Source organism: Sturnus vulgaris, chromosome 1, assembly GCF_052056855.1.
Source record: "Sturnus vulgaris isolate bStuVul1 chromosome 1, bStuVul1.hap1, whole genome shotgun sequence".
NCBI classification, from domain to species: domain Eukaryota; kingdom Metazoa; phylum Chordata; class Aves; order Passeriformes; family Sturnidae; genus Sturnus; species Sturnus vulgaris.
In genome coordinates this window covers 109,696,337-109,768,425 of record NC_142243.1, presented here as the reverse complement: position 1 = coordinate 109,768,425, position 72,089 = coordinate 109,696,337, and the positions used below count along the sequence as shown (strand labels likewise).

The following is a 72,089-nucleotide window of genomic DNA, read 5'->3' as shown; positions in this document are numbered from 1 at the left end:
AAATACCCGCCGCCTGTGCACAGACTGCCGCCACGCTCCCTGGCTGCCTCTGCCATGGCAGCCTTTCCAGGAGCTTTTTGGAAAGGTCCTCGTGCAGTGCCTAGACCACGCTGGGACGAGACCTGAGAGCTGTGGTTAGCAGCGTGTGAGTGCAGACACCGACGCTTACCTTCTCCGTTTGTACCTATATGGTGTCAGGGCTGTGATTTAGGTAGGTCCCCTGACAGCTGGGACATAAATTATAGCCAGCACTCTGGCACAGGACTCTGAGAGCCATTCAGGGCATTTCCCTTTCCAGAGATTTGTTTCCTCCAGAGCAACTCGCTAAAGTAATGCCTTCCTCCTTCCCACTGCCCCCGACTTCACGTTAAAGACACTGTTAACCTGGTGCTGCCCTTCTCTTAATCCTGACTTCGAAAAATGGATCAGGACGTGAAGGAAGAGTTAAATAATTAATTTCGAGGTATCTCGTTTTCCAAATCTTGCCTAATCCGGCTTTCCAGTTTAGCATTCATTTTCCCCACCCTTTTGTATATACCAGTTTCAGCCCTTTATCTCTCCCACTTCTAAATATTTTACTGGGGTTTTGTTTTATACAGCTGAGAGGAATGCAGTTCTGATAAAACAGGGCTATAATCTCCTCAGGCTGCATTTCCTTAGTTCCCACTCTTCATCTGTAGCTTTTAAACAAAAAATCTTTACTAGATGAAAATAAAGACGGTGAATTTCAGTGGTACATTTAATAATTCATAAATCAAATGAAGTTCAAACAGGTTCAAAGTTTAAAAGTTTAAAAGTTTTGCTGAAGCTTTAAAGTTTAAACTGTCAGAGACTTTGACAAAAAACTTTTCCTGTCTGGAATATTTAAGATTGTTAAACCATATTACATGCATGGCTATTGCTACATTTTTTCAACCATAAGTTGTCTTCTAAGAGAATATTAATATTATGTTGTCTTTAAACAACTAATACATATGCAGTATAAAGAAGCATACTATTAGTGTAAAGAAGATCACAGCTATATAACCTGCATATTACACACTTTTTTTTCAGGCCAACTTACTTTGGCCAGCAAGAAATCACTTGATTTATTAATGCTGCTACATGCTAGAGGGGTAGGAAAGGTCTCCTTTTAATGGCTTAGCCATTATAAAAGAAGAATTCAGGCGAGTACACGTAACTACAATGTCTGAAAAGCATTAAGTTTTATGCATGGTGTCCTTACAAACTTTGGAAAGCTCTTTCTCTTCTTGCTTATACCAATATCAATATCAAAGTCTAAAAGCCATTGATACCAGAATGCCACTGAAACCAGTGAATTTTAGATGGTCTTATTGATGTCAACTTAATTTCATTACTGTATTCAAGGATCTTTTTATGCACATTTCTATCATTTACAAAGCATTTAAAGTATTTTCAGAAATATAATAATTTCATTCATTGCATTTCTGAATGCAGTTGTAGCTCTAAGTGACATTCTGTGAAAGAAATATATTATAAATAGCACATTAGGCAGACGCTCCTACCTAAAAAGAGAAACCAATTTCCCTTGGGAAAAACCTGGCATGGCGTCAGAGGAACCTCACCAGCACACAGTGGCTGTGGCCCAAGCTCAGTTCAGATGTAAGCATCACCAGTAAGCCTAGAATTTGACATCTTTCCTTCAGTAGAAATAACACACACTCTATCTGTCATTATTAGCCTCTAAAATTAATTCAGTTTCCATGAATGAGCTCATGAAGTAAGCTGCTTGTTATGGCAAAAGCAGAAACATTAATGGCTTTAAATGGCTTTGACTGATAAAAGTCTGATAGATGGGGCAAATCGAAACAAGCATCATAAGTCCCTTAGTTTCTCAGGAAAATTAGGATTGGAAGGACAAAGTAAGGGACAAAGTTAGTCCTCAGTTCCTGATGTAGCATAAGGTGGTAATAAGAAATGTATGTCTTAGAGCACTTCTAACGTAATTATTTTTGACTCTAAAGCAGACCAGTTGCAGTGCTGAAAGTTCAGAAGAGAGCAGAGTCATGTTCTTCCATCAGTCAGGAATCCCTTACTCCTTCTAGTAAGTGCAGATTTCTTCCAGCAAGCAGCAGGGAATGTTCTGCACATGTCACAAGACTTGTCTCCAGCCTCTCCAACTGCCTCACCCTGGCTGAAATTAATAGTGAATAAAGGACAGCTTCCCAGCATCCTGCTCCAGTAGATTTCCATTCCCCCCAAGGACTCGTTGGGATAACATGTGAACTGTGGTGTGAATGAACTGCAATATGGGCTTACAAAGTGTTGTTTTGCCTGCCAGGAGATAATTTACCAAAAAAAGTCAATAAAGGAAAGATACAAAACTCACCAAATGAAGTTTTTTAAAAATATGCATTCATGTAATATTGTTCAATCAATGCAATTTGGAAACCTTGGCAAGCACCCAGACCTGGGTGTCCACAAGTCTATTTAATGAGTAGTAGTGATAGAACCCAGATTGCAGAATTAGGGGTTAAAAGTGAACATATCATGAGGGATGTACTTCCAAAGAGCAGCTCAGAAATCCCTCCATGCCGGGCTGGAAGATACCTGTAGGCAGAAAGCATTTGCACAAGGTGGATCCAAAACTTAATCCACCACCTCCCTACCACCCAGAGAGTTTAGATTTCTGCCTTAGGGTCAGTGATAAGGGGCTGCTACCCCCACAGGGACCTGTTCAAGCTGGGTCCCTGCAGCTCTTCAGTTATGGGTCTCTAGCAGCTGAGTACATGTTTTTCATCTCACAGTTTTGGGTTGAAAAGCTTGAGATCTCTTTGTTCGTTTTGGAGATGCAAAACAGCATGACTTGACAGTGTCTCGCCCATAAAGATTTTGATCTCGTTTCAAGGATAGTTGAGCATCATCAGCTTGGAACTGACTTACTTTGCTCTGCTAAATGCCAACTAATTGCTGAATGACTCTTTTATAACTTGCTGCCTGAGAAGAGGCAATGGTCATCTTATGACAAGGGTATAAAATAAAAAAATAAAAATTGTGTATAAATTGCAATTCATGATTTCTGATAGCTAAAGAGTCAACATAAATAGGTTCTGTGGAGCTTTTTTATTTCAGGAACTATCTGGCCGCTACCCCAGATGCTCCATGCTGATTTTTGCAAAATGAAAAGCCTCCACAAGCCCTGCAGCAAAGGGAAACCCATACAAGCAGCCATACAAACAATACTACAAGATATCTCCTGCCTAATTTCCAGGCCACAGCTCTTCGGGGACTTCTCTGCATTCTTCTGGTGACTTGCCTCTTTAGTACCCTCCCTGCTCTGCTCATCTAGAGAGAAAAAGGGCTCATTACTGCACAAAAATGGGTAGGGCCACGTCAGAAGGGACATTTTCACAAGGATCACTAAGCTATCTTCCCTTGGTGAAAGGAGGAATCCTTATATTCCTTTTCCAGATTACATTTTATTTGATTCCTATATTTAAAAATTTAAGGTTAACTTGTTTCCAAGGCGGAACCAGGAAAGGGTTCACTTAAGTCCTGTGACAGGTACAGTGACAAACACCGCAGAAAGCATGAAAATAGCTGCAATTGTGAAGGAGTTCTGACAATCTGATTTGCAATTATTACCCGCCTGTGCAGGATTCTCAGGTTGGGATACAGATCCAGTAAGGTAAGGGTTAACGGCTTAGGGATGAGTAAATGCTGGCCCCAAGAATTGTTACACAAATTACTTTTGTTCGGATGTTGGTCAATCATGGAAGAACAAATAAGGGAAGTAGCTTCCCATGTGCTACCCAGGACCCTGGTTCCAGGCTGCAGAAAAGAGAAAGCAAACACCTGTTTGCTGGCTCTCAGGGGCACTCAGTTTCCTCTGGGAAGTGTTTTTCAAGAAGCCTGGAAGCTCCTTCATCATATACTCCCTGCTTTTAATGCTGCTAGCACCCACCTAATGAAGTGTGATGCTGCAGGAGGACAGGACCTAACCCTCCTGCTGGCTACAGCTCCCTGCCTATTTGCAAGGCTCAGATCTGACAGATTTTACCAGAACCTTTGCCTTCATGCAGCAGTGGTTTTGCAATGCTCCCCAGTCGCTGATGCAGCAGGAGAGCAGCAGGAGACCAGGGAGCCAAAGTGGTCCTTGAGTGAATGTTTTTGAGGAATTCTCCTCAAAGCTACTCTACTCACAGTCGCCGCCACTGGAGTGAGTCTGGGAATGTTCCCTGTGCCCAGGTAAGGAGCAGGAGGAGCTCAGCTGCACACTTGCTGCTGGAAAACTTCAGAGTGCACAACTCTCAGCTAGATCTTGGCATTTTAAAGACCTGAGGGATGTAAGAGCTCAAAACTGATGAGGCAGCTTTGGGTGTCCCATGAATGTGTCTTGTTGTTCTAATGTCCCAGCAGGTATTGGCAATTAACTGAGAGGTTTATATGATGTGGGCTTTGGAGTGTTACAGTCTTTTCTGCACCACACGTTGAGACAGAGCTGTGCCTTCTGACTATTTTCAATCAAGATAATGTCTGAGGTCCTGTTTTGCAAATGCATAGCCTGTTTTAATACCTTTGTTTTAAACCTCTGAATTTTGAAGACAAAACTATAGGTTTCCTGGGAAGAGTTTTGATTTTACTGGCCTCTCAAAGGAAATAAAAAAAAAGGAAAGGAAAGGAAAGGAAAGGAAAGGAAAGGAAAGGAAAGGAAAGGAAAGGAAAGGAAAGGAAAGGAAAGGAAAGGAAAGGAAAGGAAAGGAAAGGAAAGGAAAGGAAAGGAAAGGAAAGGAAAGGAAAGGAAAGGAAAGGAAAGGAAAGGAAAGGAAAGGAAAGGAAATAATGGAAATAATGGAAATAAGTTCTTTTTTTAACTACTAAAAAATGCATTTTTAAACTACTATACTTAGGTGACAAGACCAAACAAAAACTAAATCCCCAATAGATCAAGAAAAATCTATCAAATCTGAGACAAAAAATGCAGTGAGAGAGTTTTTGGGATCTGGTCCTCAACCACAATAAAGTGTAGGGTACCTTATTATACCAGCTTACACTATAGTATTTTAGCAAGGAAATTGTATGTAATGATATTAAGTTAGGGTTTCGTTTTTTTGATATATTACTGCTGCAGGGGAACCCTAGTTATCCTCAAAGACCCCTGTGTCATGAGACATAGGAAGAAGCTGAATGAAGCAGGAAAAGGAGCCACAGAATTTTTGTGTGCAACTTACTTGACTGAGCCATCAGAAGGAATAAGGAGGTGTCAGTGAGCAGGGCAGTGTCTGAGCTATCCCACCAGAAACACCCTGGCCTGTCACCAAAAGGGCTGGTACACAGGAAACAGCATAGAATTTCTCTAACTCTCTCCTCAGACCTGTAGAATTCATCCCTTCACTACATCCTGGGGGGAACAAGTACCACCACTTCATTCAGAGTTTCTAGAGGAGAAGAAGGATCCCCTTCAGTTTGTCTGCTGCTGCCGGGTGTATTTGATGAGGGGTTTGTGCTGCCATCTGCCTGGGAGGTTTCACTGCTGTGGAAGGGTGGGCAGTCCTCAGCAGCCCCAGGGAGGGCACCAGGACTGCAATATGCTGCCCTTCTGCTTGGCCCCAGCCTTGGCCTCGCACAGGCTCAGGACGTGCTCATCCAGCTCTCTGCCAAGCTGCTTCATGGAGCTAGACCAACCCAATAGTATTGATTTGTTTTCCAACCTGTGAGAAGGTGGCCAAGGTCTGTCTTAAGTCAGTGTAGGCTGCTCTGGATGTGTAACTTTAATTCTTAGTTTAATTTAAGTCTTTCCCATTTCACTTTTTTTCACACCAGCCCCTTTTCTGTAAAACAGTATCTCTCAATACTTGTCTGTGTTCCCACTGGATGAAAACAGATTTCCAAACACAATTCTCCTGAAGATTGCTGGTTTAACCTCACTGCAGTGCTGCCAATTATAGTGACCTTTGTCCCACATGCTGAAAATAACCTCCTGAAAGCAATGGATTCCCTGCAGAGCCACACTCTCTACGGCATTATCAGGATCTTTCTTGCAAAGTCCACCAGAAACAGCATGCATCCAGCTACACGAGCTTGCTAAAGCTAGTGACACAAAACCAGGGGCAAGCCCTGGAGCTTGTTTGTCCTCAAAGTCTGTCTCCTATTTTTTTCAGGAGCGTTTTGCCAGATATTCTGGCCAGGGCCTGTGGTTTTGGAAGAGGAAACATTACTTACTGTCTCATAATACAGACATCAAACACAAACATGGGAGCTGCAGTTTCTGGCATGAAAGCTTTTTGTAGCAATTTACTATCCAACATCCTTATAATTAATGAGGGCTGTAACTACTATTTTTAGTACAGCTAAAATTTGCTATAAGTTATTAAAGAGAGACATGTTGTGTAATATGTGACTAATGTACCGTCTCACCAAGAATTTGTATTAGATTGCTGAAAATTGCAGGGAAATTATTTCCAGAGTATTCCAACTGCTCTGAGTGCTCTTATAACGTACAGCACAAAGCAATCTACAGCTTAGCTGGCTTGGCTGGCTAATTATGTCAAAGCCTTCAGAAAATTAATGTATATATTGTAAATTAATGTATATAATGTAAATTCAGTCTGCATCTTGCAAGAAAGATGTGGCCAAATGTATTTCAGGTGTGACAAAACTGAAGTAATTGAAATTAACTAGGGCAAAAGGTGGAAAGTGGAAGTGGGAGAAGATTACCAAAGGTAGAATTGATGAAATAAGATGTTTCATTTACTGGGGTAATTAGCTTGGCTGTTAAGCCTGTCTGGGGTACAGGGCCAGAGGCACCCTGAGCCTGCAAGGCTCGGGCAGAAGTGAAGGAAGCTAACGTGAGGGGAAGGCAGCTGAAACCCATGTGGGTCCTGGGAGAAGGTCACTGTCTCAGCATGCATTTGGTTTGTTCAGAGTAGTCTCATCTCTGTCCCTGCAGAGGTGCCTGAGTATCTTGCATGATTTGCTTTATCTGCCGTCTCTTAATTGCACCATCACACATTCAGCATCAAGACCCCATCTTGGAAAATGGAGAGACAGAATCTATGCATTTACAGTCTGTGTATCTGACCCACCATTTCAGTACCAGCTTCCCAGATACATGCCAAAAAAAAAAACCTCAACAAAAACCTCCCTTCCACACCCCCACACCCTCTCCCCCAGGTAGCAACCCCAAGTAACACCCTTCTTTCATAAGAAGTAGCATAAAACATTTTTTCTCTCTTCTCTTGAGTTGGGGAACATTCTTCCCTACATAATGATGTTGTTTTCTTGTCTGGCAATGTTGTACACACTGTCACAGCTATTTGCTATGCAATTCAATTCATAAAAGTCAGCAACCTGTTGAAGTGATTAGTTGTATTTGCTTAAGAGACGCCCAGTACTGGAATTGCAGGGAGAGAGCATTACAGGTCGGAGTTACAATATTGACCAGGATCTGGGGGGAAGCTTGTACAATCACATTGGCCATTCCTATTTATGACTCCTAAGCTAGTTAACCTTAATACAGCTGCTCCTAAGAGATACAGATGGGAAGTAATTCTGTATAAACTGCATACTGTATAAAGTTTATGTGCAATCAAGTTGAAGATGGAAAGATGGGGGAGTAGATCCTTGAGATGCAGATTACTCCAGCTGCTAGGCAAAAGCACTGGCCTTGGCTGAAGCATCAAGTGTCCCAGCCCAGACATCAACATGTTCTTGAGAGAGTGCTCCAGTAAGGAGTATAAGGTCACTAGCACTGGCTTGGTGCCTTGCTGCCCAGAGGAGTTTTGTCTGTGCCTGGAGAATTTTTGTCTGCATCTTCAAGGCACTTCCCAGCAAAGTGGTACAATGTGAGGCACATTTGGTACAGGTCTAAGAGGCAAAACATGCAGGGAATCTATATGACTTTACCTTCACCAGAAAGTAAGACAAAGGTAAAAAGAGCAAGTATTCATTATGAAAGGAAAAAAATCCCTGTGATGGAGCACAGCCTTCAGAACACACACTGGACAATAGAAACGGCAGTAGGATTTTTCAAAGCATGAAAGTAACTTAGCAACACATATTTATTTCCTGTTTTAGAAAAGGTGCCATGAAGGCATGAATTCCTAGGAGATGAATCATATATAAAAGACACACATTGTTTAGCTTTGAAATTGCAAGTGGAATACCAATGAGATAATTCTGCATATGTTCTCCTCCATTCATAAAGACCTGGCAGGCTGATCACCGAGCAGGTGTGCATCCAAACAGAGGATGAAGCTGGAAAGCTCTTGAGAAAGAGCATTTGATATATTTCCTTTGACATTTCTGTTGGTGTCACAACAGGTAGCAGCTATAGATGCATCTTACAGAAAAGTAATTCCTGTCTAAGAGATTATATTTGTACGTGAGAAAACTTGAGTTAGAATTTTTCTCTTTGTTCTTTGTTTAGTAAACAGTCACATAATAACTTACTTCCAGGAGTTCAAAACCAAAAGAAGATACTTATTACAGTGTTGCTTTGGTTTGGGAAAGTGTAAAACTCAATGATTCAGGATTTATGTTTCAGGGAAATCAAAAGAAAATCAAATTTTACTAAGACAATTGCCACGCTTTTTCTTTACATGAAAATCTTTCCGTTTTCACAATGACTTTCAATTTTCAAAACCAGCAACGCTTTTTCAGAAAAAATCACGTCTGAACGGGCACAGTTTTATGGGTTCCATTGGTGACATTTATTGTGCAGCTATTAGCATGAGGTCTTTAATGGTCTTGAGCAAGCTAAACTCTATAACTCTGCCCATAAGTGTACAAATATTGTTCCACCCGTGTTGAAAGATATTTATTGACACTTAGAAATTTATATGAGGTCATTGACCTTTAAAACAGGTCTCTTTTTGAAAATTTTATTGCCATGTTACATTGCTTGACTAAAAATAATTAACTATCTACATTGTTTAATGACACTGCCAAACTACCAACAGTAAGGTGAAACAAAACTGAGACCTTAGAAAATTCTGCCTCCAGCTCATGGAGTCTTGTTTTTCAAAAAGAGAAGCTTCTTTTAAAAAAAGATCCACTAAGGTATAACTATGCCCTCTATACCTGAGGGATTTGCATGGATCAGTAACTGCAGTATTTATGCTGCCTCCTAATCTTTAATATATTTTCCTCCCAACACCTTTGTGAGAGAGTGAAAGGACTTTTTTTTCTTTCAACAGATGGATGGATATCTGAGACATGGAATAAATAGGAGAGGATATGGTGTGGGCATGTACTGATTTGTGAAGTGCTGCAGGCATTAGTATAGATTAACAGTAAAACATTCTAGAAAACCGTTCTTGCAGCAGAACACCCAAACACGTAACTAGTTTTTCACCCCAGAGGCAATACTCAAAGCAACTCCTGATAAATACCTATTGCTGTGTCTGTTGCAGCAATTAGTAAAAACTAAAAATTCACCTGTCTACCCCTGCAGCTGTCAATAACTGGGGATGTCTGGACACATCTTTAGTCCTCTCACATGATTCCCTGTGGCAAACACCTAACGTAGAAGACCAAAACACTGCAGCTTAATGGGTAAATTATGAAGGATGGAAGCACAGCCACAATAAGACTGTGCTCTGAAATTTTTAGCAATTGATAATGAATAAGTATGATACCTGACAGCTGAGTAATGCTGTAGAATAACACTCTTTTTAAGATCTCACAGATGGTTCAGTCTCATTGGCTGTCTTGAAATGTGTGAGAAAATGAGATCTTTTCATGTTCTCCCCTTTTCAGAGTTTTTCTTTATAAACTTGTATGTACAATGAAAATAGCAACTTAGTCTGTCTTTTATATTTACTTGCAGAATTGATAACCCAGATTTAAGTAACAAAGATTGATCCCTCCCTGAGAGCTTCAATCTCCTCCTCTCCAACTGAAGATAGTGCAGCTCAGGGCAGAGACAGAAGGAAGGGCCTGGGAAAGAGGACTGAGCATTTCTCTTGTGCCTTTCCTTGCCCCACACCCCACGCCAGCTGTACGTGTCGGTAGCTCTGTATCCAGTCAGAGAGCTCTGCAGCCATTTAGAAAATCAATTCCATGAGTTTCTGGCTTGCTCAGTTCTCTGCAAGTTAATGTGCACACAATTTCACAGCTGATTTCAACCCAAGCCACTAATGATGGTAATAAATGTCTTCCAATTTTATTAAGTCAGATGTAATTGGATATTTCAAAGCAACTAGAGGAATGAGATAGATTAGATCTATGAAAATATGAGATTAAATTCCTCTTTCACTTGTGGCAGCTCTATTGGAGTATTAGAATTGGTGCCTGTGTACTACTGATTTATCAGTTACTATTTATGAGGAAATGGAGTATCTGTGCACACATTTAACAGATCTGAGTACTTTGAAAAGCAGAGTTGGCCTTGTTCTCTCTCAAAGGAAATGGGAGTTCATCACTCTCTTAGCACACACCCCAGAGCCTGCAGCAAACACTTTGGTTTGGGAGGCGTTCCTTGTTCTGCTTGTGCCCATCAGCTGGACAACACTTGCAAAGTGAAAACTGCTTTTTTTGGCTGAGCTTGAAGGGAAGAAAATCCAGTCACAGGCTTTGCACATGTTCACAGGAAACGGACAGCATTGCTCTGCCTATAAAGCATGGTTTGAATGAAGGAGAAGGCAGCATGTGTGTGTAGTGGTGGGTATCAAAACTGACTTTTGGATATTCTGGAGACACTCTGTGCTCCCTGCCTGCCTAAGCCATGAGTCTCTTCCCAGTGACTAGACACTAAGTAGATGCTGATTAAGAACCACGGAGACTCCAAAGCCTGTATGTCTCTGAGTGGATCAAGAATTATTGACATGAAAAACGAAAACAAGAACAATGTGTATTAACTTCAGGGCCGACAGGCTTTTACCGCAAAGTTACAGGGCAGCAGTGACTGAAGTAAAAGCATGAACAATTTATAAGATGTGAAGTATTTCTTTGCAAGAGCCAAATTGGGTGACAGGATTAAATTTGGAAGGGAAGAGCTAATGTGAGTGACTTAGAAAAATATTGATAGCTGTGCAAAGCCAAACCCACATAGCTTTCAGAAAAGACCTGCATAGTGCCAGAAGCATATGTATATTTTAAGAGAGTCACATTTTAGAATCAAAGAGTCATACTAGCTGGAAGGGAGCCCTGGAGGATACCTGGCCCAGCCTCCTGGCCAAAGCAAGTTTGCCAAAGCATTGAGTTGTAGGTAGGAATCAAGGTTTGTCAGACTTTAGTTTATTCTACTGACCTTCCTAGAAGAATTAATGGAAATGAAAACTGCAATTTGATCAGAAATCTTACTATTTAACTTATCTAAAATCAATTAAATTTGGGAATTACTGAGCTTTATTAGGCTGAAAAATAAATGGAGCAGTAAGGCTAGTTACTTAACAAAGGATGTTGCGTGGTCGTGTTGCAGACACTGTATGCTCCTCCACACCAGCATCCTGCCCAAGTCTGAGATCCCACCGCCTGTAAAAAACGCACAAAAAATATTAAAATGCGTAAGCAAATGCCCAGTGTCACTGTTGAGGCATCTGCATGACAGTCAGTTGGAGCAATTGCTTTCAGATGAACTGGCTGTCTTATCTGGGGGTAAGTCATAACATCGTCAAGTTACTTTCATGTTCAAGATGATGAATCATTTGAAAGAGTGTCACAGATGGAAGTGAGCCTGGACCATTGCCTGTCAAATCCATTTTAGCATTACAAGTGGGAAGGGCTTACCATCACTTATATTATCCTCCAAACAATGATGTAGCTGAGGTCTCTATGTACAATTCAGCAGAAAAAAAGCAACCAAACCAACAAACAAAAACCCCAAACAACAACCAACCCTCTAAAGAAAACTTACCTTGAAGGAGTCTGGTAGCAGATAAATATCATATTCTGAATTCCTGCTCAGCCCCTTGCAAGTTTTTATAATTTCAAATATAATAAGTTTATGGCAAAACCCCCCTAGAAATTGTATAACTATTGGGATTTATTTCTGTCTTTCTTCATTTTAACCACTGTTATATGCACAGATTTGTCTTACTGAAGTCCAAGAGTGTACTGATCCATTTATGCCTGAGATAGGAATCCTTTTAAGTCTTGTGCTGAGCACAGATTAGGTAAAATTTTTGCAGCGGTAGAGAAAAAGCAACTATAGGGCTGATCATTTAAAAGACTAAATGTTTGTTCCTTTTCCTTCAGCATGAGCTGCTCTAGCCAAGAATATTAACCTGAGTAACAAAAGGGATGGCTGAAGGGGAAGTGCAAGATGAGGCTTAACATCCTCCAGGCCTGAACCTAAAGTACTTTCTGCAGCCAAAGCTGCTATTGTTGCTGAAAAGGCTGCTGTGGGTTCAGGGACACTGGAACTTTTATCTATATTGCTTTGTCTGTATCACTTGAAATTTAAGGAGAACAAATTACTGGATTTAAAGTGTGACCAGAGTATCTTGTCATGTGGGAATATCCAGAAGATGTTCTCATGCATCTTTATGAAGGTTCATATTTTCCTAGATGTTAAAGATCCACTGTTTAACAGTGAGTGTCCTCTGAAAGCTCTGAAGATATTTGACTCTTCCTCAGCCAGATCACCAGACATCTGTGCTGTCTGGAGGAGTGGGAAGGACTGGAGTGGCCAGCCTTGGTGCCAGTGGCCAGGCTTGCAGTGCCTGGGTCAGCTGAGCAACAGGAGATCTCAGAGCAGAGGAAGAGTCTCAGCTCGCACAGCCCTCCATTCCCACTGGACAGTGCATCTTTCTCTTTCCTCTGGGTAAACTCAGAGCTTTTGCTCAGGCCCAGCTGCATCTTCTTCAGTGCTGGTGGAGTGTTGAGCCAAGGACTGGCTGAAGAGTTGCCTGGTGTAACTGCCCTGGTGTTGGAGAACGCAGGTGTTTGTCCCAGGCTGCACCCGTGACTGGCAGGGAGGGATCTGCTGGCACCCTGACTGTGATGCTGAACACTGCTGGGCTTCTCATGGACATGTTGAAATGGGAAAAATGGTTACTCATGCCTTCTAGTAGGTCAATACCTGACCTTCTAGTCAGAACATGCTACCAGCACAAATAGGCAACCTAATGCATGGACTTTTGTTTTCACTACCCCCTTGCACGAAAGAAGCCATTTAAGGCTCAGAGAGTGTTTCCCACAAAGACAGAGGGCAACAGGTCAGTGGCTTCCTTCCTTAATGGGACTGTGGGGCTCCCTGGGCTGTGTCGTGGCAGGGGGCAATGGAGGAAGGAAGTGGATAACACACAGCCATCCTGCACGCACCCAAGGGGCACGGACAAGGTTGTGAGCTGTGAATATCTGGGTTGGACAATAAAAGTCAGGTGGTACCAATCACCAGAAACAGCCAGAGCTGCCCCCTAAAACTGCTGCTGGATCTGTGAGAACCACACAGGAGCTGAGGCCCTTCTGCACACCTGAGGCAACACTTGCTGTTCTGCCATCCTGCCATCCAGCCATCCTGCCACCCAGCCATCCTGCAATCCTGCCACCCTGCCACCCAGCCATCCTGCCACCCAGCCATCCTGCAATCCTGCCACCCTGCCATCCAGCCACCCTGCCACCCAGCCATCCTGCCATCCAGCCATCCTGCCACCCAGCCATCCTGCCATCCTGCCACCCAGCCATCCTGCCATCCAGCCATCCTACCACCCAGCCATTCTGCCATCCAGCCATCCTGCCACCCAGCCATCCTGCCACCCAGCCATCCTGCACCCAGCCACCCAGCCATCCTGCCACCCAGCCATCCTGCACCCAGCCACCCAGCCATGCTGCCATCCTGCCATCCACCCAACCATCCTGCCATCCAGCTATCCTGTCTCTCACTTGAGCCAAAAAGCCAGACCATTCAGTGAGTGGCCTGTGTGTTGTGGATGAGAAAATCTTGAGCAGGAGACAGAGAAAAAAAACTTCAAAATGGAGATAATTAGTCAACAGATACTCTCCTCCTTCCCCAAACCCTTCAAGGAAACAGTTGTATCTACACTGCTTTTCACTCTATCTATGGTTATATACCTATTATCTGTCTTAAAAAGAAGTAGTGTTGTTAAGTCAATGTATCATCTATTATCTTCTACACATAAGATTGGTTTCTGTGTTCAGCCTTGCTATTAAATGAGCAGGGAATCAAGTAACAGTCACTGGTTTTCGTGGGAGGCATGTATTTCCCAGTATTATAGTTTGCTTTCTATTTTAAATAACACAGAGAACAGGAAAACCACTCTGCCCCAAAAAATTGCAGCAAAAATTACAAATTAGGTATTATTTTAGTACCTAATTAGACTGCAATCTGAAAGAAATAAGATAACATCTAAGTAATGTGAATTAAAAAATAAAATCCTCATTCATAGTTGTCTTTTGCAAAAAATATACCAGATTAATTATAGGATTAAAAGCAAGGATAAGGAAGAAAAGAAAGTGAGTAAAAGTGGCAACAAATGAACAAAAGGGCAGATATTAAGCTCTTATGTTTAAAAAGAGCCTTCCACTAGGCCACAAATTTGTGTGAGAGAGACTGAGAATACTTTGTTTTTTTTCAATTCATGTATCTCATGGTTCAAAGATGAAACACTGGAAACATGTGTGCTCTTTTCTGCCCTATTTAAATCACTTCAGGACAAATCCACCCCTGTTGTAAATGGGTGTAACTCTGTTCAACCCAGTGGAGTTGCACCTGCTTACACTAAGGAGAAATTTGGCTCAGATTGGATCCAAATTAACTCAACATTTGGAAATAAAAACGAGAAGCTTGGCATATTCCTGCATTTCATCTGGAATCTCATAAAGCCCGAGATTAGTTTATCTAATAGATTTACAACTCAAAAAATATTTTATTCTGCTATCAACCCAGTCCAAAACTCTCCCTTTCCCTGCTTCCTTCATCCTTCCTCCCTCCCCTCCCTGGGCAGGAGGATTGGTGCTGCCTGGGTCCCTGGTGTCCTGCTGCAGCTGGTGGAGAGCCCAGCAAATAACAGAACATCCTTTTTGATCTCCAAAGTGCTCCACAGGAGATTGTTCCTGTTGGTAAGGCTGGCCCTGCAGCACTCATCTGCCAGCTTCTCCTCAGACTTAAGGATGTGAGTGCCTGAGGATGGGGGATGCTTCCTGCACCGGCACTGCCAAGGACTGGGACAGCAACGTCTGGCATCACTGAGAAAGAGGAAGTCTGGTTTCCTCCCTTAATTGCTAAAGAACTGGTACAGAGGCTTGTGTGGAGAGGAAAATAATTTATTTTTTTTTTATCTTAGACCATCTACGAGTTTTTAAGAGTCATAAGGGACAAGTAGTTAAGTCTGGAAACTTGTAAGCATTTAAAGGGATGTCTTTCAAAGAAATGCAAGCACAAGGAAATGTCAAAGATCCTCCACATGAAACCCACCCGTTCAGAAAAAGCCTGAGTAAATAGATAGCCTGTGCAATGTGTTGGGAAAGTCAACAAACCCAGGGTTTCTCACAGGAAGGGGGAAGTGAATTCCTGAATCAAGGATTCTCTCCTGAGGAGACCAAGCCCACAGCTCTGAGAAGTAGAGTTACAGCCTCTTAATGTAGTTTCTTGCTTAGCCCTCCAGAAAGAGTACTCCAAAAAAGCACCCTGGAGCCTAACAGAATCTGGCTCAACAGAGCAGAGGAACTTGTGTTATGCTTGGAAAAGACTGGCAAGATGGATTAGTCTTTGCATTACACATTTGTTATGTTTGAACATTGCTGTATGTGCAGAGAGAGGTGTATGATAACCCAGCCTTTCAAGTTTCCCTTTAAGGGAAAACCACATGAGCACATTGTCAGGATCCAGGAAGGGCTGTGAAACCACTGGAAACACTTGCAGGTTTGGTAGGTGGTAGGAAACACTGCTTGGAGAAGAGGAAAAAACACATGGCTCAGCTGGGAAGGTAGTGGTTTCTCTTGAATTAAGTACTGGCAGAATCACAGAATGGCAGAGGTTGGAAGCAACCAAGGGTTTGGGGTGGGATTCGTTTTCTTCATAGTAACTAATAGGGGATTGCAGTTTGGATTTGTGCTGGAAATGACGTTGATAATTCAGAGATGTCTCTCTTATTGTGGAGCAGCCTCAGGGCCTTTTCTCCTCCTCACCTCCTCCAGTGAGGAGACTGGGGGTGCACAAGAAGCTGGGAGGGGACACAGCCCAGACAGCTGACCCTGGCTGACCAGAGGGGTGTCATAGACCCTGTGGTGTCACGCTTAACTTACAGAGCTGGGGGGAAAGTCAGCCAGGGGCAGCTGCTCAGAGGCTTGCTGGTTCTTTTTCATTTGCATGACTCGTCTTTTTTGTGGTTTATTTCACTATTGCTCTTTTTTTTTTTAACTTATCTTCATTTTATGTTGTTGTTGTATTATTATTAGTAGTAATATTATTATTAAGCTGCTTTTATCTCAACCCACAAATTTTCTCACTTTTACCCTTCCAGATGTCCTCCTGCTTGTCCTGATGGGTGGAAAGTGAGTGAGCACCTGTGTGGTTTTCAGTTGCTGGCTAGGGCTAAACCACAACAGTACCTTTGGAGATCACCTGGTCCAATCCCTCAGCTCAAGCAGGGCCATCCCTAGATCAGCATCTACCTACAAGCATCAAACCCAAAATTTCTCCTAATATGAGTTAGTCAAATGATCTACCTTGTCTCTGCTTGCATGCTGTTTTTGTCACGGTGTGTTTTTTACAAAGACTGATTTATTAAGCCTTCTTTATCAAGCAGAAGACAGGAGCTTTTTGATAATGTTGTCCCTGTCAGGATAAGAGTGAACACATTATTTGTACAGTGGTGAGGCTTGGCTTTTCTGAAGGAAGCTGTCAACAGCTGCATGAAATCTGCTTGAAAGAAACCGCTATTTGCCTATAAAGATTTCTTCGGCAATGAAGAACTTACTTTAAAACCACAATTAGCAATCAGCTCACCTTCCAGTTGTTTCTAGAGTTTTCCAATTTAAATTGCACTGGATTATTTCCTAGCAGCATGCAAACAGCAGAGTTTGAATCAACAACAAGCTAAAGTAGAGCACACAGAAACAGAGGATTACGCCACCCAGCCCAGGGTAGTGAGAACCAAGAAGCCTTTTATTGAAGCAGATGTAAATTCTTGTTTCATGAAAATAAGTGGGAATTTTGCCATTTACTTCAAACCGCTATGCTCTGATCCATTAGAATTTGAATCTAAACAGAAAAACACAGCACTGATACTTTGGACACTGAGAAGAACAAGATAAATTAGTCGTCAGCAGAAGTGAGATATTACATATTTTTTGGCTTTGTTTGGGATTTTCTGGGGCCGAGAATTGTGATAAGTATGCTTACTGTTATATTTTACTCTTTGCAGGGAACAAGCTAGGTTTTCATTTTTCCTTCAAATGTTCAGAAGTGATTTTTACATTCAGTAAGTCTGCAGTAAGAAGGACAAAAAGTCAAGTCCGTTGTGGTGTACCTTGGATGGAAGATTAGCAAGGATCAGCAAAAAATTTTTGAAGAATGTATCAGATTGTTTATTCTGTGATAATTCATAACTGGAAGCTAACTTCTGCCATGAAGAAATCAAGTACTTCTCCTCATTATAAATGGCTTCTAGTATCTCTGAATTTTCTTCCTGCACATGGACTGGTGGCAAGATTCAACCAGTGTAACTTATAACAGCAATGAATTGTGTAACAATATGTAACTGGTAGGTAAAATGCAGAAAGGAATTTGTTCATCTTGGCTTCTGATGACACGTCAGTCACATCATCTAACTTGAGGTTGGGTTCTCTTGTTTTTTATATTTCACCAAGATGTAAAATAGAACCATCAAGTTTCAACTGTCACAGGAGCCCAGGTTCCATTGGAACCACTTATTTTCAAGTCTGGAATTTATCCAGAAAGCGGGAATACTTTTGTCTTTCCTTCTGATATCTGTGTGACAAGTCTATCAATGTGTACAGTTGTTTGTGATTCCACATGCTTGTAAAAATGAGCAATCCTAGTAGCTGCCTGTGGTAGTTACTTGCTTTGTTTTGACTAGCTCCATTACTTATTTTCTTTTGTCTCCCATTCAGAGAAAAATAAAATTGCTGATAAACAATACTAAAGGAAGTGTTCAGAGTTGTGCATTAAAGAAGCAGGAAAGGAGAGGGAAATAACAGAGGGTAATTTTATCATATATCTTTGACCTGAAGCAATAATAAATGTGAAGTCTGTATAATCATGGGTGATGTTTTTATATACGTATCATATTTTAGATTGGTTTAGGAGAGAAACATATAAAATTGATTGACTGGTGATGTGGCAGTAATTATGCAAATAGAGTAACTCAACCATAAAACACTTTAAAGAGGAGAAGGTAGTTCAATAACAAGTAAGCATTAAAAAAATGTGGTTATTGCATCTATCCTAATGCCCTGACATCTCTCCTGCCAAAGCATGAAAGGAATGGCTGTTGTGTAACAAAATTAAAACTTTGTAAAATGCCAGATGAAGGTCATAAATAACTTTTCCTTATAAAAAACATGCCCTTAATTGTTGACTATGACTTTCTTACAATTTTGTTCAGTCTTGGGCAAAGTTCAGTTTTATGACACCAGCCTTGTGCAGCAAACACACCTTTGCTCTGCTGCTTTACTGCACCATTAATGGTTCGTTTGCCTTTGGGGGCAGGGAAAGGTAAGGGCTGCTGCTGTTCTAGCCTTTCCCCGATGCTGCTCACATGAGAAATGTGAGGTAATAGTTCACTGAGTCATTCTGTGAAGTATTCTCAGTTGCTGAGAATAAGTAATAAGTAATGGCAGAGTATTCTCTCACTGCCCACTCCACAGTCCCTGTATTCTTGCAGCTGCATGATCGTTATGTACGAATCATGATCCGTTTTTGGTGGATGCTTGAGAAGGGCAAAAGATAAGGAAAAAAAATAAATTATGCTCAATGGACTGTCTTTGAGTGGAAACTCAAAGAGGGGGAAGAACACCCATCTGAGCACAGATTTGGCCTTAATTTGGCCTAGATGTGTGTGGAGAACCCTCCAATACCTAGGAAACTGGAGATACTTGCCTGGAGGCAGCCATGCATTAATTTTAGCAAAGCGGAAATTTCCTGTGAGGACAGACTGGTGAGCAGCAAGGCAACAAGGAAATTTATAATAGAAAGGGTTGAAAGCATCTCCCAAAACATACTTCTTCCCAGCCAGACGTATCAGGAGATATGTTGGAATCCTGGAGAAATTCTCTTTTTTCAGCCAGCCCTGTGTCCAGACACAGGTTGAATATGTTCCTTATGAGCTGTGATGTGCCCTTGGCCAACTGCTCTCCTCAGCAGCAAGTCCTGTGCTTTTGGGCTGGTTCAGGGTGTAGGACAGTCTCATTGTGCTTGTGCTCTTGGCTTGAAAATTTTGGGTGTCACTGAGAGACCTGCTGTGTGCAAACAGGCCAGCTCTGCAGCACAGGCTTCCTTACGGACTAAACCACTTCTGTCCATTTTCTCTCAACTAATTCTTCCAAGATGATCATGGCCTTTGATGGCAAAAGACTGCATGTGGGCAACCACACTCCTCTCAACTAGCAATAAGCAGTGTCAACTTGATGTGGACCACACGCTCTTGGAGGATCCAGGTTTTGAGACATTAAAGACAGTCATCTATCAGAAGTGACTTGAGAGGGATTGGCTGTCCAGAGCATCTTCAAAAGAAGGCCTAGGAACCATCAAATAAAGCAAATAGGATCAGAGTTCATAGAAAGCCAAGGCGAGTGCTGGTTCTTGCAGGACGTGCAGCTACCTGTGCAGCAAGAAGGAACAGGACAAGCTCTGGACAAGAGATGCATTGCAAGCTACTAGATAAACAAACTGTGATGACAAGGAAAGTCCAAAACATTCTGAGCTGAAAATGGTCTATGTGCAAGAGACTTTAAGAAAAATATACGTATCTGTCCTGTTCTCATGCTTTCCAAGCATGTAGACAGTTGTAACATGTAGCATGTAGAAGAATATTTGGTTTCAATCAGTACATTTGCACAGGTGTTTTCCCTACAACTAAACTGCTAAATGTTTTTTTTTTGCCATTTAGGTAGTCCATAATAAATATATAAGTAAGCAGGATTAAATCTTGAACCTTTGACTTGCTCAAGTAGAAAATCACTCCTACTCCCATTACTTCACAATTAATTGCAGAGTCTAGTTGAAACCAAGACTGAAAATGTGAAGGTGAGGAACCTCAGCTGCTTGCAGTGCTGTTTTCAGGCAAGATCAAAATCATGACAAAAATGGTCATGATCATATAGTCTAGTAGTCAACATGAAACCAATAGATGTTGATTTCTCCCATGTGTAGAAACAGTGATTTGCAAACTGTAGAATAAGATTGATAGGTCACCAAGCAGCAAATACCATGTCATGACATGTTAAGCTTCAGCCCTGTACAGCTTTCATGGTGACTGCACACATATATTTTTATCCTATTTGTTTATCATGCAGGTTTCTGGAGCCCTCGTCAGCCATGAATTCACACAGACAGACAACCACAATGGTAACAACTATCTTGGCTTCAAAAAAGACACTAGCTCAGAGTTATCAGGTAAGATGAACAGACTTGGTAAGGCCATGTTTTATTGTTGTCATTTGCATTTAGTCCAGTCTCCAGCTGGACTAACACAGAATTAGCTTTGGAAAGATATATTTATTCTCTAACACCAACAGCCAGTATAGCCAGGAGACAGTCCTTCAACAGAGGACCCATCAGACACCTAAGAAAAGGCAGCATTTCAGCCCATGTCCCACAGCTAGTCCAAACACAGTAGCATAATTCCTGATGGAGTCATTTAGCACTTAAAGGTAACTATTAGGCAAGTGAGAAAAAAAATGTCCATCTCTGATTTAAAAGCAATATTTGAACCTGGCACAGCAGAAACAATAGGCTCTTTCCCAAGTGGAGATCAGGTATGTTTATTTTACTGAAATATATGGGTTTGTGACAATCAAAAGCAGATGTTCATTAACAGGCAGGACATAGGTAGGTTTCCAAGGCATAAAGCATGAGGAGGGCAAAGAGGCAAAACATTCAATCTCCTGCCTTGCACCTCAATCTGCCCAGCCCCTTAAATCAGTTTTCAACAATGCTTTTTGATTTTCATGTTTTTAAGTAACAGCTATGCAGATGTTGTTCCTGCTGGCCTTGCAAAACAAGTGCTTTGGAGATCGTTTTGATTCCTATTTCAGGATATTTTCCCTTGCCTTTAACAAGACTTGGAGGTCCAGTACTAGATTTGAATTCTGATGGCTGAAGATGTGCAGAGCTGAGAGACTTCTTTCATAAATCGACTGCAGGCTTCAGTCTGGAGCTGAGTTCCTTCAGAGCCTTCATGTGCTCAGATCCCATGTTTGGTGCAGAGGGATGCCTGTGGATGTGTTAGTCCTTATATAGCCCTTTTGTGTCTCCTAACAGTTCAAAACTCCCTGACTGGAGGTGAGTGATGTTGCACTAGACCGGGGCAACCTTATTTCAAGCGGGAACTGTCAGCAGAATCAGTGCAAGGTCAGCCACTCCACTTGTTCCTTTCAGGAAATTACTCCTCCTACAGACACCCTTACACTAAACAAACCCCCTCAAATACATGTGCTGCAGCATTCCTCCGTATGCTGGCGTCATGAAGGCTGGCAAAAATGCCATGGCAGCAAATGTTAGCAGACCTCCAGACCAAATCAAGCCCCATTTTCCCTTGTACAAGGACAACTCCAAGATAACTTGCCAGTTGGCCGCGTTTCTATTTCCAAACAGTGCAGCAGAGTATCAGCAAAAAGAAAGTCCCAGGAATGTTTCTGACAGGGAAATTGAGTGATGGAACTGGTAACTGTATTCAACACACTGGCAAAAGAATTATTTTTATCAGCTAACCCTGAGTACGCCTATAAGATCACATTTTTAAATTTTGTCTACACGTGCATCTGAATCTCAGTTCCAAACCGAACTGAGATCTACATGTTGCAGATCAGTCACTTGAGTGTTTAATTTAATTTTTTTTTAAGACAAAAGAAAAAGGGTTGATTTAGACTTGTGGAATTCCCCAGATGGCACTCTGCATTCACTTTTCTTCATCAAAAAGCCTGAGACGTTTTTTCCCCCCTACCCATGTGGTTTCCAATCCCAAACACATATGGTCTCAGGCCAGAAGGGTTGGTTGCCTATGAGTGGCCTATGAGTTATCTTCAGTGGAAATGCTCATGAACCCACCCTGAAAAATAGCTCTGAAGGGGAAGGGACCCAACTCCTCAGCAGCTGCATTTCAGGGTCACAGTAGCAAAATTATAGTTCCAACTCCTCCACAAACCTTCTAGCTATACAATCATACAACGTGACACCACCAACATAAAGGTAATAATATTGGCTATCTGAAGCAATAATGACTAATTAGAGGTCCAAGGCTGAGTCCTGGTTCTCAACAGGAGAGGATCCTGGGTTCTTGATACCCTGAGAAGGAGGTGGCAGAAAGAAGCTGGAAGAAGGTTAGGGAAGGACTCCAGGGACCCCAGTGGGCCAAAGAGCTCCTTAATGCCCCCCCACACATGGACAGAGAAGAGTTTTGGCAAGATCAGGGAACAATGGGCACGTAGGTTCCGCTGCTGGCACAGACCTTGAAGCTGTGTGAGTGGTACATAAGTCTATCACCCACATCCATGGGAGCTGGAGTCTGAGCCAGAGAGTGGTCTCTGCATCCTCAGCTCTTCCCTGCTTTCATTGCCTGATCCCTGCTCTGCAGACCATGGGACAGGGCTAACAAAGTTAAAGCAGGTATTTGTCACCCCAGACCTTATTTCACTGTGTTATGAAAAGTCACACAGGGCAGTCTTTTTTTCCTAGGCTCAGCATTCAGAGCAAACACACTGCTGTAATCTTTAGCAAATACATTTTTGCTTGCACAATAAATCTGTTCAGAAATCACACATTTCCATTCAAACCAGTCACTAAAGAGTCACGTGTTGGGGCCTATCTCTGCTTTGTGCTGACACTGCATGGGCAGAGAATCACGTTCCTTCATGAAAACATATCCCCGGTCTTGAGGCAGGGCTTGGCTCAGGGTCACATAAGACTCATCCACATTTCATATCATGTTTCCTCTTCTTTCTTCACCAACTAGTCTTGAAATATGTCACTTCCGTGCCAGCAGACAAACACAAACCACAAATGCATGCCAAGTGGCTGTACCTATGCTGGGAAATAAAATGGGCCAGGGGACAGCTAAAGGAGGAGCACTGCAAAGCACATCCTATGTGCCTCTGGCTAAGCTCTCACTCTCCAAAGCAGGAAGGCAACAATCCAAACCAGGAGCACTCCCTGGCCCAGCTGCTTTTCCCTAACCAGGGGCAGAAGCTGGGAAAATGCTAGGTGATCCCAACCAAATCCATGCCATTTCTTGTAGGCACTAGTAGGAGCTGTGACACACCACTGCCTGTGCCCTGGCGCTGGTGACACACTGGTGAGAGTCCCCAGCTGGGACATCGCCCAGGATCTGGAAGATACTCAGTGAATGTCTTGTCTGTGAATGATTCCTGTGAGATTTCAGGAAAACTACAGAGGCTTTCTAAATCCCTGTTGATCCAAAAAATGGGAATAATAAACCCCACTGTATGTCTGAGCTGTGGAGGGAGGACAGAGCACTTTCCAGCTCAAAAGTAGAAGGAAAACATGACAGCACCCTGGCTGGACAAGTGGGCTTATCCCATTGTGTTTGGTAATTTTTATTTGAACAGAGAACACTCATTTAAGTGAGTAATTCATAATCAGAACAGAACTTTGGCCATTGCTTTAAACTACAAATGAAGCCAGTCATCTGCACTGGAAACAGGCATGTTTAAGATAAACAGGAATATATACATTTGAAATATAAAAATATTTTGCCATATTCTAAAATTAAGTGTTTTGCATTTTGATTCTTATTGGTATATATATTTTTTGCTTCTTTCATTTGTGAGAGTGAAAGATGATTATCCATTCTATTTTTATGACCTACTTATTATTGCTATCAGGAATGATATCACCAAATGAATTTCAGTAAAGACAGACACAACTTTCTTATACTAAAGAATCTAATAAATGGGGTGGAAAAAAGATAAGGAAGTTGTTTTATTCGGTGTTGTGGGTCTGAAGATTTTCTGATCTCTCAATTGTCCAGAAATATATGGGTGACAGACCTGTAGCTGGGGAGAAAGAAACCAAAATGCACAGGATGAAACACATGCATAGAGGGAGAAAAAGATGGAAGCAGAGGAAGAAGGAAGGAGAGAAAGCAGGTGAGAAGAAGGAAGCACCTGGGCTGATGTTCTCTTGTTCACTCGTGCACCCATCTTCCTCTATAGCTTTTACAAGCCAACAGCTCAGCTGGATGCAAAGCACCCGTGATTTTCAGACTTCAGTGCTGAAGATCCTCCAAATTTTGCAGCCCATACGTAGAGTTACTTAGAGATACATGTTTGGAATGTATAGTTTAGCTGCAGTTCTTCCAACCTGACTGGTCTTCCCCTTATACATTCGATTTCCATTTAGAAACTGAAAGAAATAAACCACCAGGGGCTGTATTTCTACCTTCAGGGAAGATCTAAGTGCAAGGGATGAGTGGTGGAAAGCTCTTATTTTCTGAGGAGTTTCCCAGCCCCATCAGGGCTTTACCACTGAGTAACACAGATTTGATACGTGTGGGCTCTCCTTTGAAACTTGTGCAATGGACTGTTTTGTGACAAAGCTTCTGAGCAGCACTGAGACTTTTGCAAAGGCTGGTGTATGAAAGATTTTCAAATTCATATACTTCATGGCTGTGGGAAACCATAAATGCAAACTACATGCTCTGCTGCTATGGGTTCACAAAACTGCAGAGATTCTAGTAGAGGGAGAATGAGCACTTGACACCAGGTGAGGGTCAGCTGCAAAATATCTGTTTTTCCATGTGGAAGGGTTAGCTGGAGAGACGGTTAAAGAGCAGCATTCCATGACGTCAGTGGTGTTTATGATATGCCATTTAATTACCCTTACCAGTAAATCAATGCATGCACTTTAGTACCACAAAGTAGGGCATACTTCAAGGAAAATAATAGCTCTGTTGATTAGCTAATGAATATGCTATCAGAGAACTCAAGGAGCCTGTCCAGTATTGCTCACTTTAAATAATAATGCTAATTAAAAACATACTGCATGCCTCAAATCCACTGCTTAACTTTTCAAACAAGGAAATTCTCACATTCATTCTTTCAATTATCTGCTCGGTATTTATTGATAGAAGGATGCTGTCCTGCTGCATCTTTAATTCATAGAAGCAGAACAGAGGAGTGAATCTAATCTTATCTATGGCTGGAAAATGAACTTCCCTTCTCCTTAGGGCTGGGGAAACCCTCTCTGGATGCACACTGTCCAAGCCTGCTGGCTGAGACACAGCCTCTCTGCTCACGTGTCAGGGGCCACCCTGCAGCTGAGGGTGCACCCTGCACCCATAACAACTGGTGGTGGCTTCTCCTTTCCCCCATTCACCAGCTGATGAGGCTCAAGACAGCGTGGCTAATGAACTTAGGTGATTAAGAGCTCAGATTAAGTGAGCTCAGCTCACCGCTGTCTCTCACCAGTGCTTCTACCTTGCCTGCTCACAGAGCTAAGACCCCTCTCTGCTTAGAGGGGTCCATTTGATCTGGGCATTTCTTCTACACATGCCCAAAGTCATGTAGACTTCATGGGCCAGGATATGCCCTTCTGGAGGACTCTCTTTTGAGGACAGTTGCCTTCAGGACAGCATGTAGCCACAATGCCTGTGGGTGTCTATAAGCATTCTCTGATGCAAGCAGGGCAACAGCAGACTATGCCAAAATTACTGCAACAAAACAAATTATAAATTTCCCTTAGCTCCAATAAGAAGTTTGCTATCAGAAAAATCTACAATAGAAGATATAATAAAAAATTTATTTTCTCAACAAAAGAGGCTCTGCAAAATGTTTTTATTTCTGTCAAAGAAGCCTCACTGTAATGAAAATTAAATTTTTTTGAAAACCAGATACTTTCCACTCATTAATTTAGAACAGCAATTTAAATATCTTCCAAAGCTTCTGTTGAAAAGACTTGATCTTCTGATCACACTACAGTTTCCTGGTTCATGCTGCTTGTCTCTTGTGCTGCAGCTGTCCCTAATGCTAACTCTTCTCCCTGAAAAGGTATATTCCCACTGCCTTCCATTGCCATGCCTTTTATCAGTAGAGCTCCACCTGACCCTTACTACCTCATTTCCCTCCCACCCACCTATGCTGATTAGGTAGCACACACATTTTTTTCTTTAACCACAAGGAGTATCTGGTCTCCTTTCAAGGGAACATTTTTGCTCAAAACTGAATTTCTGGCCCCAAAGTGCAAGCTATCTCAGAAGCAGACCTAGGGCTGGGAGAGATATGGAAGATCTCAGTCTAAATCTGTGGGAATAGAGAGGCAAGAGTAAGATTTCTTAGAATAGTGTATAGCTGAAGCCTCAGCGTTAACGTGTCACTCCCATAGGTTTCCCCATCAATGGAGCACATTGAAACACAAATGGAGCATCCTGGCCACCTTTTAGGTTGCCTAACAGGAGCAGGAAAAGTAGAGTGTACCAATATCAAAGTGCCTCTCTACACAACTGGTGTGAAATATGAGTTTCTTTCAGGTTTTCCCTGAGTTTTTGATATGTGGCTCATTTCAGGAGTGCTAATCCTTTGCTTTAGATAAGAAAGTGCTTTTCAGTGTGACAGATTTGATCCTGTTGCCCAATGCTAAAGCAAGTGCTCCAGCTTGTATCCCTAGCTACCTGCACAGGGGAAAACTGCATGCAGTGGGATGAGGACTGGTGGAAGGGGGACAGCTCACAGCTGTCAGTGCCTATCCACACCTTCCCTGATGAGCTCTGACACAGAAAAATTTTAAAACATCAGCATCTTGTTTACAAAGCCCAAATCTGCTGGGATCTGTGTTTGAAGTTTCTTACTTTTACTGAAAACTGATCATGGAGACTTAGAAAGACAAGCTGTTTTCCCTGAATTTCCTGCTTATACAAAGCTTTCATTTAGTCCCAGAAACTTTATCACTACCCAGAGCAAAGCATTAGACTGGGTAAAAAGGTGAGAGCTCTAACTTTAAAGGCATCGCTGTCCTCCTTCTACCTAGAGCACATTTAATCCTATCAATTCTTTTTTGAGAAGTTGTCCTTTAATTTTCTGAGAGTCCCTGAAGTGTACAGAGTAAAATTATTCCAAGCCTACTCTGAGTGTTGCCACATATTTAAGAAAAAGTATCACTTGGTACTTGCAATAAGAATAAATATTTTATTAGTCAAAATTTTGAGCAACTTTTTTTCCTTTGTTAAAATAGTAATGATATTTTTCAGTCTTTAAGCTCTTGCCTTGATCTGGAAAAAAAAAAGAAATAAAAAAAATAAAAGATGTGTCAAAGTTACAGGAAAATACAGAACATCACCTAATCATAAGGAAAGGAGTATTACTTCTTTAGGACCCTATTTCAGGCTGAAAGGTTTCAAATAGTTTAAAACAAAATTGAATCAAGTGAATCTTGTGGCATACTTCATTAACTCTGTGAAGAACAGAGGGTATCCCTTTGTACCTTGTCCAAGTCATGGAAAGATCCAGGCATAGCATGGACAATGCTGGGACAGGTAGGTCTCCCCAGATGTCACAGGCACCACTTTTCACCTCTCTCACTGATCTAGAGGGGGCTCATCATCCCCACTGTTCCATTTTTAATAAACTCTTATTCAGGTAAAATGGAACAATTACAGGCAAGTGTGGATTATTATAGAAAAGAGGCATAGAGTAAAAGATCTAATTTTAAGAAAATGAAGACACTGCATGCACACACACATAGAAGATGAGGATCCACAGCTTGCCAGAGGTCCTTGCAGCCTCAGAGAAGGCCAGTCTCAGGTTCTTGGTCCTTGTGCACCTTGAGTCACTGCAAGCAGGGGCTGCCCACCAGCAGCTCCCCATGATGCTGCAGGTGAGGCAGGGCAGATCTCCCCTCTCCCAAGCCTCCTTCCCTCTCCCCTCCCCAGAGCCTGGCCAAACACACACCTCTCCTGTCACCGAGGACACTCCTGGGAGGCACATCTGCCAGGCTTGTGCAAAACCCCTCCAGAGTGGGAGCACCCACCAGGATCTGCCTGGATGCTTTGTGCTCCTCTCTACCACAAAGGGATCAGATACATGACCAGCCAAACAGACAAAGCTCATCTCCTCCCCTTGTGCCACAAGACTGGGTCCTCTAAGCAAGGCACAAAAGGTAGTGCTGTTTTAAGTGTTATTTATTCCCATGAGAAGAACAAGTAGAATTTGGGTTCCAGTTGGGGTTCAGTGCATTAACTAAACCTCCCATTGCACTCTTGTCTTTTTAAATTGCCCTATTTGTGAGGTGATCCACACACCTTTGTTCCCTCTTCGGGCTGTGATCTTCACAGCATCGAAAAGTCTCAGACTGAAGACCTGCAGACTGCCATTTTCAGAGACGGTTTCTTTCCTGCTTCTCCAAGGCCAGGGGCTGCCCCTGTCTCTGTGCTGTGCTGTAAGAGGGAACAGATTTTCAAGTCTTGTTTGCTCAACTTTGAAACTTTTCTTCTATGGGACTCACGATGTATTTAGCAGGAAACAGTAAAGATGCAGGACAGTTTTAGAGAGGAAATAAGACGTTTTAGATATGCAAAAAAATAATTGCTTATGCTGAAACTGGGTCAAAACACCACAGTGTTTACCACGGCTCTCAGGAAGAGTGCCATGGGTTTTTTAATAACAACAAAAATTCAAGATCTCAGCATTGGGTCTCATCCCAAAAAGTAATATGGTTGCAGACCAAATGGAAACTAATCCAGCCTATAAATCACGATGCAGCAGACGCAGCATGCTCAGTCCTGAAACCATTCACTTTTGGTCAGCTAAAGCTGATCTTCCAGACAGCTTTGTTGCAAAGATAACAAGAGATTGAGCTCTAGTCTTCTTCCCTTGCTATTGCTCGCATCACAAATTATGTTCATTGTTTGAGCTGAAGTTAAATTATCTTTTTAATTAATCCAGCTTCACCTTTTAGCCCCTAGATCTCATTATGTCTTTCTCTGCAAGGTAAAAGGCCTCTTAGCACCCGTCATTTTCTCTCCATGAAGGGACTTACTACACCAGTCACATTGTAGTCTTCCTTTAGATACTCTTAGCAGACCATGATCTTTAAATTTATCAAGACCAGATATTTTCCTCATAAATCATTTTAGTGATTCTTTTCCCTATCTTAACCAATTTCTAAACACCCTTTTCAAATGTGGGTGCCACATCTGGATGCAGCATTCCAAAGTAAAATTGCCTCCTTACTCCTACTCACTGTTTTCCTGATTATTTGTTCAAGGAGTACATTAGCACTTCTGGCTACAACACTGGCAGCTCTTGTTTGAGTGCCTGTCCACCCAGGCACCTAAATTTAAGATCAAAGGATGGGCTTGATGATCCTGAAGGTCTTTTCCAACCTAAATGATTCTGTGATTCTCTGAAATTCTACCCCTCTCTCCTAGATACAATACCAGCTTCCATCAGATAGCTTTGAGGAAATATTAAGAAGTGTTTCCAAAACACGTTTCAAATATGTAGTGAAGGTCTCAAGCCTTTTGCAACATATGGAGCAGAAGGCACATGAAAATGCTCCTCAAGCCTTCAGTTTCCTTCTCGCTGGCCCACTGCAACAACCCTTGCCCTATATTTTAATACTGAATTCAGTGTGTTTGACAAAACCCTGGAATGTCCAGTGTATACAGATTTAGGAACTGGAGGATCTGTGAGGAATGAAGTTCATGACAGCTGGATAAAGGAAGATCTGGAGCTGTGATCACACAGGAAGAATTGAAGTCCATTTTGGATTTCTGCAGCCTGTGCTCAACTAAGACTCACAATAGCAAGGACAGGATGCCATTCCAAAATCCCTTCTTCTCTTAGAAAGGAGCAGAAGTTATATCATTTTTGTGCAGGAACAGACACTAAATTACCCGTGTTCTATATGGCAAATATTACAGTGCTGATATAAGGGTTTCTCTAGCTCTGCAGCAGGAAACCAAAAATCAGCTACTTTGGCTCCTCACTTCACACCCAGGTTTTTGCCCTCTGATCAGTCACAGGGAAGAAAGCCCACCTGCAGTTCTGGAAACTGCCAGGAAACCTTTGAGCAGCCTGCCCAAAACTGATTCTCTTTGTCTGGGTTGGTTCTCTGGGTCACCAACCCAAGCCTGGCAGCTGTTGCATCTGCTCATATCACACCAGTACACATCCTCTTTGCCATGCTGAAAAATACCACTCTGAGCCACAGTGGGGACCTCATCTTATTTCAAGCACTTTGAGAAGAAGAAAATATGATTATGGATGAGAGTGTCAGGAATACTACTAAAACAGGATCTAGGACCTAGGGAAGATTGGAGGCCAGGGTAGCACACATGGATGAAAGCAGTCTGATCTTGAGGGGTCACTCAAGCAAATTCGAGCCTTCTAATATTGCTTGGTGGGTTGACCCTGAAGCAGATGCCCTGGGACATTTGGTATTTAATTTTTACTCTTTCCAGAGAAAAGGTGCTAACATGACAAGTGGCCATATGCCTTTTCCCCCCAATGTCAAATGACCTCCAAATGTCAACTCTGAAGCTTCATTCTGGTACTAGAGATGCTCTGGGGTGAACCTGGCTTGTTCAGCCTCACTAGTAACCAAAACTCATGGTCAAACTCTTTCTTTGCTCTTTCATAGCCCAGCCCAGGGCTGTCACTGCAGAGAAATGGTGATAAGTGAGGAAAGCTTTTGGCCAGGCCTTCCATCAGGAGCAGTGATAGCAACAATATAAGAGCCAGAGCAAAGTCCAGCTCACACACTCAGAGTTGTGCTGGCTCAGTAGGACTAAAACGCGAAATAATTATTAAAAAAAAAATAAACCTTTATTTTGGAGTAGCAGCTCCAGCAATCAGTACATTTGAAGAGCAGTTTTGGTAAGTATGGAGGTATGTTCTCACAGTCTTTTTCAATGTAAAATCATAACACAGAAGCTGGCTTTGAGATCCTCAGCACCTTTTCAGTAAGGCAACATAGTGCTGCATCCTCTTTGACTCTTATAGAGGATTGAAAACCTGACAGTCTTGCTTCTGGTACAAGGAGGCAAAGCATTCCATTCTTGATTTTTTTGCTGATAAGAAATAATTGAAAACACCCTCCCTATGAAATATTGGGGGTTTCTAGGCTTTTTTTTCCTCCTGGTATCACCTAAAAGAGCATTTTTATCCTCAGGTGCAAGAGGAAGGTTTTCACATAGGGCATCTCTTTATATGCCCCCTGCAAGACCTATTATGTGCAGGAACCACTCTAAGATAGACCCTGGGCTAAGGTAGGGCTGAGAAGGGAGCTGGCCCTCCTAGGAGCCCTCTTAAACAAGTACCACAGGGTTTCAAAGCAACGTGGCCTTCCACAGACCACCAGCAAGAGCATCAGCAACCAGATGACATTTTCTGCAGAGTCAGCAGCCTGAAACTGGAACATGCTGGTCTGTTGGTAACTGTTTTATTGGTAACTGAGCAATGCAGCTCTGACACACCCAGCAGGTATAGGTTATGTGCTAAGATTTTCAGAAGTGCACACCAAATATCACCCTGGCAAGAAAAATGGAAAAGAAAAAGGAAACAAGGATGCTGACGCTAGCTAAGACTGAACATTATGCAACACAAGTTAGCAACAGCTTTTTTATCCATTTAAGTGCCAACACTTGTGAAATCACAAATAAGGGCATTTTAGCCAGTAGATGCTCCAAGAGGAAAGATTTCCACCCTCATGTCCACACCTTTTGTGTTTTGAGCCCAGTGTTTCTCTGCATGGCTCAGTTTGCACTAAGATAGGTATTCATTTCTGTAAATCACAAGATGCAAGCCCGCATGGTCCCAGGGCTAGCAGGGCTGGGGTACCTGGCTACATTAATCCACAGGCAGGCAGGACATGAGGTGGCCCAGCATTGAGCATGGCATGACAATCCTGCCAAGAAGGGTGAGTGATGTCCACTCCTGGCTGGCCACAGCAACCCAAACCCCAGGCAAGGCTCAATTGATCCCTTTTTGCTAGGATCAGTTTTCCTCCTGGGGCTGTGCTGCAGTGCTCATCCCACAGTCCTCACAACCTCCAGTGTAAGGAAGCAGCTTCAACTGTCACGTTTGGAAAACAAGAGGCAGATTCTTGACTGGGGCAAGACAGCATAGCTTCCCTGCCGGCCTAGGAGCTACCCCAGTTCACCCCAAAAGAGGGTCTGGCACAGAGAGACAGAGACACACTGCAGCCTCTCCATGGGTATGGAGGTTGGGCATCCTGGCTTCCCAGTCCAACAGCACTGCTGAGATAGCTGGAAATCACACCTGGCAATAAGTCTGCCTCCAATGAGCTGAGTAATTAAGAACCAGTCCTCAGAGGCTGCAAAAGGTTTCCCACTTCGCTTAGTACTAAAATTCACTGTCTTCTCTTTTCAGCAGCGGTGCCTTCAGTTTTTGCTGCCTTTCACCTTTGGCCACAGGAGGATGCCAGCAGGCACTCAAAGCCTCTGCCACTCAGCAGTTACATCTGTAGTGGGTAATGTTCTGATATCTGCCTACTCAGGGAGCCTGCGTGACACCCTTTAGCTATGGTGTGAAGGGCAAGCAAAACAATGATAATCCTCACAGGGGACGGACTCAGTTCCCCAGACCTTCTTCACAAAAACCTCACATATGCCCATGAGGAGCCTGTGTTGGTAGCTGGAAGCCCTAGTTCTACAGATCATTAGAAGGTGTAGTGAAGGGAGTTGCAGAAAAAGCACACAGTGCAGACTTAGCAGGCACTTCAGCTGGAGACTTTCCTTGCAGCCATCAGACATGCCACCTCTACCAGGTACATTTCCATAGCTTTTAATGTAGCTTAACAATTGTGTTCAAGACAAAGGAAAAGGCACACTGTACAGAAAAAAAAATCCTAAAATGATACCCTTTTATTTGTAAAGCTCTGATGAAACAACTTTTCAAATGATGTCCCACTTAAAAACCAATGAAAACCAACCTAACTATGCATCAGTCACACTATACAGATTGCATCCTACATTTTCAAGATGCCTAGATATCTTCTGTAGTATTTACATATGTATCAGTTAGGTAGTACAGTTTCATTGCGATTTGTTTCTTTCCACCACACACTTATTCAATGGCAAGAAAAACCCCTTGGGGATGCATTTGCATTTTTGTACGACACTTTGGAGCAAATAGCTAGGGCAATTTTCCTGAGAGAAGGCTTGTTCTTTGAAACTCTTGCTTTAACAACTGGAAATACAGAAAGTGGATGCATTTTTGTTGCGCTAAAAAACCTAAGGATGCCTAGTTAAGGTTTTCTTTTAAATTATTTACGTACCATTAAGTTAAAATGTTTACATTCATTCATTCGTATAAAAACCGTTGTTAAATCTTATGCAAATGATTTAACACTGATTGCTGCAACGCAAATTGCACTTCTTTAAAAAAATTATTGTATATATGGAAGAAAAAATATCTGATTGCTACCCTGTTTACAAATTTTGACTGACTCTATACAGTTCAGCCAGGACATACGGACTTTCATAAATCTCAGTCACAGTGTACTTTAAAAGTTATATCGCAGTCTTGAAAAGTGAGTAAATATTTTAAACCAAAGAAACACCAATCCCAAAATCTCCTTAACCAGCTGGACCGTGTGAGACTTGTACCAAACATTGTGATTTCTTCCAGGGACATAGCTGGGCTCTGAAGAGCAGAGCAAGGCACGCTGAAGATGGAGAGCACAGGAGAGGTCTGAAGGGGCGAAGACATCAAATGTTCGGTGCGAGAAGTCTGCGTCAACTCAAGCTGTAAGCACTTCTGACATTCATTAAAAAGTATCTCACTATCTCTGGCAATTAAAGTCTTTGCTACTCTCTTCCCGACACTGACAACTTCCACCAAATTCTTAGGGGAAAAGGCGATGAGAGAGTGAAAACAATTATATAATCAGAAATGCAGCGCTGTTGGGTAAGTCGAGGATGTATTTCTGGAATCTATCAATAGGCGTGGGTTTATCTCTTCTTTTTTGTTGTTTTTTCTTTTTCTTTTCCCTTTTTTTTTTTTTTTTTTTGGGGGGGGGGGTGGGTTGGGAGGGGGTTGAAGGGGTTTTTTGAGAGTGTAAGGCTGCATTAGCTATCCCCGGTGGTCATTTGCTTTCCGTACATTTTTCTTGCATAGATGAGGAACTGGATGCTCCAGCAAAGCCTCATTCGGAAGTAGAAAAACACCTCTGCCACCAAGGCTCAAAAACTGTTTCAGAGGAATGGTCTTTGCCAGCACTCTCGCTGCCGCTGCGACCGCTCCACAGAGGAAACTGCGCGCAGATGTCTGGGGGCTGCCAGGATCCAGCTTCCCTCACACCAGGTCACGCCAGAGCCAGGGCACACCAGGGGTCCTGTCTCACAGATGCTGTCACCTCGGCCGTGGAGGTCAGGCTGACTCCTGTGTACAGCCCATCTTGAGCTGAATACTTAAGGTTGCTGCTTTCGGGACTGGTGCTCTCTCCCGGGCCAGACATCACCGACGAGCTCGCCTGCAGGGAGGGGAGAGCAAAGAGAGATTCGTTGAGCAGGTGAGCTTTGCACACACTGGGGTGTGAGTGAGAGCACACAGCCATCATAACAGGAGCTCTGTACAAAAACAGAGTTTGCTCTCTGCTTGCCCCTGTGCCTTGAAATCCTGAAACAAAAAAGATGTCTCGGCGTGAGCTCAGTCGCCCAGCCTTGCTGATGGGAGTGATGTCTGTGTTTGGAGAGGTGGAAACAAAACTGTGTGAAGTGCAGAAAACTTGGAAATCAACTCATGATGAAGAAGGAAATGTGCATGTGTCCCACTGCCCCCTACTGAAGAGACACAGGTGACAACGTAAAAAAGTGTGATCTGAGAGTAGCGGCAGCTCTAGATTTTTCTCCCATGGGAGAAGACTGATACATTCCAATTCTCCAGGAGCAGATACGGAGCACCTCCTGGAAAGCAGATTTCTTAGGGTTCTTCAGCCCTTGAAATGCTTAGAATCATTCCTGACCCTTCAAAATGCCAGCTAAAATCATTTTATCACTGTAGGACTGGCCACTAAAGGAGATGCTCTTTCAATCTCCTGTGGAGAAACACTATGCCTTCAAAGCAGGAGCATTTTTGTTCTGCTGCCTGCACAAGATGACATGCAGGGGAACCCTGGTAGGCACGGAGATGAACCTCTGAACCACACTGGAACCAGTCCATTTATTTTAGAGAAATGGAGAGTTAAAAAGACAAAGGAACAATCATTTTTTCCATGAGGCTGAGCAGATCCGCCAAAGAGGAAAAATCCACAGTGCCAGACAGAGAAGGGGCAACATTTTCACCTGATAAAGGAAATGTTTAAGAGCTGACTTCATGCAAAATTAACTCTTGGATATGTCAACTTTAAAACCTTAATTTACTTGTTAATGGATAGTCTTTGGATGAAATTCCTTAAAAAAAAAAAAAAAAAAAGAAAAATGTTATCCTAAACTGCGACTGCAGAAGCTTCCGGCCTGCTGTTTAAGTACAAAGTATACATATTTAATCATTTTACAAGAGTAGAGCTCTTGGCTCTCCTGGAGCTGTGCCAAGCTAGCAGTCCTGACATAGGAAAAGCAAGGCTTCATTTATTCAGAGGTAATTTCCAAATGGTGTGGTGCAGGGCTCTTGTTGCTGTTCTTAACCCAGGGAAAACCTCACCTTCTGCAGAAGATACTCACTGCTAGCAGTCATTTTTGTCTGAAATAACCTGGGCTCCAATATTTTCTTAACCTTTTATTGAAACGATTGACCACCACCAGTCATCAACCCTGATCCTGCTCCATTAGTTACTACCCAGAAATGCCGAGAAGGAAGGAAAAAACACTATCTGTCCTTCAAAACCAGCTGAAACAGCTCTAAACCTAAGAAATAAGTTTTATCACTTCCTTGAACATACAGTTGCCAATCAGTGACAACAACTCCTCTTTCCTTGTGACTGTGCACGGAGAATTCAGTGAGGCAGGTTCCATGCTAACCTTTGTGTACAGTCCTGATCTTGCATCAGTCTAGCCTTTTCAAAGACTTCCTTTTATTTCTAACACCTCCAACAGATTTCTGTTAGCACAAAAGACATAATTTTTAACAGCTTCAGTCTCCCCACAGTGGAAGAAGGGTTTAAATTAGTGCTGAGCAGTGTTTGCTCAACCTGAGCTAAAAATAATAGGAGCTACTTTGAAAGGTTCCCATTTGCCCATATTTGCCACTGCTGTTCTGGTAGGCAAATATCTTATCAGTACCTGTTTTTTCCGGGCTTGGAAAGTGTAATTCATCTTTTCCTGATTCAGCCCTACAAAGGTGAGGTGCAGGGACCCACAGTTTCCATATGGGGCTATCAGGTACCCCTCCCTCGGGCACCCCAGATGGGAGGACATGGAGGCACATCCTGTTTGAAGACTGCCCATCCCATCCCTGCCTGTCCAAGGCTGCATTCTGGCTCTGTTGAGCCAGGACTGGCAGGACCTGGGCAAGACTGCTGGGCCTGGAAACCCCACCCCAGTAATATCATGACAAATCCAGGCAGCTTGGGCAGCTCCCAAAGCGAGACATGGAAAACAAACTTCAGCTCATGAAAAGGACGTGACGGAATCACAGTTCTGTTCCTGAGCCTCCCTGCCTTTGCTCTTACTTTTCCAGCTTTAAGGGATGAAAGATGACAGAAGTTGTGCTTAGTTATTAGAGGACTTTATTCAGCTGAAATAAATAAGCTGAACAATGCTGATGAAGTCAGTGAGATCTAATTCACAGCTACCGGCTCTATCTATAAAAAGGCAATGCCTTTATTTTTATTGATGAAATCTGATAATAGCATAGATAATCAACTGAAAGTCAACTTCCAGAGGAGAAAATGAATGAAGCCTACTGGGAAGAGCCTGCCTCCCAAACAAACAGGTGGGTTGTGTTTTTATCTGTAAAGGTTCTTCTTTTTACCCAAACCAGGAGGAGCTGGTCATGAGTCAGCCCCCAGGTGGGTTGTCTGTATCAGAAGTGGCCTTTTTGTAGATAACTTGCCTGTCATGTACAGAGGAAGACCTGTGTCAGAGCCACAGAGACAACTAGATGGTACCCAAACCTTAGAGGCAAATTTACCCCCACTAAAGCTGCTCCAGACCAAAATTAGACTGCTCAGGCTGCTCTTGACAGTACTCGGGGAACAGCAGCAGCAGCTCTGGCTGAAAGACTCCTGCTTTCTTCCACCCACTCCTTCCTGCCCTGTCTGCCCACCACAGAGAGCAGGGAGAGGGGATGGACACTTTCCCCTCCTTCCCCCACACCTCCAGAGCCAAGAGGGAAATGTGCTGGGCAGGGACAGCTGGAGGGGGTGGCAAAGGGCCTTGATCTAGACCTTTGGTCTGTCAGAGAGACCTTTGCCCTATCCACTTAACACGTTCAAAATGCTCCATGAATTTTGGACATTACACTAAGTCAGCAATAAGCAATAAGTCTAAGCTGAGAATCTCTTCCTCCTCAGTTAGCCTAGTTTACTTTTGCAACACTTAAATGATAACTACAGACAATTAAATGCACTTGCAAAGAATTCTTTCATATATAAAGTGTTGTGGCAAACTAGTGGAGTCCTTAATTTTCTAGCCTCAGCCTCTCTGCAATAACTTGCATCCCCACAAAGAACAAGTTTTCCCAACACTGTCACTCCCTGGAATCCAAAGAGCAAGTCTTGGCACTGCAAAATGACAGCTTTTTTAACTGATGTAACGACCCTCTTAGTACACAAAGTTGTCATTTCTTGCTAGTCCGATTGATCCTTTTGTTTATACTGCAGACGTGTAAGTTTACATGTCTTCTAATCTCTCCTTTGTATTATAGCAACATAAATCTGTGGTTAATACTTCATTAATTTCCTAAGGGAGGCAACTTCCCGCATGGCTTGGAAAACTGATGACCCACTGCTGTCAAGGGTTGTATGAATAACTGGCTTTATTGCTTTGGCAATAAAACAAAACCAAGCAAAAGGTATGTATCCATATGCATATAGAATTTTGGGATAGAAGCAAAAATACTTTTTCCTTGCTTTTCCCCACTGAAACAAAAAAGCTGGATTGCTTCCTTCTGATATAAAAATGAACTGCTGTCTTTTGGATACATATACACAGAGCAAATAAAATTACTCAATGTAAAAGAAAAAGAATCAGTGTGTGAAACTGAGTGGGGAGAAGAAAGTAGCATCCCATTTTGTCCAGGAGTGAGGACTGATGCAGAAGAGGTAGGAAACCAAGAAAAATTTAAACTAGAGTCTAGAGTACCAAATCTCCCAGCATACTGCCCTGTCTGCCATGCTCTTTGGTATTTTAGGTTGCCACGTACCTCATGCCTCCTGTTGATCTTATTCCACCTGGTTTAGATAAATATTTACTCATACCAGGACTGAGGCACCGTGTTCCCATTTTCCCGGTAAAAGTCCTAGCAACCATGCTGGTGAGCCTTTCTCATGGAAACTCTCTCCCAACGCCTACAAAATTATTCCACACAACTGACATATTATCATCAGATAATCCAAAGGACTCCTGGACATTCAACTGCACAATATCCAGGTTAGCATATGGCTTTAAGAAGTTGAATCTCTGGTTCATCCAGACTTTGAGACATACTCTATGGAGGCTGATTTCCCTGTAGTCAGCATGAAAGTCCTACCAATTTACTGCCTAAACAGGAGCAAACAACAGCACCTCCAACCAGCTCACGAATCTTCTTCTGACAGAAAAAGAGAGAAAGCAAATGCAGAAGCCATTCATCTAATCCAGCCCCATTAGTCCAGCATTTTGGAAAGAGTTAAAACTGCATTTTCCTGCGAGCTCACCACATGCCAAGGCCATCTCAGTCAGCTCTCTCATTTCCCACCTTATAAAACTGAAGAGCCAGTCCTGAACCACTTCTTATGGTAAACCTCCAAGGGAAGTAAGCACTAGTTTTACCTCCTAAGTTTTTCTGCTGTGTGAGATTATGGTCCTTCAGAGAAAACTCCAAACTGGAGACAAAGGACACAGGAGAGTCTTCTGAAAGAAAAGTTCCCCTGGTGTTGCTGAGCTTTTTCTGACATTACTTGTGGCTCAAGGAGCCTCCATATCCTGCTGTAAAAAGCAGATTTTACAACAGGTTTCATACTGCCTTTATCCTAATAAGGGAATAAAGTCCTTCTGATTATCACATTTGTTGGAGCCTCTGCATGGTAACGGATGGGTTTGCACTGCAGACTATGCTCTTCATTTTGCAATTTATTTGGTGGAGCTTTTTCCTGTACAGTTTCAGCAGCATCAAAGGGAAAGCAGGTATAGATGCAGGCAAACCTGCACATCTTCTTTTTATGGGGACATAAGGCAACTTCATATAACATGCAGCTGGACGCTTTCCATATTAGTAACACAGGACACCCAGTACTTATACTGCTTAGGAAAACAGAAATAGGCCTAAATCCTAGATCCAGATGTGAATTTGGCAAATAGCCCCTTTACAATGGGACAACGAAATATCTCCGATCCAAACACTTCTACATTTTGGGATGTTTGAAATCAACTTTGCCCTCACAGCAATTCATTAATCGTATCTCTCAAATGTTTAAACTTCAGCTAGAACGTAAAATCAACATTTAAGGTTCTTGCTAATTTGTCTCAGAATTGGCATCATATAAGATTCTCTTCATGAAATGGATAGTCTCAAAGACATTGCCAAGAGTAATTGCTGCCCTCCTCTTTTTCTGCCCTCCCTTCTTTATTTTACTTTGAAAGAGATAAAGAAAGGTAGGGCAAAAAGTGAATGTTACTGACACAACCGAATTCTGCTGAATTTCATTTCCATTAGATTTCTACATAACTGGAAACTTTTTTGGCAGCCTCCCACAAAAGGCATAATAAATTGCTTTTGTACCAGTAGAGGAATTCGTTTTCTCTGTTTCATTTAGCAACAACATTGCTGTGAATTTCACACAACAGTTTCTAAAACGTCATCAGATTTCTCTGCCTAATGTCAATTTGGCATTTTCCCCTTTTTCACAGAATAAATGCTAGAGAAGCAAAAGCAGAGTAAAACACAAACAAGTTGCCATGCCTGTTGTGTAACAGGGGGAACAAGCCAGGTTTGTTATTCAAGCAGGTGCCTGTTTTTCAGCAACATCACCAGCACCACTGTCAAGAATCAACATCAACCTTGTTAAAGTGACCAAAGATTATGGAGCCTGGATTCATCCATCTGAGGGTTTGTTTTTTTCCCTCCTGACACGAGCTGGAGAAGTTTATTCTCCTTGTGCAAAGCTGTTGCTTTGCAAACTTTTGCTTTTGCAAACTTTTGATCTATCAATGGATCAATTCAAAAGGAAAACGTAAAAATAATCAAGGAAAACAGAAGCCTAGCAGAGCATATTTGCTTCAGCATGTGATCAGGTTACAGGCTGCCTTGCTCTAAAATGCTGACATCCCTTCACTCAAAACAGCTTAAATGAGCTTTATGGGTGCTCAGTCCCTTCCATAGGATTTATATTCCTTAGGAATTAATTTGTGTCTTTTGCAGCTAGTGATCATGTTCCCAAATTATGTCTGGGAGAACAGGAGCCAGTCTTAACAGTCACCACTTTCTACCTTAAACTTCCAATTTCCCAAGTCCTCATCCCTCTGAATTACACACTCTTGGGCAAAGCCAGGAGCCTGAGTGAAAGATGTGACCATGCCAGTGATGTATCCTGACAACTGCACCCCTGCAAATCCTCTTTTCATTTACGTCCATCTGGGACTGGGGCACAGGGGGTGGGAGATCAGTAGCCCTTCACATCATTTGGGATGGAGTCGGAGGGATGCCCATACGTCTGGTTGCCGCTGTAACTTCCTCTCTTCAGCACGTGTCACAGCCCCTCTCCATCACTTCCTTTCATTGAAATTTTTCACGAGGGGGTATTTGCAAGTGCTTTGCATATGCAAGGCACATCTGATCAAATCATGGTGGGGAAAAGGCTATGCAGATGTTACCGTGCTGCCTGCTGGATATAAGGGGACAGATTTTCCCAGCTGTTGTGCAGGTGTCCTCTCCCAGTCTGATCTACTATGGAAAAATCCGGGAGAACTGAAGTCCTGTCATTGGGAATGCCATCATGTAACTAAGAGCAGCCTCAGGGTCCCTCCTGGGAGTTACTCCTAGATCCTAACAGCTCTTAAGGAGTTTTTTAGTCCTCAATCCATGTCCTCTGGTACATGCACCCCTCTCCTCTGGTACCCACACAACTCCATCTGGTAAAACCATATTAAAAATGGTACTACTAAAATTATAACATAAAGATTATTAATAACATGTTTGATGTGCCCTTCTAGGGAGAAATACCACAGAAAGGAAGTCAGGTTTTAGCCAGCCAAGAAGGCAGCAGCACAGTGGAAATGAGATCTTGTCTATATGGCCTCTCCTTCCCTGAGCAGCACACGGCTGGGCTGCCTCAGTGTCGGCTGGGATTGTGCTTCCATTTCTATCAGTTACAGAAATCTCACCACATTGCTCAGCATCACTAGTACTGCTTCAGGTAACACAAGGAAAATTTAAGGAAAATTTGGCTACGTTTTTTCCTTTGCAAATATCACGGCAGAGCCTAAAACAGTGCATAGTAGTTCCTTGGGGGAGTCTGAAACCCAATTCTGAAACTGCAATGGTTCACTTTTTATTTAGTGTTTCTCTTTTTTTGATGTAGTCTGTTTATTTTACTGGATTGACAGTGTTTTCTCATGTCAAAGACAAGCCTTTTTAGGACTATCCTAGTCTCACAGGATCCAAACCCAAAACCCACTGCCTCTGCAAATGGGTGGCCCTGTCACTCCACAAACAATCACATTTGCTAAAAAATGGTTTTTTCTTCCCCTTGTACAATGAAACTTTGTACATCAGAAATTAAACTATTGAAAGAAATTTGGATGTTGTGAACACCAAGACATACTGAAAAATAGCTATTATAAACAATGTCTTCTTTTCATTAATAAAGGACTAAAGAAAACCACATTAGGAAAGTTTCTCAAAGAAATGATGTAGCAGATTAAGGGATACAGAAGGCTGAGAAGTGAGTGTGGATATGGATAGGTACAGCCAAGGGGTTAGGAATTAATCTACATTAAGCTTCACAACTTTAGCAGTAGTATTTATCACACATGCTGAGTGAAGAAAGGAAGTTTGAGATGGTTGGAGTACATGATGTAAAGTAAGGATCAAAACTAAAGCAGGGGATGATCAGCACTACTCGGGTGCTCCTCTGGAGCTTGGTGCTGCCACATGCTGAGCATCTGGCCCCTGAAGAACGCTCTGTGGGCAGAGAGCTGAACCCCCATGCACTGCAATCATCAGGGTGCTCCAGCCTGGTTTCAGCTGGGTTTGGATCAGGGTTTAATTGCACATTTTAGTTTAAAACAAAAGCCTTTATGATTTACTTCATACAGCAGAATAATGTTTTTCTGGGTTTTACCCACTGGGATAATGCATACAAATGTGTGTGTGCATACATATATATAACATTGTTTCTTGAAAGGATCAGTTGGGCATATTTTATTGTCTTCTGTCCGAAAGAAAACCTTTGAAATGAAAGAACCTGAATATTTAAAAACAAAATGTCTGTGGTTAAGCTGCAGCTAACAACCATAAAAATTATATAGATCTTAAACAAGAAGATTTGCAAAGTACATCGCTCTTGTCGTTCTGTTTACAGCTATATGTAATATCCTTGGAAAATCTTGTTCTAGTATCAGCTAACAAAACTGGAAAGTTTGTTTAGATTATTGTTCTGCTAGATAAGATAAAAGCTGTGATAACATTACCCAGCGATCAACCTGCTTGCAGATACGGACACTTACCCCGGAGGCTGCAGTCTGTGCACCGGGAGAAGCAGTTTTGCTACAGTCATCTGAGTTAGTAGAAGACGTGGATGTCGGAGTCATAGGAACTGCAGTAGTACTGTTACCTGAAAAATTAGGAATTGGTATTAAAAATAAATATTTTCCAGACAGAGAAAAAAAAAAGAAAAAAAAAAAAAACAACAACAAAACAACTACAAACTATTGCAGCTACACTTTCTTGTATTTTATATTTACCAGAGCATGCCTTTGATTTATTTATATTCTTAGGTTTTCGCTTCCTCGTCTGAATTCCTTCTTTTTTCATAGCAAGAGGCCGAGGAACCTGAAAAAGTTACATTTCCAATCACAGAGCTGCATATGTACTCTAATATCAAAAATCAAAATACACTACAAGACCAGATATGATTTTGCAAATATCTGTATAGCAAGTCAATATTTTTCTGTGTCACAGTACTAATTCTAAAAAACGCTTGCATTTTATTTGGGCAAAACAATAGTTTGATTCAAGAGGGGTTGTAGCTGAAATAAAAAAGTACTATGCACAAGAAAGTTTGCTATGCAAACTTGATAGTTTTCTCAACCCCTCAATCAATCCACAGGAAAAGAGAACAGAATTAGGGAAAACCAGCATTATTTGGCAAAGAGCCATAAGAATTAAATTGGATGGGGTATATCTGATCCTTGATTTATTATTCCAGTCAGTTAGGAATTATCTCCAGTGCCTGATTCTGGAAAGAAAAAATGTATGAGAAAAAAATCATAGTCATCCGGTGGACCAGCTATGCAAACCAGATCATCACAAGGAAACGTCTTAGAATGGGAGCTTTAGAATAGAATAATTGACTTAGCACTTGTTCCTATAAGCAGTTCTGTAGATAATACAGCTTTATGATATCTAAATTTATATTTATAGGGATAAATTTATATTTAAATGTCCTCAAAAACCATTTTTGTGTTCATCACAATGATAATCTCGCTACAAAAACACTGGCTTAAAATATAATTTAACCAGTTTGAGGAAAGACAATTCATGTGTTTTCTATTGTTATAATATCTAAACCTGACATAATTTACATTTTATTGAAGGCTAGAGCACATCTCAATAATTCCTAATGCCCTTGCTCTTCAAACACTTATGCTAGACTATAACACAATCCACAGGGGTCTCACCCAAAACATGCTCCATCACATTCAGGACAGAGCTCTTTTTTACTCTATTATTACCCAACAAAGGCTGAAATTGCATTTTAATTTATTCTGGCATAACTATGGCTTGAATTACACTCAGAAGTTTTGCTGGCATAGCTGTGTCTGTCCATGAAAAATTGTCTCATTAAAGGTCTAGGGATTTTTTTTCCCTGCTAAAGAGCTGGTTTAAATCCCAGTGGCAAAAACACCATTGCTGCTCATCCAGAGGTGGTTTCTTTACTCAAATCTGTTGGGAGAGCTACAGTAGCAAACACATAACTAGTCAGAAGCACAGCAAGCTAAAGCGGCACAACCATTTTCTAACGTCACACATTTTTCTGTTGTTCTATGCATTTCGCTCGTCGTTTTTTCGAGGACCGCCCCTTCCCCAAAGCAGCCTCAGAGCTGGCAGGGGATGTCCCTTGGTGAAGCGGCCACTTACCCCATGGAGCTTCATGTAGAGGCCGCAGGCGTTGCAGACGGGCTCGCCCTCGGCGTTCCTGCGCCACAGGGTGGTGGTCGTGGTGTGGCAGTTGGCACAGGACAAGCCCATCCGCCGCGACGAAGGCTGGAGGCAAGCACAGGCAAACACGGGTATAAACAGGTGGGCAGGAGAGAATGATTTATGTCTTTATGGTTCGTAAAAAGTCCTTTAACACATGGCGGGGATGGTAGGAGCTTTTTTTTATAGTATCTGTCAGCAACAGCCCAGAATTAGAACAGAATTATCCTCATATCAGAGAGTGGAAAGATGGTGTGAAGAGGTACCTATGTCTTTCCACCCTGGGCAGTCACAGCAGAGGCAAACTTCTCATTTGGGAGCTGGTGACTGGGAAAAGTCTGTTCAGACCACTAGGTACTTTTTCCAGCAGGACATTTTCAGCTAGGAAATATCTCCACTAGAGCTCCATCAAGCTGAAGAGAAGGCGCATCAATCCTGTGACGCCTCTCCAGACAGTTCAATACCCTCTCCCCTGTATGGTGGGTGAAGAGGCAGCTCTGATCCTGCCACTGATACTCCTGACTCATCGGAAAATTCAGACACTTTAATCACCTGCCCTCGGTGGCACCACATCTGAGAAAAGCTTTCCTGGTCAACCCAGGGCTAGCACATACAACAGCATTACTTTCATAAAAAGATCTTTTTATCATCACCCATTTTACCTTCATACAAAAAACAACATGCCTTGGGAGCGTGTTTTACAGAGCAGAGCCTCCCTTGGCCAGCAGAAAAGTTGGTGGGTGACAACAAGGTTCCCACTGCAAACAAGCCATTTATGACACTCTTCCGTGGAGTTTGGAGCCAAGATGAAGCAACTCTGTATCAGAAATAACCGTATAACCCAAAGCTTTATGGCTACAGGCTGTATATCATAAGTGAAGGCAGTCCTCATAAACATGTGAAATGAAGGTGAATGGGTTATAAAAGTCCCTGTAACAAGTGATCTCTTTTACGTTCTTCACAAGCAAAGAATTCCAGCTACATCATAAATCTAGTCTTTTTCAAAGTATCGCATTGTCAAAAAAATATAAAAAAAATCTGTGCCTAGCTCTGTGTCTGGCAGCTGAACAAGTTTACACGGAGAAGTCAGTTTTAGAGGATTGCATTAATCTTATTCTGACTATAAAGTGCCCATAACTGAAATTACTAACTTAAGGGTACAATGCCCTTCCTCTTGAGTCATTTACTGCTGGGTTGTTAGACGTAACTGGGTCACCTTTGATACCACAGGGCTGCCTGCCACTGGGGAAACCGATAAAAATATTTTGAGAATTAAGAATATACCAGAGAAATAACTGAGTTTCTTGAATATTGTCTGTTTGAGTGTCTTTAGCAGTAAGCTGTCATTTTGCACCACAGTTCAGAAAGAGTTCCAGATTAAATACAAATTTTGTAATCTTGAATCAGTAATCCATTATCAACTGTGCAGAAAAAAAAAGCAAACCACCCAGCCAAGTGTTATATAGGCTGAAGTACAAAAATACAGTTTTTAATATTAAAAATCCAAGTATCATGAAAACAGAAGTTTTGACCTAGTTATTAAATATGTACACACACAGCACTCAAATTGTGCCCTCGACTCGATACGTGTTTTAGGTGATCACATTGAGTAAAAGAAAGCTGGTGGTAACACATATGCTTCATTTTCTTTCTCTGCAAGTGAAATGCTGTCAGCTGTTTCACTCTGTTAAATCTTTCTCTTTCCCGGTCTAAACCTTCGTACATTTTATTTCAATAGCTTTTGCTCATTCCCGTATCTAAACAGACATGGAGTTTTGGCATGTTTTGAAGCTAGAACGACTTTTCTGATGCAGGAATTTTATCAGAAACTTCGGGGCAATCTAAACATGTTTAGAGTTTTCAAAACATTTTCGCTTCTCACCTACATATTTCCAACTCTATGAACACATAGTCATGGCTGATTTATAGTTATGGCCAGGGTACTCAGTAGGGATTGTTACACAGAGCTATTTCGGACTTATTTCACTGAGGTGTCAGACTGAAATCGGGCTGCAGTTTGACTCTGCTTTAGTCTTCTCACTCCCACCCCTCCCTCAAAAAATAAATAAAATTTAAAAAATAAAAAGGACACAGAAATGCTAGAACCGGTGTCAGCTACTTGAAATCTGCCTTGGGCCAGGGTGCCACAGCAAGTCGGGCTCTGACGCTTGAAACAGTCGGCAGATCTGGCCCCTCCACTGCATCTGTCCCCACTAATGAGATAACACCTTGTGCCCTGAAGTTTACTGGACAACCAGCTAGAAAAAACAGGCACCTAGCAGCAATAAACCTCTGGCTTAAAGTTAAATTAACTCTTTGGCTAAAGCAGAGGTGAGTTTGTTCCCAAGCGCTTACTGTCTGCTCTGATCATCGTGTGTTTGGGTCTTGTTTCCCCTCGCTCCCATAAGGGCACTAAACTCAAATGGTTGTGAAATAAAGAACAGTAGGTGTTTTAGCCCAAGGAAAACAGGCATGGAGCAAAGCAGCTGGCATGATTGAAAGGGGCTTGAAAGGCTGATGGGTTTGATACACTGTCTCCATACACAAGGGTCCAAACATCAGCTTGGATTATAGTGGTGTGATTTATTGTGGCTCGCTCGGTAACAGCCATTACTGAAGAGCGTATTCTTTCTGTCTGCTGACCTCCACCCAGATTTGCTAAACATAATGTGCAGTTCCCACTTGTTAAATTTTCTCCTTGCCTATTCAGTGCCAGCCTGAGTTATAAACAGGGGTTCTGGTTTGTACTATTTATTTCCCCCCCTAGTTTTAGGAGTATATTTTTAGAAAAATTGCTGCTCATTTCTTAGGAGTAAAACAAAACAAAGGCTATTATCATTGTTTAAACAATTGGTTTTCTTTGAATTATATACAAAACTTGCTTACATTCCCAAGGATCGAGCTCTCAGCAAACAAAGCAGGTCTGGAGAAATTCCTAGCCCTCTGAACAAACATTTTCTAACCTTGATTTCTTTTTTCTTTTTTTTTTTCCTCTGTTGAAAATGTCCAACATCACCAGCACAAATTTCTTCCAAGCCACTGAATCCCCCTCACAGATGGGGTTCATAGCTCGAAAAGCCAGGCTGGTCCGTGCCTGATATGCAGCTCACAAGGGGGCAGAGAGAGATTTTGCCAGCTCAGAGCCTGGGAGTGGGTCCCAAGCAGTTCCCAAAAGACTGCCAGCCCTGTCACCCCTCTTTTTGACCAGTTTGGCCTGCAAACCTGGGCCCCAATACAGTTTTGCAGCCAAGAGGATCACCAGACTAATACACCATTGCTCTCCCCGTCTTTGCCCCAAATTTCTTCGTGGCTAGCGCTGACTGGGGTCGCTTGGGGTGCAGCTCCTCTCGCCCCCCTCCTCCCCTCCCTCCCGACTCACCACTCTCTTTTGGGGCTTGATGAGGGGCCGGCTGAGCCCGTTCATTTTGGTGTAGAGCCCGCAGGCGTTGCACAGGTAGTTGCCGGTGCCGTCCCTCCTCCACAGCGGGGTCTGGATGGAGCCGCAGTTGACGCACTCCCTGCTCTCGGACAGGTCCTCCAGCAGCTCTGGGGGCAGGAGCAGAGGGGACAGGCGGTAGGAGCAGAGAGCAGAGGCGGTGGAGAACGGCCACGGAGCCCGTGGAGCCCCGCGCAGCGCAGCCCCGGCCCCGCCGCGCCGAAAGCGGGGCCCCGGGCGAACGAGCAACCGGACCTCGGAAAAGCAATTCCCGGCAGTGACGGCGGCCATGCGCTGATTTTTTCACAAAATCCTGGGGTTTTTTTCTTTTCCTTTTTTGTTCTTTTTTTCCCTATTTATTTAGGTGAGCCAGACCCGCTTGGGGCCCCGCCGAGCTCTCGCTCTCCGAGCAAAGCCGGTGCGCCCCGGACACTGGCCCGCCGGAGGGCTCAGCCCCGGCCCGCCGTGCGCTCCCTTCGGGATTTGACCTTGGGAAATTCGGCTGGGGTCCGCTCGAGGGGCGAAACCCCTCCGTGGTGCCCACAGGACGGAAAAGGGGGTGCACTTCCCTTTAGAGGGGAGCACAATGGGGAGAGAGGTGGCTGTCAGAACAGCCACTTCCAGAGCCACCCTGGGAGCTGGATATAAGGAGCTGTCGTTTTGTACAATATCCCCCAGGGTCGAAGCTTGGCAAGAATTTTTCTACCCTAACTCTTACTGGAAATGCCTCGCCACTAGTAAAGCTTCAAGTTTAGAGGCAGCTTTCGGGGCCCTGGTGGGCCAAGGCAGCGACAGGCAGCGGCCGCTTTGTCTCTGCTATTTGGTCAAATTAGAGCTGGTTTGAAGGAAACAGAGGAAATGGAAAAATAAGCGGTATTGTGCCTCCTGCTTTCATAGTAACTGAGCACTGAGGGGAAAAAAGAGGTCTAAATGTACGGAAAGAAAAAAAAAATAGGACAGAGAACCCACCTATAAAAACTAACACTTTCACCTCTGCGAATCCTTGTTCTGATTCACTTCTCCATATTTCGGGGAGGAGGGAATAAATGCTTATTATACATAGACTGTGCCACGTTGTGCAGAAATAATAAAAGGAGATGTTTGGATTTTTGCACCAGCTTTCGAGTCGACTCTGGGTATGTATATTTCAGACTCAGAGCTTCGTCATTGATTTTTTATTTCCTCCCTCCGCAACCTGCCTAAATTCATCATTGAGTTATTCTCGTACTTTTCCTTGGACAGCGAAAGAGAGCTCGTAAAGGTTGTGCAGCTTTGGAGACTGGGCTGTGGTGCTGCGGTGACACGGCGGGCATTGAGCGGAGAAAGAAACGGCCTTTTGGCCCGCACCCATCCAAATACGTTTCTCTCCTCCCTTCGTTTGGGAATTATTAGGCGCTAAAGAGGAACGGGCACACGGGAGAGTCCAGGGAGCACAGTTCAACTTACGTTGTCAGCCCCTAGCTCTTAGCACATCTCTAAGATTTATTAATCTTTGCACTAAAAGCACCATTGAAGACTGTAACCAGAAAAAATGCTTAGGACGTCAAGGACACTGGAACTTAAACAGTAATTTGTCTCGGCTATTCATTTCATAACATTGCCCTTGTACCAGCAGCAAGAAATTCTGCCGTGACAATATTTCTCGGGCATTTTCAAATATTTTTTTCCTCTTAGAGAGTGAGTAATACACTTCTTTCCAAAGAAAACAAAATAAAGTTTTAAATTTAGATCCTGATTTAGCATCTCTATGAGTACCGCTAAGAGAGCTTTATCAAACTGTCTAATATTTAGCCGTAAAAAATGCATTTCGGCTACAATTTTCCTACAATTTTAACACGGGACAACGCGTAGCTTCGGCTTTGCCGCTGCGTTTTGCCTCGCAGGAGCAGAAAAGTGGCCTGGCCCAGGAGCTCCGGGCTGCTTCGCCCCGCGTTACACTGCGATGCGGCTGCCCTGGCATCCATCCTTTCCCTCATGGAAAGGCTCATCCCTACCCCTCCGTCCCCAGCAATGGTGGGAGGGTGGCACAAGGGCGGGAGAGACCCGCTGGAGCAGGGGAAGCTGCTGTGCTCCTCGGCTGCCTTGACACTCCTGCCCCAACCTCCTCCAGCGCCTGGCTCCTTCGCTTCTCTGCTCCTTCTTACTCAGCCCTCTCCTCTCCCTGCCGTGAGATTTTCCAACCCCACGTCTCTCCCGACAAAATTAAATTTAAAAAAAATTAGAAAGCAACAACAAAAAAACAAAACTGATTTTTTCCCCCTTCATCACCTAGTTTCACACTATAACTTATGAAAGTTGAGTTTAAAACTCAACTTACTTTCTTGTTACCCAGAGATGTGGCTTCTCCTATCACCACTACAAACCGATTTTATTCCCTCTGTCATGATATTAAACACCATTTAAAATACTTAAATCTACAGGGTGTCATTGAGAGACGGGAGGAGCATTTTGCGTACAGCCCTACAGAAAGACAAAAATTCATGGGGTAATTTTCTGCAACACTGCACAGAAAGAGAAAGTCATGGTGTCTATAAAATATATGCACCTGGTGGGTAGTTTATGCTTACAGTGAACGATGATCAAATCTGTGTGCATACACATATTTACATAAATATTATATATACATAATGTATATATGCATAACATATATATATATAAATACATATACATAAGCGCACACACGCCTCTCTATACACCTCTATTTATTTACACATAGATTTATCCTAAAGCTGAAGAGATTGCAATAATCGTTAATCTTTCTACCTCTGACTAAATCATCACAGCTCAAACTCCACTTCTACAATTCATTTAATGACATCGAGAATCTCCTTAATTAAAATAAAAAGGATGGGACACCTCGGAAGTGAAAGCAAAACCTCATCAGGAGGTGCTGTGTTTTAGTAGCAGTTTTAAAATTAGGTTTCCTCATTCATATACGAGGTTTTGCTTCACTGATTTTATTTTTTTAACGAAGCAGCGAAGTGTTTTGCAGTTTAAATAATCCAACATGGGTTAAGTGAGCCCCTGAAATTTTCCTCTGCGATATAAGAACGATTAATTTGCAGTGAATTTGTCACCGTCCAGATGACCGCATTTAGGGAAAGCAGGAATGTACTGATTTGGATAAATTAAAAACTAAGTTTACGCCGGGCAATTCGTTTTGGGATCTTTCGGGTGGTAACCCCGATTGCCATACTTCAAACAACGCCGCTTTTTGGAGGTGTATTTTCCCCCTAATCCAACAGAGACGACGGGAGTTACCTCCACTCCAGAACAGCCATGGTCCCGGGCTGACACCGACACCGGGGCCGCCCCTCTCCAGCTCACCCCAGGCCGGGGCGGCCCTACCGCCGCTTCCCCGCGCCCCCCGGCACCCCCGCCGCCCCAGGGGCACCCCCGGCATGCGGCCACCCCCCCTGCCCTGCCCTGCCCTGCCCGCGGCTCCTACCTGCGCTGGGTGCCCGGACGGGGATGGGGGCGGCCCGGCCCTGGAGGCAGTGCAGCATGGAGTTCTCGAAGGGCGCCGTGGGCCAGGCAGGGGCGAGCTGCGGCCCCACGTAGGACGTGTAAGGCCCCGGGTAGGAGCCATTGAGCGGCCGGGCCAGGGGGCTGTACTGGTCCCTGGCGCCCAGGCTGTTGCTGTAGGCGCCGGGCTCCCGGGAGGCCCCGTTGGCCACCGGCGGGCTTGGGGAATAGGGAAAGCGGCCCGAGGGGTGGGAGCCGCCGCCGCTGCTATACGAAGGGCTTTCCGCGGCCGGCTGGGACCAGACGGCGTGGCCGCCGCCCGGGTGGCTGGGCTGGGCCGCCCCGCTGCCCTGCAGGTACGGCAGCGTGGGCAGCATGGAGCCCACGCGGGTCGTGGGCACGTAGACGGGCGAGCTGGCCGTGGAGTGCATGAAGCCGCCCGGAGATCCGTCGTAAGGCGTGGGGCCCTGGGCGGCCGAGATGGCGAGGGTCTGGTACATCTCCTCGGGCTGCTCGGCGCCGAGGGCGCTCAGCTTGGGGCCGCGGCTGGACCAGATCAGCTTGTTGGTTTGGTCTAAGTCCGCGAAGAGCAGGATGTCCTCCCAGCTGGGACGGCCGGAGGGGTGCGGGGTCCCGAAGTGTACGTAGGGGGCGAGCAGCGACCTGCCCTCGGCGGCGGGGGGCAGCGGCGGGGCCGGCCGGTGGCTGTCGTCGGTCTCCGGCCGAGGAGTCTTGGAGGAGCCGCGTTCACCCTGGGAGCCGGAGGAGGAGGAGGGCGAAGGAGGAGACGGGCGCGGCTCCCTGGTCGCGAAGGGACAGGAGGAAGCGCTGGCGTCCGCAGCGCACCGCTTCACCGCGCACCAGCCGCCTTCAGCCACGGCCATCCAGGTCCCCTTCTAGCCGCTGGGTGTGGATGGGGAAGGGCGAGGAGGGGAGGGGGAGGAGGAGGGGAGGGGGGGATCGGCAGGGCAGGGAGGGGAAGGAGGACACAAAAGAGCAGGGAAGTGGGGGAGAGAGAAATAATAATAACAAAGTTTGCAAACAGGACAGTCCGTCTCCCTCCCGTAATGAGATTCATCAGGGCTTATCTGGCCCCTCTAAGCGCTTAATCAGTCATGTCGCCTCGGCGCTGTTGTCCCTCGCCCTGGCGGAATGGGATCAGGCAGCCCAGGTCAAGACGAGCCGGGAGACGCCAGTCCCGAGGGGCCAGGGCTCCGGCCCCGCTTTCCGCACCGCGGGAGGGCTACTCCCCTCTCCCTTCGCATCCCGGGCTGCGGATTTGAACATGAAGCACGCCGGGGCAAAGGTGGGCGTAAGGGCGTGGGGACAGAGGGGAGCGAGGGGGCATTTTTCCCTGTCTCGGCCATTCCTTGGCTGCTGTCGTTGTTATGATTATTTCAATGAATGAGTCATTTGACTCGGTTCCACCGAGAAAACAATTAGTAAGGCGATCTCTTTAAGGTTACTTCGCCGGAGAGCGATGTTAGCTCTTCCGCGCATCGCCTCGCTTGTTTGCCTATTTCCAGCCCAAGGTCACGGAAAGGAGGAGAAGGAGGAGTGAAAGGCACCCGGGAGACGGGAGATGCGCGCGGGCCTGGCCCGAAGTGTGGGCGGCGGCGGCGGGACACGGACCCAGGCCGGGCGGGATGTGCCTGCCGTAGCGGCTGGATCCAGCGGACAGCCCTGTCTGGGGGCTTGCCCCGAGCCCCAACACACCTTGCGGGAGTGACACCCGTCCCGAGCCCAGCGGTGTCAATTCGGAGCTGGCAGCATGATGAAAGCCGGACAGACAGACACAGAGAGCCTGGTGCCCAGCCCCTGGGAGAACGGGCAGAAAGCGAAAGGGGACACAGAGAAGTGACAGCAAGAGAAGGCGAGGCTCTCCGTTCTCAGCCCACCTCGGGGCTCTCCAGATAACCACAGGCACAAGAATACAGGACACACACACAGAGCCCCCTCGCAGATAGGCACCAAATACGTCTCTCCCTCCTGCGAGATAACTGGGAGATAAGGCTCCGGCAGATAAGAGCTCCAGGCACCGGCATCGGATGTTTGCCCACACAGTCTCCCTCGGGCTCCCCCAGCCAGGGGCAGCCGCCGCCGCCGCGCTCCCCTCGGAGCGCCCGAGGACAGAGAGGCAGCGGCAGAAGACCGAGAAAGAACAAGCGAAACCGCGGCGAGGCAAGGAAAGAGAGGGGCCAAACCTGATGCCGGTGTCCCGCATGGGGCCGGGGCGCGGGGCCGCGGCGGGCGGTAAATCCAGTGCGGCGGGGGCGAGTGGCGGCGGCGACTCCGGCGGCGGCGGCCGGCGGCTCATGTATAAAAAGGAGAGAGGAGGCGCCTCTCGCAGCCCTGCCGGAAAACTGCAGGCAGCCGGCCCTGATTGGGCTCGGCCAGCCCTAAACAAACACGGGGCTCCGCAGGGGTGCCAGTCCCGGGGCCAGCCGGGCCGCCGCAGCCCCGGGGGCGGGGGAGGGGGGGCACCTCGGGGCGCCAGCAGCCAAGAGGAGACAGACCCCTGCTCGGGGAGCGGGAGCGAGCAGAGAGGGCTGGCTCTGTCAGATGCCCCAGCCTTTTTTCTTCTTTTTAAAAAAAATTGTTTTAACTCAGAAATAATACACACTCTTCCCTCCTTCTCGGATAAAATCTTTTTTAATGGTGATTATTCAACTTTTGTAAGGTTTTGGGTTTTTTTTTTTCCTCCGCGCCTCCCGGCATGTCAACGAATATCCCCGGGGAGCGGCCCTGGGGGGGATGTGTGCCTGGCTTTCGCCCTAAGCAACCAGGAGAACGTGTCCTTCCCTCAAATCTCCTTCGTTTTTGCTGGTCAAAATCCGAGCTATCCGAGATGAAAAAATGTGGCTCCTCCTTGAGTTGCCCCAACCATCAGGTGAAGCCAAAGCAAGTTGTGGGATGTGTCCATCCCAACAGCTGGCGGGAGGCATTTTTCCTCCGTTTCTTTCTTATTACCCCCCCGCTCCTCAACCCTCTTATCTCAGCTGTGTACAAACTGATATGGTACTTAGCAGGAAAGTGACTGGAAATTAAAATAACTTCGTTCACCAGAGGTTATCAGCTGGATATCTGTCATCATCAGTTTGTACAGAAAGTCATCTGCGGCAAAGGGCTGGACTAGAGCAGAGCCGGGCTCTCGGCAACCGGCAGGCATGAGCCCTCTCGACAGAAACCGAGCCCAAACCTGCTGATGCACGGTGCTGTCGCTCCTGGGGTAGGCACGGCTTTTCTTTCGGTCTTTCCAGGCGAGGTGAACGGGAGGTGAAGAATTTGCAGTGCTGGGGGTACGGTAAAAACACTGGCTGTAGCGATCCGCTCTGCCGGCGTGGGTGAACTGATGGTGACTTGGAAATTTATTGTGCGCGTTAATTTTTGTGGTATAGCGCGGCAGGGGTTTGATCGGAAAACAATCACTTTCCCGAGAAACCGTTCCTTTATTAAATTGTATGATTAAAGGTGATACTTCTTTCTTGTCAGTTGTCTCTAAATAATGTCGTTAAATAATATCGATAACCCTGCCAGGCTGAAGTGACTTTTTTCCTTTTTACTTTTAGATGTATTTTAGTGAATACAATATTAAATAGACAGTAAGCTTTTGCAAGAAAGGGCAGTGATTTGTTTTCTGCCCGTCTCGTCTCCCGATTCTAGCTTGAAACGCAAAATATTTTTGCCGTGGTTTTTACCCGCAAATGTGAGACGAGCGGTGGAAGCTGCGAGAGTCGATGCCCACGCCGCTTCTCCCCAGCTTGGGTGCTGCCACTACAAATTTCTGTGCTGAAAAGCGCCGAGTTTTAAACCCCTCGTTTTCTTTCAGTCTTTTGGATGCCCCTTCTCCAGTTAAACACGAAGGTACTTCAAACACGTGTAAAGATGGATATAAAGCGAAAAATATCGTGACTTTTTTTTTTTCCAAGAGACGGGTTTTACTCGCTGGGAGGGGGTGGTGGGGACCCGCCCGGGCCAGAAGAGTGCCTGCCCGAAAGGTGAGGATGGCTGAGAAGAACAGCCGCGTTGGCCTGGCGGGCGCCTCTTTCCCTGGCTCCAAAGTGACCTGTGTTCTACGCTCAGGCGCCTTGTTTTTTTTCCCTGCCGATTAGCCTGTTTACGTTATAACCGGGCTACAAGTTTCATTTTATTTCCTCCGATAAACCAGATAAGAAAACCCGGCTTAGATTGAGACCAGCGTGGGAAACCATTCCCAGTCACCCCTTTCCTCTCCACTCCTTTTCGTTTCGGGTTTGCTGTCGAACCGCTCAAATCATGGACTCCTAACTCTTCATTACGTCACTCCTTTCCCAAATCCCGCTCTGCTGACGTAACTTTCACCCCGGGACTCCGGGAGGCTCTCAGGTATCTCCTGCACCATGCCTGGGTTAGGTACCCGGGGGTGCATGTGCAGGGATATTTTTGAGGGCAGGAGGGTGCTCGGCTGCGGGAAGACCGGTGCCAGCGAGGTGACCACCGCTCCTGGTCGTTGTGGCCAAAGAGGGAAGAAGGCAGATTGGGGGGAAAAAAGTTTCGTATCCAATTAAGGCAAATTCCCTCGCGGGCACTTCAACCTCCCAAAAAAGGGTTGGGGGTAAGCCGTGTGCAAGCGCAGAGCTATTGCTCCTTCCCCCACTCTCGGGTCTCCGCAAACGTGATCCCTTACCAGGGGTGCTCTAGGGAGGAGGGGAAGGCTCGGTCCGGCCTCACCCTAGCTGCGCCTCGGCCCGGACAGTCCCGGGAGCAGCGGGCATCGCCCGCCAGGCCGGGCCGGGCCACAATGCTCCCGTGGCGCTGCGTCCCCGGGGGCCCGGCGGGTTCGGGTGCGAGGGGTCACTTTGGTGACTATCGCAGGCTGGAGTGTATTCTTTTCCGAGACGTGTTTATGTAACTTAATGTACTTTAGAAACTGCTGGGGAGTTTAGGCCGGGCTGATAAGCTCAGCGGTTATTACGGGCGACGCGCCGGCACCTCTCCCCCTCTCTTCTCCCCTTCGCCTTATCCACGCTACTTAAAATATACTTTTATCAAGGCCACCCCACGATATGGAATGTTTCCATTGCCCAGCGGCTGTGACATTGAAGCGGGCATATCGATCGGGGCACCGGCGGCTCTGGGGAGCGCTCAGCCCAGCGGGAGCTGCCGGCTGGCCCCGCGCTTCCCGCTGCCGGCCGCGCACGGCTCAAGCCCCCGCGGCTGGAGCAGCGGCCGAAGCGGCAGAGCAATCCGCCTCTGCCGGGGAAGAGATGGATTTCAGAGGGATAGGAGCCTTTGACACCACCCATCACCTCCGTCTCGGGCTGGGTGGGACAGCCTGGGGAGCTAAGGATAGTGGTTAGCCAGACTGGCCCCCAAAGCAGCAAGGTCCTCTACACACCGCTTCACGGGCAGGGGCGGGCACGGTGAACGTGCCCTTTGCGATAGATCGGATGTGCCCCATGGTGAGGACGGACCCCCAAACTATCAATGATGAGGAGGGATTATTTTTTCTTTTCTCGAAGATCCTAACGAAGGACTGCCGGGTGCTCAGAGGCCGGGCTTCAGCTCCAGCCGCCCTCGCTGGTCTCGGACAGCAGGCTCCGGGCCCCGTGGAGCAGGACACCCTGACCCGGCTCGCAGAACCTTGCCCGCTCCCTCCTGGCAGCTCGGCTCCCCCACAGGCTGAAGCCGTGCCCGGGAGCGGGGAGGGGGGCAGAAGGATATTCCCCGCTGCAATCATCGGCCATCCGGTCACTGGTGACCTGCTGCCGCGTGCTTTTGGGTGATTTCCATGGTGTCTTTCAACACTTGACGCTCAAATAAGCATCAGGCAGCAGAGAGCCCACACAGACATTTATGCAATATGTGCCCAAGTGTGTGGTTTCTGTATGGTTGGGGTTTTTTTTGTTGTGGTCTTTTTTTTTTTTTTTTTTAATAATGATCTGCAGCTTCTTTTTATTTGCCTTCCCTCCAGTCTCTGAGGTACGGCTGGTTAATGATTTCAGCCTTAAAAAAAAAAAAAAAAATCAACAAAACGTGCGGAGGCTCCTGTTGCCGCGTAACCTGACTCCCAGAGCCGGCGCTCCGCGGTACCCGCACGCCGATCCCCGGTGGGGCGCGCAGGATGAAGGCGATGCCCGCCAGTCCTCGGGGTAACCAGGAGGCAGCCGGGACCCACGCAGCACCCTAAAAAACACGGTTTAGCTGTTTCTGTCCGACAGGCGCATACACCTTTTGTCTTTTTCCAGCACATACACAGGGATTTTGAAAATGAGTTAAAGATTACTTTTATTGCTCCTCGGCGGTTTTAGAGGTTTTCAGAATCGATGACTGAAATGGCCTAATTCTGACCCTTTTATCAATGGGCACCTCAATGTCCTTGCTCCAAAGCGGTGGGGCTGTGTTCCACTTACTGCTTGGGGTGTCGAATATTCTGTATTATTTCTGACTGCCGTACCCCTTTCTGCGCACAACGGTAGATAAATCAAGTACCTCAACTCTGTGTGCGAATCGGCTTTCACACAAAGTGAAAGAACCCGTTTAGAGGCAACAAGGCCAGAAGGCAAGGCCCCCACCCTGGTTCCCTGCCGCCCCGTCGAGGGGAGCCGGGAGGGGTAGCCGCCGCCCGCGGCAGCGGTGGGAGCCCAGAGCCCTTCCCGCCGCCGCTTCTCCCGGGCCGGAGCCGTGGGGGATCACTGTCCGTTCCTGTCTGGGTGTTGGGGAAGGCTTTCAGGGCTCTCTTCTGCTGGGTCTGGCCGGAAAACCCGGGGAAAAGTTTCTTGCTGCGAGAGGTCGTTGTGAGAGAGAGACGGGAACGGCGGGACGCGGGGCACGGCGGAGCCACACTTTTCCTCCCCAGCACTTTAGTGTCGGGCTTCTCCTCATCCCCCCTCGTTCCCTATCGCGGATGTTAGGCAATATCAAATCCGACCTGCAATTACCTATTCTGCCTCCGCCCCCAAGCCGGCAGCACAGAGAGTTAATTCCTTCTCACTTAAACCCACCCCTCCCAAAAGAACTCCAACAAAACTAAACTAAACAAAACACTAACAAAAAACAACCCAACGAAAAACATCACCGACTATTCTCTGGGACTGTTGTCGCCACTGCCGCACACAGTGAAGGAAATATGGGTTTATGCGTGCATCGAAACCTGCCGAGAAAGCTCCCACATAAGTTGCCTTCTTATTTCTCTGTCCAGGAAATAAAATAAACCATCAGAACAGATCACAGTCTTCCAGTGAAATGGTTTCCACAGATCAAAATGAATACGTTCTCTTGGAAGCATTTTTCCGGAGTAGCTCCGTTTCACGCGCGTCCGGCGGGGCCGCTCCGTTTCTCTTGGCATCGTGGCAACCTCTCGCCTTCCCTTTTGAAACGACTTTCCTCGCCATTTACCTGCTTGACCGAAATGTCTGAGAACACGTGCGAATAATAATCATAATAAACCCTCAAGCAATGACATTCGTAATCTTAGCTAAGCAAACCGCTTCCCTCTATCCTCACTAATAATGTTTTAACTTGCTTCTTTCGTGTGAAATGTCAAAGTTTGGGGACTTTGTTCCTGCTTGGAATGAAAGTAGATTTTTAAACGTTAAAATAATATCTTCCAGAGCGAGTCTGACCAGTTCTGTACATGCAAGCGCTACTAGATTGGAAAATCAAATCAAAACAACCACATCACAGAATGAGAGATTTAAGAGTTAGCAGCTCGGGGTAATTAGATAGCCTATTAATAACCTTGTTCCTCGTTGCTATCAAAAGTAAGTGAATGGCTCCTGCCTCGGGAAGGTATGAGCTAGCATGCCACGGGAGGGTAGGATGAGGAGATGGGGAGAGGTTTCCAACGAGACTTGTGGGGCCCCCCGGACAGACAAAATGCGTGTACCCCCTTGGCATTGCCTGTCATCCCCGCACACGCGGGCTTCTCCCTCCTTTTGATCGATGGAGGTGTCGGAGGTGCGGAGGCAGGTCTCGGCGGGGCGGGTCCCATCCCCATCGGCCCGAAGATAAGCGATGCTGCTAATTCACCTCCGGCGAGGCGACGCCTTCATTCCCTTTTTCTTTTCTTACCCTCGGTGTTAATGGCTTCGCCGACACAGCCCTCTATTTGCAGTTAGAAGTATAAATATATACGTTTGTCGTGGGAATACCGCAATTTCCATTTCGTTCATGTAATCACTGCCAGTGTTTATCCATTTCGCCCAAGCCTCCACGACCAAAGCGGGTGTGCAAATAATCCGCACTTTTCGATTACTTTAGGAAAAGGTTGGGTTTATGCATCTGTTATTGCTGCTCACGTTGAATTTATAATTCAATAGTAAAGGACATCAATATCTGCAAACAGGAAAAAGAACAATTTAAAAAGCCGATCGTCTCAAAACTAGGTGGCTATAATATACTGTTCCCCTGCTGTTATTGATTAATTTTAAGAGGTCACAGATGACTGAACTTTAAAGAGTCAAACGACTTTCTTTTAATTCCAATTAGATGAGCAAGAAGTAGCGTAGTCCAGTTCTTTCTTGCTGCAATTTCTTACATTTTTTAAACAAGATAATATCTTGATTTGTCTTTCTTGATGGACAAAATAATTTTAGTATTAAAGATGGAACACAGTAAGAAAGGAGATAGAAGTAATCCTAGTGTTACTGAGATTCGAGTTGTTTTTTGTTTCGTTTTTTTTTCGTATTCTTAATATGGATAGAGTTAGCAGCCTTTTTCTGAAGTAAGCAATCCTCAGAGTAAATCAAAGTGATGTATAGAGTGACTACTGTTCCTAAGGGTTAAAAAAAATGGACCTATGTACATTCAATAAACTGAAGAAAAGACTAGGCAACAGTGTTACAAGATAACTTCAGAGAGTTGCTGGTAACATCCATCAGTAACCAGAATGATATCTGGATGATGCATTTAGCATTTGCCAATGACAATAAAACATAAGTTTTGCAGCACACAACTTTAATTTTCACCTCTGAAATAATAATCTAAAAAACCCCAACAACACAGTTTTAGTATGAATTTACATCTATTATTTGCTTTGCAGCAGCACATTTTCATTGTAACATTAATGTAGGTTGTTTTTTTCTGATAGGATGTGTGAAACAGGGCTTACAAAGAAGCCCTGCTTCTGTGTCACTGTTCATTTATCCAGATCCTAAAAAGGTCTATGGCTACTCATTCAGCTGAAATTTGTCCTTGTTAACGATGACTTAAACATGAAGAGCCAGTGCCACAGATCTCCATGGAAATGCCTCTTGCAGAAATAAACCTTGCCAGAGGATCACTTCTGAGGTTACCAGCAAGAACTTCTACTTGGCCCTTCAAGTCATGGTTTCAACTTCACTAAACTGGCTTTAAGCAGATTCTTATTCAAACTTCAGATGAATATTTGGTCAGCTAATGCAGAGTTTTCTGCTATCACAGCTTGGAAGCTGCTGGTCCCAAAAAAACCTAATCAGCACTAACTCAGCAGCTATCATAGATCCTCATAGATCCTGTAACTAACTTAAAGTAAAGGTAGTGTAGGTGCTCTCTGTTATTTATATCAGGCTCTATCAGGTTTATCAGCACCTCTTTCTGACACAGATGCCATGCCATTGGACACTGAAGATGGCAGATCCAGCTCCATGGCCAGCACACCCTTATAAACTTACATTGCCCTTAATTCTGGGGGGCAGTGACCTCAGAAGAAAGGACAACCACAAGCACTGACATCAGTGGCGTCTCATGGCGTCACAAATAAATCCAACAGAGGTGGGGCTGTCAGAGCCTAGGAGTGTTGGGAGGTGAAAACTCAGCAGTGCTTAGCTGGCTGGAGGGCTTTTCCCTGGCTATTTTCAGCTTTCCCCCAAAAGCCCCATAGGTGACACCCTATGCAGTGCCACTCCCCACAGACCACCAGCTGGGCTGTAGGGACACAGCTTTACCTTCCACTACTCAAATCAAAGTGTTTCGGCTCCTACGCTAAGCTAAACTCTTTCCCTCCAAAAATCTTTGTATCAATCAAAACAATTCCTTTTATCCAAAATTAAGATTTTTTTTCTGTTTTAGAAGTATTTAACCCTTTAAAGAAAATCAACTTGGAATCAAATGTGCAACAAGGTTCATCTCCATAGAGCAGAAAAAGTGCTTTGTATTTTTTTTTTTCTCTTTCAGTTTGGTTACAGGCTCACATCTTGAGTGGTAGGAAAGGTCTGTCACGCCTGGACCAGAAGCCAAAACCTCAGCACCTCATCCTTTCTCAGCCACCAGACTCTACAGCAAAACCTCTTGTTTTCTCCTTGATCAGGAGGGCACAGAGAAAGCAACAACTCCTGAACTAGTTGAAACTGCTGCCTGGTTGAAGGTTTTAAACTTTTTTATTTTAAAGGTAGGGGCTCACGTGAATATGCTCCAATATATTTCACTCATGGAATTAGAGAGGGGTGTAATTCAGCCTGAAACCAGAATTTATGCCACACTCTTATTTTCATTCCTACTCCCTAGGAGAATAGTTACTACTCAAATCACAAAATGTGTCTGTGACCTGTGCTAAGTTTTCAAATTCATTTGGTTTTGGTGTTAATAGCTTCAACAGAATTGTTGAATAACATTTCCTTTAGCAGGAGTTTTCCAAACAAATTTACTTTATTTCTGCTTGCAAGAAGTGGAAAAAATGTGATGTATTTTCCTTGTGCCTGCTTGGAACTACGTGTACCTCTGAGGTCCAGAAGGTGACATATCTTTCACAAGTAATTCCTCTAATAAGTGCAGAGAGGAGAAACTGATTATTGTGAGCTGTAGCTATCAGAAGATTGAAAATATTCTGTACTGAAATAAGTTAACTGTTGCTCAGCATCTGGACTTGTGGAGCATAGAGCTGACTAGGTTGAGCCTATGGAGAGAAAGGGAAAGCAAACTTTACAGCTGGAAAAGGAGACCCCCTGAATTTAATGGGGTTGGACCAAGTGAACAGGAACAAACCTGGAGGACCTTGATTGAACGCTGAATGTGAGTATGGACCCAAAACAGCACTTCTTACATGTGTATTCAAAAATACACTGTTTAATGGATTAAATTATTTTATCAGTTCTCTCTTTAGAAGGCAAAAGCCTGCTGTGCAAAGCTCAAGAAGTAAATAAAATCTAGTGATGAAGGACTAAACTCTGATGGGAATTTTGCTGGAGAAAGGCCTGCTCAAGTTGACCTGTTTAATTAAAATGCAATAAAATGCAATTTCCTTTACATCATTACAGGCTAATGTCAACCTTAGAATCACAAATTTGTTGAAACCTGAGCAATATGGTTCATCTGTGGTTACCTCTTGGCAATAAAAAAATGTAAAAAGATGCTTTTAAGGAAGCATGTTAATAATTAAAAATAAATTTGGTGGTCTAAATTAAGAGTACTGACGGTACTAAAAGGGGCAATGACTTAATTATTTTTGTTGATGTCTGCTATTCATTTGTGGTCCACCAAACTATAAACTGGGGTACTTTATTGACTGCAATATATACTGGATATGTGCCATATTATTCAAGAAAAACAATACACTGCAAAAACAATACAGAGAAGAGGTAATTTGTACAGAGTTCATGAGACAATTATATAATCTAATTACAAAACTGACTCACTATGCCCTTGGTTCTATTTATTAGAAGAGAATTGAAGGACATACTAAACATACTCAGAGTCTAGGAATTTAAATTTAAATCCTGCCTGTACACCCAAGCATTCAGGAACTGATGTGATCCAGAACATAGATCGTGAGTCCCAAAGGAAGGATGCCTCGATGTGGGATTCAGGGTACTACTTCATTTTCTTGTGTGATGGAAATTAAACTACTGCCCCATTTTTCCTGAGAAGTGCTTTGGCACTCAGTCCCTATCACAGAAAAATTTTAATAATGTTAATGACACACAAAAGGAAGTGCAATTATTTTTTATTTCAAAAGGTGACAGCAGTTTGAATTCTACTCGTATTTCACATGTGTAACTGGTACAAAGCTCCTGCAGAAATGCATCAGGAACATTAGAATGCAAGTGAAGGTGTTTCATGTTCAAACAGAAATGAATCACTGAGGTGCCTGAACACAAGACATCTCCAAGGCTTTGCACATGTCACTCATTCTCAGAGAAGCTCATCTAAGCACAGAAATGACCAAACCCAAAACAAAAGTAAGTTACTGAATTATTATGTGAATTTTCAAGTTGTAGCTGCAGTGCAACTGTTCGAACTCTTTACAGATGTTTTTCCTTAAACTTTTAATGCTTTTTAAGGAATGTATGAATATTCCCTTTTTTGATCACATAAGAAACTTTATTAAATAAAACCTACTTTTGCATCTCTTCTCATGTTTTTATTCTCAATTTACTGTGCATTTTGCATTTGAATATATTTTAACAGGTGATATCTAACCATACCACAGTAAATTGTGGAGGAGGCTAGTATTCAGAATGATTACAAGGAGTATTTGTTTATAAAACAGGAAAAAACCTCAGTTTCTCTATTTGTTTTTATTAATGGTAATGCTGGCTGGCTTTCAATATTTTTTTAATGAATGTTATGAGAATCTAGGAGGCAGAATAGCTAATGGAGAGCCAGGGACACCTGAGTCAAGTTTTGACTCCAGTAGGGAAGCCATAATTCTGCATATTGGAAGGTACAATTCTGCAGCACACTGGCCCTGCTGCAATCCTGGGTCCAGAAATCCTTTTCCCCTTCTAGGAGGGGCTCTTCTGCCTGGAGGAGTCACTCCAGTGCCAGCACAGCAATCCACTGCCTTCTCCCAGTTGTATTAATGAAATTCCTTGTGGGACCACACTGGAAGAAAGACCATTGAAGTGATTACACTTAAAAATAGCTCTTCCTCTGCTCCTCCCACAAAGCGTTTATTTTTAACTTCCATCACTTCAGTGCGCTGATTCAAGCACTGCTCTACACGCAGCTGTTTTGGCACAGCTGAGGAGGTGACAAACTGCAGGCCAGAGGTGGGAACAAGCATCTGGGGCAGGAGCTGGCTGCAGCAGCTTAGCTGGCAAAGGCAGTGTATCATGGGACTATGGTGTGATAGTTCACTGGATGAACTTAAACTTTGCCTTTGGTGAGTGTTTTCACAGCCACAGAGCATGTCTAGTACAGGAGAGCTGGTCCAGTGTCACTTTCTTACCCCAGCCTGGTAGGGTAAATCTCATTTATATCAGTGAGCCATATCACCGAAAAAACACAGTGTGTGCGAAGCCCCAGCTGAATTCCAAGGCTGATATCCCTAAAGACATTTAGAGAGCTAACTCTCAGGCAGTGGGAGGCTTAAATGGACAGGGTTAGGAGCAGGCATGTTGTCAGTGACAATGACTTGGCCATAGGACAGTGGCCACCTACTCATCCACCCTCTCAGGTCTCTGCTCACAGCCTTTAATGTCTGGCTTACATGCAAAGAATCAAGCTGTGTATGGGACCCAGGACTGAGTAAAACTGTCAGGTCATTTGGGCCACGATTTAGGATTCTTCCATCTTTTCTTAAAGCACAGGCCATGAGTCACTTGCTGAAACCTTCTTTCTTATCTCTCCAACTTCCTGACATTTTACAGAACTCAGGCTATGGTGGCCAGTTTGACTTCTCTCCCCTGCCTGTGATTTTGGTCTTTTGAGGACTTGAAAGCTATGACCTAATTTGAATTTTTGTTAACAGCTATGTAAGTAAGCATTTGGGTGACCTCGAATAGCCTTTAAGCTACCAGGAAATGAGATAATATCTAATCATAACCCTGTTAGAGTAAAAGAGTGCCCCTAGTACAGCATTGACCACTGCCTTCTAGAGCAGATAGCACTGCATCACATAACCTATCCCACACTATACACTAAAAACAATTATCTGACTGGCTCATGTGTGAAAACATCACAGCATGACATCACCTAGAGCACACTAACCTCAGTGGAAGAAATACCGATTCAGCTGAGCCTGGAGCTCTCCTTTAACACCTCCAGTAACTCAATTCACACATCACAATCTGAGTTTTGAGCCTCCCCCATGTTCATCACACATCACTTTTTCTTCCAATCTTGGACCAGACTAGGAACCTACATGCTCCTAATCAGCACTTCTGGCAGATTTAGCACTTCAGTGTCAAGATCTTGTTGGCCTTCACAAGCATAAAGCCTCTCTTCTGCTCCATGCACACTGTTTCAGTCCTCCCTGAGGCTGAGTCCCTGAGACCTTCTTGTAATTAAAGTAAATTTAAAACAAAATAAAATAACATCACAATGGCTCTAAAGTAGCACTTCCACGGCACTCTACTGTACCTTGATGGCATAAACAAATGCCAACAGAAAAGGCAACCTTGAAAATCATCTAGCTCACAAAAGTATGATTTCGTGATGGAATGGGGCAGCCCAAGCTTGGCTGGACCATGTTGGACCACAAGGATCTCCAATCCTTCGAAAGCTCAGCAGAGCCTTAGTCCTTCATTGTCTGCAGAATTAGCCTTGACACCATTTCTTCAAAGTCTCTCACTGGTTTCAATGACTTTACCTGCACTGGAGTATTTTTCTGCTTGTCTTTGAACTTCAATCTTGACTCTTCTGTCCTTACTTTGCAGAGATGAAGGATCAAACATCCTGTACAGAGTATATAGAATTTACACACTCACTGTGGAGAGCACAATATATGATACGTTAAAATTTTTTTTTAAATCGTACTTTCCTAGCAATCTTCACATATCCATCAAGCTGGAAGTTATTTCAGGGAATACTCATGGTACTCATAAAAAGCCATTAACAAAGTCAGCCAAAATTCCAAGGAAAAAAAGAAAATTGAAGGGCAGGCAGGTAACTAATCCATTTTGAAGCTGTCAGGCTGTGACCTGAGGTAAGTTTTCACAGGAAAGGCAAAAAAGTGGTTCTTTCCCTAATGAGGAACAACACAGTGATTTAAATAAGGAAGGATAAATGACCAACATACAGTTGCTGCCTGCACAGAAAACATTCCCAAGAAGAGGACTGATGAGATGTAGTCACAGTGGATGGCTACAAGCTGCCAGACAGGCAGTGTTGACTCAGAGCTCCCACTCCTGAGCTCTCTTTCTCGTTTGCAGCTTATGTAAAAGACTATAAAGGGGTAAAAGACTATAAAAACCCATGGAATAATGAAGATGAATGCAATAAATAGACCTGAGCCTGTCTAGTTGTTTTAGTGGTTAATGCCACTAAGAGAAACCCTGCAGGGCTTTAAGCAATTCTTAGTGATGAAGATTTATGAAGCCCTTTTAAAAACTTCATTAAGGGGTCAGAGAGATTTAAGTGGCCTCACAAGCTCTGCACTAAGCCAAGAGATTCACTTTGCAGAAACTAAGCCAAAGGCAGTGAGGACAGAGCTGGCTTGCAAGGGCTCTTCATACACTCTGGGAACGGTGCTGAGTTCAGTGCATCTGCCCAGTGCCCCTGTGCATCTGGGCAGGACAGCTTAATGCTGAAGTGCCTAGCAGGGTTGTGGCAACTAAGATGGTTAAAGGAAGCTGCTTAGCAAAAGTATTTCCTCTGAATAATGTAAAGGCCAGCATAATCTGGTAAGCAAGCCAAGTCTGTATACACAGCTCACACAACTTTATTATTCCAGTTTCCCTCAGATTGTCTGAAATATTGTAAAGGGGTTTTTTTTGTTTTGGTTTGGGCTTTTTTGTTTTTTTTTTTTTGTAGTTGGGATGTATTTTCCTCCTTCAGATGACAAGTGCTGCCTGAAACCCATCAAATCATAGCCCAGAATCTTACCTTCCATACTTGTGCCTCCAAGCAGTTGTTTAGGACTGTGATTATTTAGATATAAATAGCAGTGCTCATTAATTTAGCAATCACTCCCAGCTATGAAAATGTAAATTGAGTTTGCTTATTTGTGTTTTTGAGAGAGAGAGAGAGAAGGTGGTGGCAGTAGGTGGGAAGGGGAATATTCCCCAGGTGCTGCTGTTTATCACCTTTTTGTCTCACCCTGAGCCAGGGAATGTTTCATCTGCACCCTGCAGAGCTTTGCTGGGCTCTGTTCCATCACCACTGAGGTGGGTGTGGATCACACACCTCTTGTCAAGTTGGTTCTTGGACCCAAGCTTGGGTCAACCCCATAAAAAAAAATAAATTCTGGACTTCTTTTTAATAGGTATGCAGCAGAATAAGCTCTGGTAGCTGGCAAAGGCAGCAAACTTTGATAGACCAAGAGATGAAGGCTGCTTTTGTAGGTTCACAAGTAAAACTACCACTCCCATTGGCTTGCTGGAGCTGCCTGGCCATGGGGAGGCAGCTATGATGGAGCAGCCTTCATGATCTGCCACAGAATTCAGTACAAACCAAAGCAGCACATCTCCTTCAAAAGCTGTGTTTCAGTTTGACTGCCCACCTGAACATCCTTTGCTAGATACTTATAACCTTATATTTTGTTCTCCGTATGGACTGGGGGGAGGTGCTACACAGCCTCAGTGACTGGGGAGGAGGAGAGGAGCCAGAAGGAAAGAAGGTAAAAAGAGAAAGAGAGTAGAGCATGGAGAAAGGGAGACCCGAAAAATCTGCAATAGGAAGAGAAACGCTGCACTGCACCCTCAAAGACCTCCCTCACCTCACATCCCATCCCTGAGAGCTGCCAGCAGCAGGCACTTACAGAAACCTCCTGCAAAAAGGCTGGTTATTATCGTTAAAAACCTTGGAATCTAAACCCCTCCAGCATTAACTGAAGCAAGCTCCTGAATTTTTGCACTGCTCTTGTGGACAGAGAATCTAAATAATGGAATCAGCTTAACGACTAATTTTCAGGATTTTAAGGGAGCTTGTTCATTCCAGCCCTCATTCAGGAAGACACTTTTTACATTCACAGAGCTTAAAGACCTACTTTGCACTAAATGAGAGGGATGGATGCAACTTCACACTTGTGAACAGGGCTTATCAATTAGATTTTGTGGCAGAATGGCTCAAGCCTGGGATAGCCTCTGGGAAGGCTTGAATTTATGAATGATTCCACAGGCAACTCTCTGCTTGATATGAAGCAGTAGCAATATGTCCCAAGTAGTTATCCAATAAATTATTCAATAATAATAATGAACTGCATAAGAAATTTTATCTACCATTACCTCCATCCCACAGCTTCTCTTATGGGCCTTACCTCACTATCCTCATTTGAATACAATAATTTCTGGTGTGTTCCTGAAGGTACCAACAAAGTCAGGAGGTGTCTTCCTATCTGCAGGAGCAAGCACGGACTCAGGAGTGAGAGGATTACACTTATGGCTGGCAGGAAAGAGAAGCCTCCCTCGTGACAGTGAATCACAAGATTATCGCCTTGACAAGGAAAACTGCAACAGAAAAGCCAATTGTATAATATCCCAAACGAGGCAATTAAGCGGTTTCATTGACAGGGGCTTTGGATGAGCAAAACACTACAAATAACAACTTAATTCAGGCGATTTCAATGGTACGTGATAGAGATAGGAAGAGCCATGACAATTATGCTTTACCATGGCATTTTGGGAAACTAGGGATCAGGAATTTTTCCAGAGTGGGAAGCTTGTTTTGCTCCCTGAAGACCTTGTTTTGATTTCAAGCGCTGCCGACTGTGCACTGTTGCCACATTTTTTAGATACCTTTTTTATTGCTCCCTTGATTGTAGGGTGCAGGGAGATTTCTGCAGTAGACAAAGACTCTTCTGAGGCACATGCTGTAAGAGTTGGAGGAATCTGCTCCAGATCTTCCATAAATACAGAGTTAGCTCGCTGTATCTAAGTGTCCCAACAGGAGGAACATTGCTCTTGCCCGAGACTGAAGATACAGGGAGGCAAAGAGAATCAGGGTGCTTCAGGCACCCAGTGTCTGAGTTCCTGGGTGCTGACATTTGCCTACACAGCCCTGAGGTGCAGAATGTTTCCTCTCTGATGCTCCTGTGAGATGTTGCAATGGCTCAACTAAGAGAGTAAATCTGGGTCTGCTATGCATTAGCCAAGGCGGGCAAAACTGACCTGTCTGGTTTAGGGTAGTTGCAACTTCAGAGAGTAAAAGCACTTGGATAGCTTAAAAACAGTGGCAGAAAACAAATTCACGGTGAAGTGTACCCTGATCCTTCATCTGGAGCTATATTCCTAGTCTGTCAGAGTAGGAAATGTGTGAAGTTACAGGAATCCATGAATCAGGGGACCATTTCTCATTGCTACCTTGGTGTTGCTTTTTGGGGGTTTTTTTGTGGTTTTTTGGTTTTGTTTTGTTTTTTTTTTAATTTTCCACATACAAAACAATAGAGGTCAGCATTAAATTATTTAGGGACTTTTAATGATCCAAATTAGCACTCCTAAACCTTATGCTTGCTTAGGTTTGTGAGTGAAACAAAGGATAAACCAAAGAAGAATGCAGTTCTGAGTTTCCTTGAGTCAACAGGAACTTTGCCAGCACTTGATTTTTAAAAATCTGGTTTCCTCAGCTGAAGTAGTCATGCAAAATTAGCAACCTCAAGAAGGAAAGTGTAAGCGTGTGTTACTCCTGTTATACTCAAAAGTGGGTTACATTTCCCAACAATTCCCTCAAGCAAAACCTGCACACCTGGGAAGCACTGTAATTTTTATTTTTGTCTCCCATTGGTGAGACTTTAGAAACAAGCAAGCAGCTGTGTTTGCTGCGAATTTTCTTTTGAGTGCTGTCATGGCTCTTGCCTGGGGCTTGTCAGCCCAGCCACCTCACCTTTCTGCAGAGGGAAAGGAGAACATTACTCTTTCCTTTCCTCTCCATGTGGTAAGAAGCCACAGGGAACCACAGAGCTGCATCATCCTGGATTGCTATGACCAGATTTATCAGGGAGCTTTTCTTCTTGGAAAGCAAAAGTGCTGTGACTGCTCATCTGCCTGTGCATGTACCCCAGGCTGTGTGTGGGAAATGGGCAGAGCAGCTCCTGCCCAGCACAGTGCTGTGCATGGCTCTCCCTGCAGAAGATAATTACTTTTTTTGTGTATATTTCGTATATTAAACATGCAGAATGAAGAAAACTGAGAGTCATCAAAGCACAATTTCCAAACAGGCTTGGCTCTGGGGGAGCACAGAGCACAAGCAGGATTGGGAGCATCTTCCAGTGGCAACCACCTCAAACTGCTGCGTGGCCCCAGGCCCATTGCTGCAGTGTCTGGAATGAAACTGAGTATTTCATGAAATGAAGGGAAAAGTAAGCGAGTCTTCAGGTAATGGACTTTATACAAACTAGGCTGCTGCAAAGAGAAAAGGAATATTTTGTCTTCATTGACAGATGGAAAGTACAGGACCCACCAGAGAAAACCGAAGAATTGCCATCACCTGTGCTCTTCAAAGGAGGTCAAACACTTGAAGAGAAATCAAGGCATAGCGAAAAAAGGATTTGGTGTCTCTCTGAGAGCCTTCCCAAGAGATTACCTCCGTGCCTCTCCAAATATGCATCTGCCAGTGGACAGGGCAGTCACAGAGGAGTAAAGTTGCATTCCTCAAACAAATCATTCATTAAAAATCAGCAACCTAATCCAGGAACAATCCACTATCAATGTTTTGCCTCAAACTTAGTCATGAAAACAAGTTAAAAAAAGGAACAATTGTGGCACAACAATGAAACTCTTTCAATCATTAAACCCTACCAGTAAATACTGGCAAGTGCTGGAACAAATCTTTATATTTCTAGAAATTATTCTAGCTGTGGAAAACATAAACTGTGTCTTCCCTGCAGACACAGTCAAAACTAATCAAAATGCTCTTCATAACACAAAGGAAATAGCTCTGGGCTGCGATAAGGACTATGAATGTAGCTCTCTTACGTCTCCACTAGCTAATAACAATAAGATGGACCGGTGGCCCTGTTTTGAGCACAGAGATTAATAGTCAGGGAGAAACCGAGAAGGAGAAAGTACACTTTCAGTTTTCTTTCCGATGGCTAATTAAAAAGCCCATATCTGAAGGGAAATGCTGTGGAAATGAGAGCTATTTGGATGTGCCTTCCCCCATCTAGTATCACTGTGCTTTGTGAGGAATGCTTTATTAACGCTAATCTCGTCTCTGTGCTTTGACAGAAGTTACAGTTTCCTTCCTTTGCAGCAGCTAAGGCTCAGTTCTATTACAGGGTTTGTTTAATGGGAGCTTTATTATTTTACTAAATTACCTCATCTTCTGGGAACAAACTTAACCTTGAACTACGAAGCCAAATGTCTTTTTAATGATGCAAGTCTGTTTGGAAAGTGTGCTTTGATGACTCTCAATTTTCTTAATTCTGCATGTTTAATATGTGGAATATACACAAAAAGGTAATTCTTTTCTGCAGGCCTTCCTGATCCACTATTTAAAATCAATTTGCTGCAATTATTAAAGTTAATACTAGTGGGAACAAACATTCTTAATGGTATTCAGGCACCAGAAAGGAGCCCCTCACATCACTAGGGAACCCATCTTCAGTAAATTGGAAAATTATACAGGATTGATGCTAAAATACTCCATATTGAAATGTTTAAATTCTAAGACAATATAAATATTCCTCCTACGTGCATTTTGGGATGCAGTCTTCTTGTGCTGCTTTGAGACTCAGAGAGAAACTCTGAGAAACAACGAGAAGCTACCACTAACCCACATGAGACAGTGATTTGATCCAGAGTTTGTAGTCAACCCAAACGAATGTGATTTTCTA

At 44.1% G+C, this 72,089-nt stretch overlaps 1 protein-coding gene across 1 annotated transcript; it reads right to left on the bottom strand.

Annotated features, from left to right (window-relative positions):
- Positions 1–32,922: 32,922 nt before the first annotated feature.
- Positions 32,923–53,775, bottom strand: GATA6 (GATA binding protein 6). The gene is made up of 7 exons (XM_014871295.2): positions 53,686–53,775; positions 51,465–52,384; positions 47,960–48,126; positions 44,521–44,646; positions 43,125–43,212; positions 42,888–42,994; positions 32,923–34,555 (listed from the first exon to the last, which is right to left on the bottom strand). Exons 2-7 carry the CDS (start codon positions 52,363–52,365, stop codon positions 34,388–34,390), a joined length of 1,557 nt encoding a protein of 518 aa, XP_014726781.2. The 5' UTR covers positions 52,366–52,384; positions 53,686–53,775; the 3' UTR covers positions 32,923–34,387.
- Between the last annotated feature and the right edge of the window lie 18,314 nt (positions 53,776–72,089).

Coding starts and splice junctions, on each gene's coding strand:
- GATA6 (XM_014871295.2), bottom strand. CDS start 52,365: ATGGCCGTGGCTGAAGGCGGCTGGTGCGCGGTGAAGCGGTGCGCTGCG. Junction 48,127..51,464: donor CGTCCGGGCACCCAGCGCAG/GTAGGAGCCGCG, acceptor TCCTGCCCCCAG/AGCTGCTGGAGGACCTGTCC. Junction 42,995..43,124: donor TAAATCAAAGGCATGCTCTG/GTAAATATAAAA, acceptor CTAATTTTTCAG/GTAACAGTACTACTGCAGTT.